Raw genomic sequence first — 72,089 nt, 5'->3', positions numbered from 1 at the left:
TACCCCGGCGTTGGTAGACTGTTGTAAATAGTGAAGGAGAAAAAAATGAAATTAAAACCACGTGATTTCTACAGTCGCGGAATCGAAGAGTTACACCGGCGTTGGTAGACTGTTGTAAATAGTGAAGGAGAAAAAAATTAAATGAAAACCACGTGATTTCTACAGTCGCGGAATCGAAGAGTTACCCCGGCGTTGGTAGACTGTTGTAAATAGTGAAGGAGAAAAAAATGAAATGAAAACCACGTGATTTCTACAGTCGCGGAATCGAAGAGTTACCCCGGCGTTGGTAGACTGTTGTAAATAGTGAAGGAGAAAAAAATGAATTGAAAACCACGTGATTTCTACAGTCGCGGAATCGAAGAGTTACCCCGGCGTTGGTAGACTTGTAAATAGTGAAGGAGAAAAAAATGAAATGAAAACCACGTGATTTCTACAGTCGCGGAATCGAAGAGTTACCCCGGCGTTGGTAGACTGTTGTAAATAGTGAAGGAGAAAAAAATGAAATGAAAACCACGTGATTTCTACAGTCGCGGAATCGAAGAGTTACCCCGGCGTAGGTAGACTGTTGTAAATAGTGAAGGAGAAAAAAATGAAATGAAAACCACGTGATTTCTAGAGTCGCGGAATCGAAGAGTTACCCCGGCGTTGGTAGACTGTTGTAAATAGTGAAGGAGAAAAAAATGAAATGAAAACCACGTGATTTCTACAGTCGCGGAATCGAAGAGTTACCCCGGCGTTGGTAGACTGTTGTAAATAGTGAAGGAGAAAAAAATGAAATGAAAACCACGTAATTTCTACAGTCGCGGAATCGAAGAGTTACCCCGGCGTTGGTAGACTGTTGTAAATAGTGAAGGAGAAAAAAATGAAATGAAAACCACGTGATTTCTACAGTCGCGGAATCGAAGAGTTACCCCGGCGTTGGTAGACTGTTGTAAATAGTGAAGGAGAAAAGAATGAAATGAAAACCACGTGATTTCTGCAGTCGCGGAATCGAAGAGTTACCCCGGCGTTGGTAGACTGTTGTAAATAGTGAAGGAGACAAAAATGAAATGAAAACCACGTGATTTTTGCAGTCGCGGAATCGAAGAGTTACCCCGGCGTTGGTAGACTGTTGTAAATAGTGAAGGAGAAAAAAATGAAATGAAAACCACGTGATTTCTGCAGTCGCGGAATCGGAGAGTTACCCCGGCGTTGGTAGACTGTTGTAAATAGTGAAGGAGAAAAAAATGAAATGAAAACCACGTGATTTCTGCAGTCGCGGAATCGAAGAGTTACCCCGGCGTTGGTAGACTGTTGTAAATAGTGAAGGAGAAAAAAATGAAATGAAAACCACGTGATTTCTGCAGTCGCGGAATCGAAGAGTTACCCCGGCGTTGGTAGACTGTTGTAAATAGTGAAGGAGAAAAAAATGAAATGAAAACCACGTGATTTCTACAGTCGCGGAATCGAAGAGTTACCCCGGCGTTGGTAGACTGTTGTAAATAGTGAAGGAGAAAAAAATGAAATGAAAACCACGTGATTTCTACAGTCGTGGAATCGAAGAGTTACCCCGGCGTTGGTAGACTGTTGTAAATAGTGAGGGAGAAAAAATGAAATGAAAACCACGTGATTTCTACAGTCGCGGAATCGAAGAGTTACCCCGGCGTTGGTAGACTGTTGTAAATAGTGAAGGAGAAAAAAATGAAATGAAAACCACGTGATTTCTACAGTCGCGGATTCGAAGAGTTACCCCGGCGTTGGTAGACTGTTGTAAATAGTGAAGGAGAAAAAAATGAAATGAAAACCACGTGATTTCTACAGTCGCGGAATCGAAGAGTTACCCCGGCGTTGGTAGACTTGTAAATAGTGAAGGAGAAAAAAATGAAATGAAAACCACGTGATTTCTACAGTCGCGGAATCGAAGAGTTACCCCGGCGTTGGTAGACTGTTGTAAATAGTGAAGGAGAAAAAAATGAAATGAAAACCACGTGATTTCTACAGTCGCGGAATCGAAGAGTTACCCCGGCGTTGGTAGACTGTTGTAAATAGTGAAGGAGAAAAAAATGAAATGAAAACCACGTGATTTCTACAGTCGCGGAATCGAAGAGTTACCCCGGCGTTGGTAGACTGTTGTAAATAGTGAAGGAGAAAAAAATGAAATTAAAACCACGTGATTTCTACAGTCGCGGAATCGAAGAGTTACCCCGGCGTTGGTAGACTGTTGTAAATAGTGAAGGAGAAAAAAATGAAATGAAAACCACGTGATTTCTACAGTCGCGGAATCGAAGAGTTACCCCGGCGTTGGTAGACTGTTGTAAATAGTGAAGGAGAAAAAAATGAAATGAAAACCACGTGATTTCTACAGTCGCGGAATCTAAGAGTTACCCCGGCGTTGGTAGACTGTTGTAGATAGTGAAGGAGAAAAAAATGAAATGAAAACCACGTGATTTCTACAGTCGCGGAATCGAAGAGTTACCCCGGCGTTGGTAGACTGTTGTAAATAAAGAAGGAGAAAAAAATGAAATGAAAACCACGTGATTTCTGCAGTCGCGGAATCGAAGAGTTACCCCGGCGTTGGTAGACTGTTGTAAATAGTGAAGGAGAAAAAAATGAAATGAAAACCACGTGATTTCTGCAGTCGCGGAATCGAAGAGTTACCCCGGCGTTGGTAGACTGTTGTAAATAGTGAAGGAGAAAAAAATGAAATGAAAACCACGTGATTTCTACAGTCGAGGAATCGAAGAGTTACCCCGGCGTTGGTAGACTGTTGTAAATAGTGAAGGAGAAAAAAATGAAATGAAAACCACGTGATTTCTACAGTCGCGGAATCGAAGAGTTACCCTGGCGTTGGTAGACTGTTGTAAATAGTGAAGGAGAAAAAAATGAAATGAAAACCACGTGATTTCTACAGTCGCAGAATCGAAGAGTTACCCCGGCGTTGGTAGACTGTTGTAAATAGTGAAGGAGAAAAAAATGAAATTAAAACCACGTGATTTCTACAGTCGCGGAATCGAAGAGCTACCCCGGCGTTGGTAGACTGTTGTAAATAGTGAAGGCGAAAAAAATGAAATGAAAACCACGTGATTTCTACAGTCGCGGAATCGAAGAGTTACCCCGGCGTTGGTAGACTGTTGTAAATAGTGAAGGAGAAAAATATGAAATTAAAACCACGTGATTTCTACGGTCGCGGAATCGAAGAGTTACCCCGGCGGTGGTAGACTGTTGTAAATAGTGAAGGAGAAAAAAATGAAATGAAAACCACGTGATTTCTACAGTCGCGGAATCGAAGAGTTCCCCGGCGTTGGTAGACTGTTGTAAATAGTGAGGGAGAAAAAAATGAAATGAAAACCACGTGATTTCTACAGTCACGGAATCGAAGAGTTACCCCGGCGTTGGTAGACTGTTGTAAATAGTGAGGGAGAAAAAATGAAATGAAAACCACGTGATTTCTACAGTCGCGGAATCGAAGAGTTACCCCGGCGTTGGTAGACTGTTGTAAATAGTGAAGGAGAAAAAAATGAAATGAAAACCACGTGATTTCTACAGTCGCGGAATCGAAGAGTTACCCCGGCGTTGGTAGACTGTTGTAAATAGTGAAGGAGAAAAACATGAAATGAAAACCACGTGATTTCTACAGTCGCGGAATCGAAGAGTTACCCCGGCGTTGGTAGACTGTTGTAAATAGTGAAGGAGAAAAACATGAAATGAAAACCACGTGATTTCTACAGTCGCGGAATCGAAGAGTTACCCCGGCGTTGGTAGACTGTTGTAAATAGTGAAGGAGAAAAAAATGAAATGAAAACCACGTGATTTCTACAGTCGCGGAATCGAAGAGTTGCCCCGGCGATGGTAGACTGTTGTAAATAGTGAAGGAGAAAAAAATGAAATTAAAACCACGTGATTTCTACAGTCGCGGAATCGAAGAGTTGCCCCGGCGTTGGTAGACTGTTGTAAATAGTGATGGAGAAAAAAATGAAATTAAAACCACGTGATTTCTACAGTCGCGGAATCGAAGAGTTACCCCGGCGTTGGTAGACTGTTGTAAATAGTGAAGGAGAAAAAAATGAAATGAAAACCACGTGATTTCTGCAGTCGCGGAATCGAAGAGTTACCCCGGCGTTGGTAGACTGTTGTAAATAGTGAAGGAGAAAAAAATGAAATGAAAACCACGTGATTTCTGCAGTCGCGGAATCGAAGAGTTACCCCGGCGTTGGTAGACTGTTGTAAATAGTGAAGGAGAAAAAAATGAAATGAAAACCACGTGATTTCTACAGTCGCGGAATCGAAGAGTTACCCCGGCGTTGGTAGACTGTTGTAAATAGTGAAGGAGAAAAAAATGAAATGAAAACCACGTGATTTCTACAGTCGTGGAATCGAAGAGTTACCCCGGCGTTGGTAGACTGTTGTAAATAGTGAGGGAGAAAAAATGAAATGAAAACCACGTGATTTCTACAGTCGCGGAATCGAAGAGTTACCCCGGCGTTGGTAGACTGTTGTAAATAGTGAAGGAGAAAAAAATGAAATGAAAACCACGTGATTTCTACAGTCGCGGATTCGAAGAGTTACCCCGGCGTTGGTAGACTGTTGTAAATAGTGAAGGAGAAAAAAATGAAATGAAAACCACGTGATTTCTACAGTCGCGGAATCGAAGAGTTACCCCGGCGTTGGTAGACTTGTAAATAGTGAAGGAGAAAAAAATGAAATGAAAACCACGTGATTTCTACAGTCGCGGAATCGAAGAGTTACCCCGGCGTTGGTAGACTGTTGTAAATAGTGAAGGAGAAAAAAATGAAATGAAAACCACGTGATTTCTACAGTCGCGGAATCGAAGAGTTACCCCGGCGTTGGTAGACTGTTGTAAATAGTGAAGGAGAAAAAAATGAAATGAAAACCACGTGATTTCTACAGTCGCGGAATCGAAGAGTTACCCCGGCGTTGGTAGACTGTTGTAAATAGTGAAGGAGAAAAAAATGAAATTAAAACCACGTGATTTCTACAGTCGCGGAATCGAAGAGTTACCCCGGCGTTGGTAGACTGTTGTAAATAGTGAAGGAGAAAAAAATGAAATGAAAACCACGTGATTTCTACAGTCGCGGAATCGAAGAGTTACCCCGGCGTTGGTAGACTGTTGTAAATAGTGAAGGAGAAAAAAATGAAATGAAAACCACGTGATTTCTACAGTCGCGGAATCTAAGAGTTACCCCGGCGTTGGTAGACTGTTGTAGATAGTGAAGGAGAAAAAAATGAAATGAAAACCACGTGATTTCTACAGTCGCGGAATCGAAGAGTTACCCCGGCGTTGGTAGACTGTTGTAAATAAAGAAGGAGAAAAAAATGAAATGAAAACCACGTGATTTCTGCAGTCGCGGAATCGAAGAGTTACCCCGGCGTTGGTAGACTGTTGTAAATAGTGAAGGAGAAAAAAATGAAATGAAAACCACGTGATTTCTGCAGTCGCGGAATCGAAGAGTTACCCCGGCGTTGGTAGACTGTTGTAAATAGTGAAGGAGAAAAAAATGAAATGAAAACCACGTGATTTCTACAGTCGAGGAATCGAAGAGTTACCCCGGCGTTGGTAGACTGTTGTAAATAGTGAAGGAGAAAAAAATGAAATGAAAACCACGTGATTTCTACAGTCGCGGAATCGAAGAGTTACCCTGGCGTTGGTAGACTGTTGTAAATAGTGAAGGAGAAAAAAATGAAATGAAAACCACGTGATTTCTACAGTCGCAGAATCGAAGAGTTACCCCGGCGTTGGTAGACTGTTGTAAATAGTGAAGGAGAAAAAAATGAAATTAAAACCACGTGATTTCTACAGTCGCGGAATCGAAGAGCTACCCCGGCGTTGGTAGACTGTTGTAAATAGTGAAGGCGAAAAAAATGAAATGAAAACCACGTGATTTCTACAGTCGCGGAATCGAAGAGTTACCCCGGCGTTGGTAGACTGTTGTAAATAGTGAAGGAGAAAAATATGAAATTAAAACCACGTGATTTCTACGGTCGCGGAATCGAAGAGTTACCCCGGCGGTGGTAGACTGTTGTAAATAGTGAAGGAGAAAAAAATGAAATGAAAACCACGTGATTTCTACAGTCGCGGAATCGAAGAGTTCCCCGGCGTTGGTAGACTGTTGTAAATAGTGAGGGAGAAAAAAATGAAATGAAAACCACGTGATTTCTACAGTCACGGAATCGAAGAGTTACCCCGGCGTTGGTAGACTGTTGTAAATAGTGAGGGAGAAAAAATGAAATGAAAACCACGTGATTTCTACAGTCGCGGAATCGAAGAGTTACCCCGGCGTTGGTAGACTGTTGTAAATAGTGAAGGAGAAAAAAATGAAATGAAAACCACGTGATTTCTACAGTCGCGGAATCGAAGAGTTACCCCGGCGTTGGTAGACTGTTGTAAATAGTGAAGGAGAAAAACATGAAATGAAAACCACGTGATTTCTACAGTCGCGGAATCGAAGAGTTACCCCGGCGTTGGTAGACTGTTGTAAATAGTGAAGGAGAAAAACATGAAATGAAAACCACGTGATTTCTACAGTCGCGGAATCGAAGAGTTACCCCGGCGTTGGTAGACTGTTGTAAATAGTGAAGGAGAAAAAAATGAAATGAAAACCACGTGATTTCTACAGTCGCGGAATCGAAGAGTTGCCCCGGCGATGGTAGACTGTTGTAAATAGTGAAGGAGAAAAAAATGAAATTAAAACCACGTGATTTCTACAGTCGCGGAATCGAAGAGTTGCCCCGGCGTTGGTAGACTGTTGTAAATAGTGATGGAGAAAAAAATGAAATTAAAACCACGTGATTTCTACAGTCGCGGAATCGAAGAGTTACCCCGGCGTTGGTAGACTGTTGTAAACAGTGAAGGAGAAAAAAATGAAATGAAAACCACGTGATTTCTACAGTCGCGGAATCGAAGAGTTACCCCGGCGTTGGTAGACTGTTGTAAATAGTGAAGGAGAAAAAAATGAAATGAAAAACCACGTGATTTCTACAGTCGCGGAATCGAAGAGTTACCCCGGCGTTGGTAGACTGTTGTAAATAGTGAAGGAGAAAAAAATGAAATTAAAACCACGTGATTTCTACAGTCGCGGAATTGAAGAGTTGCCCCGGCGTTGGTAGACTGTTGTAAATAGTGAAGGAGAAACAAATGAAATTAAAACCACGTGATTTCTACAGTCGCGGAATCGAAGAGTTACCCCGGCGTTGGTAGACTGTTGTAAATAGTGAAGGAGAAAAAAATGAAATTAAAACCACGTGATTTCTACAGTCGCGGAATCGAAGAGTTACCCCGGCGTTGGTAGACTGTTGTAAATAGTGAAGGAGAAAAAAATGAAATGAAAACCACGTGATTTCTACAGTCGCGGATTCGAAGAGTTACCCCGGCGTTGGTAGACTGTTGTAAATAGTGAAGGAGAAAAAAATGAAATGAAAACCACGTGATTTCTACAGTCGCGGAATCGAAGAGTTACCCCGGCGTTGGTAGACTTGTAAATAGTGAAGGAGAAAAAAATGAAATGAAAACCACGTGATTTCTACAGTCGCGGAATCGAAGAGTTACCCCGGCGTTGGTAGACTGTTGTAAATAGTGAAGGAGAAAAAAATGAAATGAAAACCACGTGATTTCTACAGTCGCGGAATCGAAGAGTTACCCCGGCGTTGGTAGACTGTTGTAAATAGTGAAGGAGAAAAAAATGAAATGAAAACCACGTGATTTCTACAGTCGCGGAATCGAAGAGTTACCCCGGCGTTGGTAGACTGTTGTAAATAGTGAAGGAGAAAAAAATGAAATGAAAACCACGTGATTTCTACAGTCGCGGAATCGAAGAGTTCCCCGGCGTTGGTAGACTGTTGTAAATAGTGAGGGAGAAAAAAATGAAATGAAAACCACGTGATTTCTACAGTCACGGAATCGAAGAGTTACCCCGGCGTTGGTAGACTGTTGTAAATAGTGAGGGAGAAAAAATGAAATGAAAACCACGTGATTTCTACAGTCGCGGAATCGAAGAGTTACCCCGGCGTTGGTAGACTGTTGTAAATAGTGAAGGAGAAAAAAATGAAATGAAAACCACGTGATTTCTACAGTCGCGGAATCGAAGAGTTACCCCGGCGTTGGTAGACTGTTGTAAATAGTGAAGGAGAAAAACATGAAATGAAAACCACGTGATTTCTACAGTCGCGGAATCGAAGAGTTACCCCGGCGTTGGTAGACTGTTGTAAATAGTGAAGGAGAAAAACATGAAATGAAAACCACGTGATTTCTACAGTCGCGGAATCGAAGAGTTACCCCGGCGTTGGTAGACTGTTGTAAATAGTGAAGGAGAAAAAAATGAAATGAAAACCACGTGATTTCTACAGTCGCGGAATCGAAGAGTTGCCCCGGCGATGGTAGACTGTTGTAAATAGTGAAGGAGAAAAAAATGAAATTAAAACCACGTGATTTCTACAGTCGCGGAATCGAAGAGTTGCCCCGGCGTTGGTAGACTGTTGTAAATAGTGATGGAGAAAAAAATGAAATTAAAACCACGTGATTTCTACAGTCGCGGAATCGAAGAGTTACCCCGGCGTTGGTAGACTGTTGTAAACAGTGAAGGAGAAAAAAATGAAATGAAAACCACGTGATTTCTACAGTCGCGGAATCGAAGAGTTACCCCGGCGTTGGTAGACTGTTGTAAATAGTGAAGGAGAAAAAAATGAAATGAAAAACCACGTGATTTCTACAGTCGCGGAATCGAAGAGTTACCCCGGCGTTGGTAGACTGTTGTAAATAGTGAAGGAGAAAAAAATGAAATTAAAACCACGTGATTTCTACAGTCGCGGAATTGAAGAGTTGCCCCGGCGTTGGTAGACTGTTGTAAATAGTGAAGGAGAAACAAATGAAATTAAAACCACGTGATTTCTACAGTCGCGGAATCGAAGAGTTACCCCGGCGTTGGTAGACTGTTGTAAATAGTGAAGGAGAAAAAAATGAAATTAAAACCACGTGATTTCTACAGTCGCGGAATCGAAGAGTTACCCCGGCGTTGGTAGACTGTTGTAAATAGTGAAGGAGAAAAAAATGAAATGAAAACCACGTGATTTCTACAGTCGCGGAATCGAAGAGTTACCCCGGCGTTGGTAGACTGTTGTAAATAGTGAAGGAGAAAAAAATGAAATGAAAACCACGTGATTTCTACAGTCGCGGAATCGAAGAGTTACCCCGGCGTTGGTAGACTGTTGTAAATAGTGAAGGAGAAAAAAATGAAATGAAAACCACGTGATTTCTACAGTCGCGGAATCGAAGAGTTACCCCGGCGTTGGTAGACTGTTGTAAATAGTGAAGGAGAAAAAAATGAAATGAAAACCACGTGATTTCTACAGTCGCGGAATCGAAGAGTTACCCCGGCGTTGGTAGACTGTTGTAAATAGTGAGGGAGAAAAAAATGAAATGAAAACCACGTGATTTCTACAGTCGCGGAATCGAAGAGTTACCCCGGCGTTGGTAGACTGTTGTAAATAGTGAGGGAGAAAAAAATGAAATGAAAACCACGTGATTTCTACAGTCGCGGAATCGAAGAGTTACCCCGGCGTTGGTAGACTGTTGTAAATAGTGAAGGAGAAAAAAATGAAATGAAAACCACGTGATTTCTACAGTCGCGGAATCGAAGAGTTACCCCGGCGTTGGTAGACTGTTGTAAATAGTGAAGGAGAAAAAAATGAAATGAAAACCACGTGATTTCTACAGTCGCGGAATTGAAGAGTTACCCTGGCGTTGGTAGACTGTTGTAAATAGTGAAGGAGAAAAAAATGAAATGAAAACCACGTGATTTCTACAGTCGCGGAATCGAAGAGTTGCCCCGGCGATGGTAGACTGTTGTAAATAGTGAAGGAGAAAAAAATGAAATTAAAACCACGTGATTTCTACAGTCGCGGAATCGAAGAGTTGCCCCGGCGTTGGTAGACTGTTGTAAATAGTGATGGAGAAAAAAATGAAATTAAAACCACGTGATTTCTACAGTCGCGGAATCGAAGAGTTACCCCGGCGTTGGTAGACTGTTGTAAATAGTGAAGGAGAAAAAAATGAAATGAAAACCACGTGATTTTTACAGTCGCGGAATCGAAGAGTTACCCCGGCGTTGGTAGACTGTTGTAAATAGTGAAGGAGAAAAAAATGAAATGAAAACCACGTGATTTCTACAGTCGCGAAATCGAAGAGTTGCCCCGGCGTTGGTAGACTGTTGTAAATAGTGAAGGAGAGAAAAATGAAATGAAAACCACGTGATTTCTACAGTCGCGGAATCGAAGAGTTGCCCCGGCGTTGGTATACTGTTGTAAATAGTGAAGAAGAAAAAAATGAAATGAAAACCACGTGATTTCTACAGTCGCGGAATCGAAGAGTTGCCCCGGCGTTGGTAGACTGTTGTAAATAGTGAAGGAGAAAAAAATGAAATTAAAACCACGTGATTTCTACAGTCGCGGAATCGAAGAGTTGCCCCGGCGTTGGTAGACTGTTGTAAATAGTGAAGGAGAAAAAAATGAAATTAGAAACCACGTGATTTCTACAGTCGCGGAATCGAACAGTTGCCCCGGCGTTGGTAGACTGTTGTAAATAGTGAAGGAGAAAAAAATGAAATTAAAACCACGTGATTTCTACAGTCGCGGAATCGAAGAGTTGCCCCGGCGTTGGTAGACTGTTGTAAATAGTGAAGGAGAAAAAAATGAAATTAAAACCACGTGATTTCTACAGTCGCGGAAACGAAGAGTTACCCCGGCGTTGGTAGACTGTTGTAAATAGTGAGGGAGAAAAAAATGAAATGAAAACCACGTGATTTCTACAGTCGCGGAATCGAAGAGTTGCCCCGGCGTTGGTAGACTGTTGTAAATAGTGAAGGAGAAAAAAATGATATGAAAACCACGTGATTTCTACAGTCGCGGAATCGAAGAGTTGCCCCGGCGTTGGTAGACTGTTGTAAATAGTGAAGGAGAAAAAAATGAAATTAAAACCACGTGATTTCTACAGTCGCGGAATCGAAGAGTTGCCCCGGCGTTGGTAGACTGTTGTAAATAGTGAAGGAGAAAAAAATGAAATTAGAAACCACGTGATTTCTACAGTCGTGGAATCGAAGAGTTGCCCCGGCGTTGGTAGACTGTTGTAAATAGTGAAGGAGAAAAAAATGAAATTAAAACCACGTGATTTCTACAGTCGCGGAATCGAAGAGTTGCCCCGGCGTTGGTAGACTGTTGTAAATAGTGAAGGAGAAAAAAATGAAATGAAAACCACGTGATTTCTACAGTCGCGGAATCGAAGAGTTGCCCCGGCGTTGGTAGACTGTTGTAAATTGTAAAGGAGAAAAAAATGAAATTAAAACAACGTGATTTCTACAGTCGCGGAATCGAAGAGCTACCCCGGCGTTGGTAGACTGTTGTAAATAGTGAAGGAGAAAAATATGAAATTAAAACCACGTGATTTCTACGGTCGCGGAATCGAAGAGTTACCCCGGCGTTGGTAGACAGTTGTAAATAGTGAAGGAGAAAAAAATGAAATTAAAACCACGTGATTTCTACAGTCGCGGAATCGAAGAGTTACCCCGGCGTTGGTAGACTGTTGTAAATAGTGAGGGAGAAAAAAATGAAATGATAACCACGTGATTTCTACAGTCGCGGAATCGAAGAGTTACCCCGGCGTTGGTAGACTGTTGTAAATAGTGAAGGAGAAAAAAATGAAATGAAAACCACGTGATTTCTACAGTAGCGGAATCGAAGAGTTACCCCGGCGTTGGTAGACTGTTGTAAATAGTGAAGGAGAAAAAAATGAAATGAAAACCACGTGATTTCTACAGTCGCGGAAGCGAAGAGTTACCCCGGCGTTGGTAGACTGTTGTAAATAGTGAAGGAGGAAAAAATGAAATGAAAACCACGTGATTTCTACAGTCGCGGAATCGAAGAGTTGCCCCGGCGATGGTAGACTGTTGTAAATAGTGAAGGAGAAAAAAATGAAATTAAAACCACGTGATTTCTACAGTCGCGGAATCGAAGAGTTGCCCCGGCGTTGGTAGACTGTTGTAAATAGTGATGGAGAAAAAAATGAAATTAAAACCACGTGATTTTTTACAGTCGCGGAATCGAAGAGTTACCCCGGCGTTGGTAGACTGTTGTAAATAGTGAAGGAGAAAAAAATGAAATGAAAACCACGTGATTTCTACAGTCGCGGAATCGAAGAGTTACCCCGGCGTTGGTAGACTGTTGTAAATAGTGAAGGAGAAAAAAATGAAATGAAAACCACGTGATTTCTACAGTCGCGAAATCGAAGAGTTGCCCCGGCGTTGGTAGACTGTTGTAAATAGTGAAGGAGAAAAAATTGAAATTAAAACCACGTGATTTCTACAGTCGCGGAATCGAAGAGTTGCCCCGGCGTTGGTAGACTGTTGTAAATAGTGAAGGAGAAAAAAATGAAATTAAAACCACGTGATTTCTACAGTCGCGGAATCGATGAGTTGCCCCGGCGTTGGTAGACTGTTGTAAATAGTGAAGGAGAAAAAAATGAAATTAAAACCACGTGATTTCTACAGTCGCGGAATCGAAGAGTTGCCCCGGCGTTGGTAGACTGTTGTAAATAGTGAAGGAGAAAAAAATGAAATTAGAAACCACGTGATTTCTACAGTCGCGGAATCGAAGAGTTGCCCCGGCGTTGGTAGACTGTTGTAAATAGTGAAGGAGAAAAAAATGAAATTAAAACCACGTGATTTCTACAGTCGCGGAATCTAAGAGTTGCCCCGGCGTTGGTAGACTGTTGTAAATAGTGAAGGAGAAAAAAATTATATGAAAACCACGTGATTTCTACAGTCGCGGAATCGAAGAGTTACCCCGGCGTTGGTAGACTGTTGTAAATAGGGAAGGAGAAAAAAACGAAATTAAAACCACGTGATTTCTACAGTCGCGGAATCGAAGAGTTGCCCCGGCGTTGGTAGACTGTTGTAAATAGTGAAGGAGAAAAAAATGAAATTAAAACCACGTGATTTCTACAGTCGTGGAATCGAAGAGTTGCCCCGGCGTTGGTAGACTGTTGTAAATAGTGAAGGAGAAAAAATTGAAATTAAAACCACGTGATTTCTACAGTCGTGAAATCGAAGAGTTGCCCCGGCGTTGGTAGACTGTTGTAAATAGTGAAGGAGAAAAAAATGAAATTAAAACCACGTGATTTCTACAGTCGCGAAATCGAAGAGTTGCCCAGGCGTTGGTAGACTGTTGTAAATAGTGAAGGAGAAAAAAAATGAAATTAAAACCACGTGATTTCTACAGTCGCGAAATCGAAGAGTTGCCCCGGCGTTGGTAGACTGTTGTAAATAGTGAAGGAGAAAAAAATGAAATTAAAACCACGTGATTTCTACAGTCGCGGAATCGAAGAGTTGCCCCGGCGTTGGTAGACTGTTGTAAATAGTGATTGAGAAAAAAATGAAATTAAAACCACGTGATTTCTACAGTCGCGGAATCGAAGAGTTGCCCCGGCGTTGGTAGACTGTTGTAAATAGTGAAGGAGAAAAAAATGATATGAAAACCACGTGATTTCTACAGTCGCGGAATCGAAGAGTTACCCCGGTGTTGGTAGACTGTTGTAATTAGTGAAGGAGAAAAAAATGAAATGCAAACCACGTGATTTCTACAGTCGCAGAATCCAAGAGTTGCCCCGGCGTTGGTAGACTGTTGTAAATAGTGAAGGAGAAAAAAATGAAATTAAAACCACGTGATTTCTACAGTCGCGGAATCGAAGAGTTACCCCGGCGTTGGTAGACTGTTGTAAATAGTGAAGGAGAAAAAAATGAAATGAAAACCACGTGATTTCTACAGTCGCGGAATCGAAGAGTTGCCCCGGCGTTGGTAGACTGTTGTAAATAGTGAAGGAGAAAAAAATGAAATTAAAACCACGTGATTTCTACAGTCGCAGAATCGAAGAGTTGCCCCGGCGTTGGTAGACTGTTGTAAATAGTGAAGGAGAAAAAAATGATATGAAAACCACGTGATTTCTACAGTCGCGGAATCGAAGAGTTACCCCGGCGTTGGTAGACTGTTGTAAATAGTGAAGGAGAAAAAAATGAAATGAAAACCACGTGATTTCTACAGTCGCGGAATCGAAGAGTTACCCCGGCGTTGGTAGAATGTTGTAAATAGTGAAGGAGAAAAAAATGAATTTAAAACCACGTGATTTCTACAGCCGCGGAATCGAAGAGTTGCCCCGGCGTTGGTAGACTGTTGTAAATAGTGAAGGAGAAAAAAATGATATGAAAACCATGTGATTTCTATAGTCGCGGAATCGAAGAGTTACCCCGGCGTTGGTAGACTGTTGTAAATAGTGAAGGAGAAGAAAATGAAATGCAAACCACGTGATTTCTACAGTCGCGGAATCCAAGAGTTACCCCGGCGTTGGTAGACTGTTGTAAATAGTGAAGGAGAAAAAAATGATATGAAAACCACGTGATTTCTACAGTCGCGGAATCCAAGAGTTACCCCGGCGTTGGTTGACTGTTGTAAATAGTGAAGGAGAAAAAAATGAAATTAAAACCACGTGATTTCTACAGTCGCGGAATCGAAGAGTTACCCCGGCGTTGGTAGCCTGTTGTAAATAGTGAAGGAGAAAAAAATGAAATGCAAACCACATGATTTCTACAGTCGCGGAATCCAAGAGTTACCCCGGCGTTGGTAGACTATTGTAAATAGTGAAGGAGAAAAAAATGAAATGAAAACCACGTGATTTCTACAGTCGCAGAATCCAAGAGTTGCCCCGGCGTTGGTAGACTGTTGTAAATAATGAAGGAGAAAAAAATGAAATTAAAACCACGTGATTTCTACAGTCGCGGAATCGAAGACTTGCCCCGGCGTTGGTAGACTGTTGTAAATAGTGAAGGAGAAAAAAATGAAATTAAAACCACGTGATTTCTACAGTCGCGGAATCGAAGAGTTGCCCCGGCGTTGGTAGACTGTTGTAAATAGTGAAGGAGAAAAAAATGATATGAAAACCACGTGATTTCTACAGTCGCGGAATCGAAGAGTTACCCCGGCGTTGGTAGACTGTTGTAAATAGTGAAGGAGATAAAAATGAAATGAGAACCACGTGATTTCTACAGTCGCGGAATCGAAGAGTTACCCCGGCGTTGGTAGACTGTTGTAAATAGTGAAGGAGAAAAAAATGAAATTAAAACCACGTGATTTCTACAGTCGCGGAATCGAAGAGTTGCCCCGGCGTTGGTAGACTGTTGTAAATAGTGAAGGAGAAAAAAATGATATGAAAACCACGTGATTTCTACAGTCGCGGAAACGAAGAGTTACCCCGGCGTTGGTAGACTGTTGTAAATAGTGAAGGAGAAAAAAATGATATGAAAACCACGTGATTTCTACAGTCGCGGAATCGAAGAGTTACCCCGGCGTTGGTAGACTGTTGTAAATAGTGAAGGAGAAAAAAATGAAATTAAAACCACGTGATTTCTACAGTCACGGAATCGAAGAGTTGCCCCGGCGTTGGTAGACTGTTGTAAATAGTGAAGGAGAAAAAAATGATATGAAAACCACGTGATTTCTACAGTCGCGGAATCGAAGAGTTACCCCGGCGTTGGTAGACTGTTGTAAATAGTGAAGGAGAAAAAAATGAAATGCAAACCACGTGATTTCTACAGTCGCGGAATCGAAGAGTTACCCCGGCGTTGGTAGACTGTTGTAAATAGTGAAGGAGAAAAAAATGAAATGCAAACCACGTGATTTCTGCAGTCGCGGAATCGAAGAGTTGCCCCGGCATTGGTTGACTGTTGTAAATAGTTAAGGAGAAAAAAATGATATGAAAACCACGTGATTTCTACAGTCGCGGAATCGAAGAGTTACCCCGGCGTTGGTAGACTGTTGTAAATAGTGAAGGAGAAAAAATGATAAGAAAACCACGTGATTTCTACAGTCGCGGAATCGAAGAGTTACCCAGGCGTTGGTAGACTGTTGTAAATAGTGAAGGAGAAAAAAATGAAATGAAAACCACGTGATTTCTACAGTCGCGGAATCGAAGAGTTACCCCGGCGTTGGTAGACTGTTGTAGATAGTGAAGGAGAAAAAAATGAAATGCAAACCACGTGATTTCTACAGTCGCGGAATCGAAGAGTTACCACGGCGTTGGTAGACTGTTGTAAATAGTGAAGGAGAAAAAAATGAATCGCAAACCACGTGATTTCTACAGTCGCGGAATCGAAGAGTTACCCCGGCGTTGGTAGACTGTTGTAAATAGTGAAGGAGAAAAAAATGAAATGAAAACCACGTGATTTCTACAGTCGCGGAATCGAAGAGTTACCACGGCGTTGGTAGACTGTTGTAAATAGTGAAGGAGAAAAAAATGAAATGCAAAACACCTGATTTCTACAGTCGCGGAATCGAAGAGTTACCCCGGCGTTGGTAGACTGTTGTCAATAGTGAAGGAGAAAAAAATGAAATGAAAACCACGTGATTTCTACGGTCGCGGAATCGAAGAGTTACCCCGGCGTTGGTACACTGTTGTAAATAGTGAAGGAGAAAAAAATGAAATGAAAACCACGTGATTTCTACAGTCGCGGAATCGAAGAGTTACCACGGCGCTGGTAGACTGTTGTAAATAGTGAAGGAGAAAAAAATGAAATGCAAACCACGTGATTTCTACAGTCGCGGAATCGAAGAGTTACCACGGCGTTGGTAGACTGTTGTAAATAGTGAAGGAGAAAAAAATGAAATGCAAATCACCTGATTTCTACAGTCGCGGAATCGAAGAGTTACCCCGGCGTTGGTACACTGTTGTAAATAGTGAAGGAGAAAAAAATGAAATGCAAACCACGTGATTTCTACAGTCGCGGAATCGAAGAGTTACCCCGGCGTTGGTAGACTGTTGTAAATAGTGAAGGAGAAAAAAATGAAATGCAAACCACGTGATTTCTACAGTCGCGGAATCGAAGAGTTACCACGGCGTTGGTAGACTGTTGTAAATAGTGAAGGAGAAAAAAATGAAATGAAAACCACGTGATTTCTACTTTCGCGGAATCGAAGAGTTGCCCCGGCGTTGGTAGACTGTTGTAAATAGTGAAGGAGAAAAAAATGAAATGAAAACCATGTGATTTCTACAGTCGCGGAATCGAAGAGTTGCCCCGGCGTTGGTAGACTGTTGTAAATAGTGAAGGAGAAAAAAATGAAATGCAAACCACGTGATTTCTACAGTCGCGGAATCGAAGAGTTACCCCGGCGTTGGTAGACTGTTGTAAATAGTGAAGGAGAAAAAAATGAAATGCAAACCACGTGATTTCTACAGTCGTGGAATCGAAGAGTCACCCCAGCGTTAGTAGACTGTTGTAAATAGTGAAGGAGAAAAAATTAAATGCAAACCACGTGATTTCTACAGTCGCGGAGTCGAAGAGTTGCCCCGGCGTTGGTAGACTGTTGTAAATAGTGAAGGAGAAAAAAATGAAATGCAAACCACGTGATTTCTACAGTCGCAGAATCGAAGAGTTGCCCCGGCGTTGGTAGACTGTTGTAAATAGTGAAGGAGAAAGAAATGAAATGAAAACCACGTGATTTCTACAGTCGCGGAATCGAAGAGTTGCCCCGGCGTTGGTAGACTGTTGTAAATAGTGAAGGAGAAAAAAATGAAATGCAAACCACGTGATTTCTACAGTCGCGGAATCGAAGAGTTACCCCGGCGTTGGTAGACTGTTGTAAATAGTGAAGGAGAAAAAAATGAAATGCAAACCACGTGATTTCTACAGTCGTGGAATCGAAGAGTCACCCCGGCGTTAGTAGACTGTTGTAAATAGTGAAGGAGAAAAAATGAAATGCAAACCACGTGATTTCTACAGTCGCGGAATCGAAGAGTTGCCCCGGCGTTGGTAGACTGTTGTAAATAGTGAAGGAGAAAAAAATGAAATGCAAACCACGTGATTTCTACAGTCGCGGAATCGAAGAGTTGCCCCGGCGTTGGTAGACTGTTGTAAATAGTGAAGGAGAAAGAAATGAAATGAAAACCACGTGATTTCTACAGTCGCGGAATCGAAGAGTTGCCCCGGCGTTGGTAGACTGTTGTAAATAGTGAAGGAGAAAAAAATGAAATGCAAACCACGTGATTTTACAGTCGCGGAATCGAAGAGTCACCCCGGCATTGGTAGACTGTTGTAAATAGTGAAGGAGAAAAAAATGAAATGCAAACCACGTGATTTCTACAGTCGCGGAATCGAAGAGTTACCCCGGCGTTGGTAGACTGTTGTAAATAGTGAAGGAGAAAAAAATGAAATGAAAACCACGTGATTTCTACAGTCGCGGAATCGAAAAGTTACCCCGGCGTTGGTAGACTGTTGTAAATAGTGAAGGAGAAAAAAATGAAATGAAAACCACGTGATTTCTACAGTCGCGGAATCGAAGAGTTACCCCGGCGTTGGTAGACTGTTGTAAATAGTGAAGGAGAAAAAAATGAAATGAAAACCACGTGATTTCTACTGTCGCGGAAGCGAAGAAATACCCCGGCGTTGGTAGACTGTTGTAAATAGTGAAGAGAAAAAAATGAAATGAAAACCACGTGATTTCTACAGTCGCGGAATCGAAGAGTTACCCCGGCGTTGGTAGACTGTTGTAAATAGTGAAGGAGAAAAAAATGAAATGAAAACCACGTGATTTCTACAGTCGCGGAATCGAAGAGTTACCCCGGCGTTGGTAGACTGTTGTAAATAGTGAAGGAGAAAAAAATGAAATGAAAACCACGTGATTTCTACACTCGCGGAATCGAAGAGTTACCCCGTCGTTGGTAGACTGTTGTAAATAGTGAAGGAGAAAAAAATGAAATGAAAACCACGTGATTTCTACAGTCGCGGAATCGAAGAGTTACCACGGCGTTGGTAGACTGTTGTAAATAGTGAAGGAGAAAAAAATGAAATGAAAACCACGTGATTTCTACAGTCGCGGAATCGAAGAGTTACCCCGGCGTTGGTAGACTGTTGTAAATAGTGAAGGAGAAAAAAATGAAATGAAAACCACGTGATTTCTACAGTCGCGGAATCGAAGAGTTACCCCGGTTTGGTAGACTGTTGTCAATAGTGAAGGAGAAAATAATGAAATGAAAACCACGTGATTTCTACAGTCGCGGAATCGAAGAGTTACCCCGGCGTTGGTAGACTGTTGTAAATAGTGAAGGAGAAAAAAATGAAATGAAAACCACGTGATTTCTACAGTCGCGGAATCGAAGAGTTACCCCGGCGTTGGTCGACTGTTGTAAATAGTGAAGGAGAAAAAAATGAAATGAAAACCACGTGATTTCTACAGTCGCGGAATCGAAGAGTTACCCCGGCGTTGGTTGACTGTTGTAAATAGTGAAGGAGAAAAAAATGAAATGAAAACCACGTGATTTCTACAGTCGCGGAATCGAAGAGTTACCCCGGCGATGGTAGACTCTTGTAAAAAATGAAGGAGAAAAAAATGAAATGAAAACCACGTGATTTCTACAGTCGCGGAATCGAAGAGTTACCCCGGCGTTGGTAGACTGTTGTAAATAGTGAAGGAGAAAAAAATGAAATGAAAACCACGTGATTTCTACAGTCGCGGAATCGAAGAGTTACCCCGGCGTTGGTAGACTGTTGTAAATAGTGAAGGAGAAAAAAATGGAATGAAAACCACGTGATTTCTACAGTCGCGGAATCGAAGAGTTACCCCGGCGTTGGTAGACTGTTGTAAATAGTGAAGGAGAAAAAAATGAAATGAAAACCACGTGATTTCTACAGTCGCGGAATCGAAGAGTTACCCCGGCGTTGGTAGACTGTTGTAAATAGTGAAGGAGAAAAAAATGAAATGAAAACCACCTGATTTCTACAGTCGCGGAATCGAAGAGTTACCCCGGCGTTGGTAGACTGTTGTAAATAGTGAAGGAGAAAAAAATGAAATGAAAACCACGTGATTTCTACAGTCGCGGAATCGAAGAGTTACCCCGGCGTTGGTAGACTGTTGTAAATAGTGAAGGAGAAAAAAATGAAATGAAAACCACATGATTTCTACAGTCGCGGAATCGAAGAGTTACCCCGGCGTTGGTAGACTGTTGTAAATAGTGAAGGAGAAAAAAATGAAATGAAAACCACGTGATTTCTACAGTCGCGGAATCGAAGAGTTACCCCGGCGTTGGTAGACTGTTGTAAATAGTGAAGGAGAAAAAAATGAAATGAAAACCACGTGATTTCTACAGTCGTGGAATCGAAGAGTTACCCCGGCGTTGGTAGACTGTTGTAAATAGTGAAGGAGAAAAAAATGAAATGAAAACCACGTGATTTCTACAGTCGCGGAATCGAAGAGTTACCCCGGCGTTGGTAGACTGTTGTAAATAGTGAAGGAGAAAAAAATGAAATGAAAACCACGTGATTTCTACAGTCGCGGAATCGAAGAGTTACCCCGGCGTTGGTAGACTGTTGTAAATAGTGAAGGAGAAAAAAATGAAATGAAAACCACGTGATTTCTACAGTCGCGGAATCGAAGAGCTACCCCGGCGTTGGTAGACTGTTGTAAATAGTGAAGGAGAAAAAAATGAAATGAAAACCACGTGATTTCTACAGTCGCGGAATCGAAGAGTTACCCCAACGTTGGTAGACTGTTGTAAATAGTGAAGGAGAAAAAAATCAAATTAAAACCACGTGATTTCTACAGTCGCGGAATCGAAGAGTTACCCCGGCGTTGGTAGACTGTTGTAAATAGTGAAGGAGAAAAAAATGAAATGAAAACCACGTGATTTCTACAGTCGCGGAATCGAAGAGTTACCCCGGCGTTGGTAGACTGTTGTAAATAGTGAAGGAGAAAAAAATGAAATGAAAACCACGTGATTTCTACAGTCGCGGAATCGAAGAGTTACCCCGGCGTTGGTAGAACTGTTGTAAATAGTGAAGGAGAAAAAAATGAAATGAAAACCACGTGATTTCTACAGTCGCGGAATCGAAGAGTTACCCCGGCGTTGGTAGACTGTTGTAAATAGTGAAGGAGAAAAAAATGAAATGAAAACCACGTGATTTCTACAGTCGCGGAATCGAAGAGTTACCCCGGCGTTGGTAGACTGTTGTAAATAGTGAAGGAGAAAAAAATGAAATGAAAACCACGTGATTTCTACAGTCGCGGAAACGAAGAGTTACCCCGGCGTTGGTAGACTGTTGTAAATAGTGAAGGAGAAAAAAATGAAATGAAAACCGCGTGATTTCTACAGTCGCGGAATCGAAGAGTTACCCCGGCGTTGGTAGACTGTTGTAAATAGTGAAGGAGAAAAAAATGAAATGAAAACCGCGTGGTTTCTACAGTCGCGGAATCGAAGAGTTACCCCGGCGTTGGCAGACTGTTGTAAATAGTGAAGGAGAAAAAAATGAAATTAAAACCACGTGATTTCTACAGTCGCGGAATCGAAGAGTTACCCCGGCGTTGGTAGACTGTTGTAAATAGTGAAGGAGAAAAAAATGAAATGAAAACCACGTGATTTCTACAGTCGCGGAATCGAAGAGTTACCCCGGCGTTGGTAGACTGTTGTAAATAGTGAAGGAGAAAAAAATGAAATGAAAACCACGTGATTTCTACAGTCGCGGAATCGAAGAGTTACCCCGGCGTTGGTAGACTGTTGTAAATAGTGAAGGAGAAAAAAATGAAATGAAAACCACGTGATTTCTACAGTCGCGGAATTGAAGAGTTACCCCGTCGTTGGTAGACTGTTGTAAATAGTGAAGGAGAAAAAAATGAAATGAAAACCACGTGATTTCTGCAGTCGCGGAATCGAAGAGTTACCCCGGCGTTGGTAGACTGTTGTAAATAGTGAAGGAGAAAAAAATGAAATTAAAACCACGTGATTTCTACAGTCGCGGAATCGAAGAGTTACACCGGCGTTGGTAGACTGTTGTAAATAGTGAAGGAGAAAAAAATTAAATGAAAACCACGTGATTTCTACAGTCGCGGAATCGAAGAGTTACCCCGGCGTTGGTAGACTGTTGTAAATAGTGAAGGAGAAAAAAATGAAATGAAAACCACGTGATTTCTACAGTCGCGGAATCGAAGAGTTACCCCGGCGTTGGTAGACTGTTGTAAATAGTGAAGGAGAAAAAAATGAATTGAAAACCACGTGATTTCTACAGTCGCGGAATCGAAGAGTTACCCCGGCGTTGGTAGACTTGTAAATAGTGAAGGAGAAAAAAATGAAATGAAAACCACGTGATTTCTACAGTCGCGGAATCGAAGAGTTACCCCGGCGTTGGTAGACTGTTGTAAATAGTGAAGGAGAAAAAAATGAAATGAAAACCACGTGATTTCTACAGTCGCGGAATCGAAGAGTTACCCCGGCGTAGGTAGACTGTTGTAAATAGTGAAGGAGAAAAAAATGAAATGAAAACCACGTGATTTCTACAGTCGCGGAATCGAAGAGTTACCCCGGCGTTGGTAGACTGTTGTAAATAGTGAAGGAGAAAAAAATGAAATGAAAACCACGTGATTTCTACAGTCGCGGAATCGAAGAGTTACCCCGGCGTTGGTAGACTGTTGTAAATAGTGAAGGAGAAAAAAATGAAATGAAAACCACGTAATTTCTACAGTCGCGGAATCGAAGAGTTACCCCGGCGTTGGTAGACTGTTGTAAATAGTGAAGGAGAAAAAAATGAAATGAAAACCACGTGATTTCTACAGTCGCGGAATCGAAGAGTTACCCCGGCGTTGGTAGACTGTTGTAAATAGTGAAGGAGAAAAAAATGAAATGAAAACCACGTGATTTCTGCAGTCGCGGAATCGAAGAGTTACCCCGGCGTTGGTAGACTGTTGTAAATAGTGAAGGAGACAAAAATGAAATGAAAACCACGTGATTTTTGCAGTCGCGGAATCGAAGAGTTACCCCGGCGTTGGTAGACTGTTGTAAATAGTGAAGGAGAAAAAAATGAAATGAAAACCACGTGATTTCTGCAGTCGCGGAATCGGAGAGTTACCCCGGCGTTGGTAGACTGTTGTAAATAGTGAAGGAGAAAAAAATGAAATGAAAACCACGTGATTTCTGCAGTCGCGGAATCGAAGAGTTACCCCGGCGTTGGTAGACTGTTGTAAATAGTGAAGGAGAAAAAAATGAAATGAAAACCACGTGATTTCTGCAGTCGCGGAATCGAAGAGTTACCCCGGCGTTGGTAGACTGTTGTAAATAGTGAAGGAGAAAAAAATGAAATGAAAACCACGTGATTTCTACAGTCGCGGAATCTAAGAGTTACCCCGGCGTTGGTAGACTGTTGTAGATAGTGAAGGAGAAAAAAATGAAATGAAAACCACGTGATTTCTACAGTCGCGGAATCGAAGAGTTACCCCGGCGTTGGTAGACTGTTGTAAATAAAGAAGGAGAAAAAAATGAAATGAAAACCACGTGATTTCTGCAGTCGCGGAATCGAAGAGTTACCCCGGCGTTGGTAGACTGTTGTAGATAGTGAAGGAGAAAAAAATGAAATGAAAACCACGTGATTTCTGCAGTCGCGGAATCGAAGAGTTACCCCGGCGTTGGTAGACTGTTGTAAATAGTGAAGGAGAAAAAAATGAAATGAAAACCACGTGATTTCTACAGTCGAGGAATCGAAGAGTTACCCCGGCGTTGGTAGACTGTTGTAAATAGTGAAGGAGAAAAAAATGAAATGAAAACCACGTGATTTCTACAGTCGCGGAATCGAAGAGTTACCCCGGCGTTGGTAGACTGTTGTAAATAGTGAAGGAGAAAAAAATGAAATGAAAACCACGTGATTTCTACAGTCGCAGAATCGAAGAGTTACCCCGGCGTTGGTAGACTGTTGTAAATAGTGAAGGAGAAAAAAATGAAATTAAAACCACGTGATTTCTACAGTCGCGGAATCGAAGAGCTACCCCGGCGTTGGTAGACTGTTGTAAGTAGTGAAGGCGAAAAAAATGAAATGAAAACCACGTGATTTCTACAGTCGCGGAATCGAAGAGTTACCCCGGCGTTGGTAGACTGTTGTAAATAGTGAAGGAGAAAAATATGAAATTAAAACCACGTGATTTCTACGGTCGCGGAATCGAAGAGTTACCCCGGCGTTGGTAGACTGTTGTAAATAGTGAAGGAGAAAAAAATGAAATGAAAACCACGTGATTTCTACAGTCGCGGAATCGAAGAGTTCCCCGGCGTTGGTAGACTGTTGTAAATAGTGAGGGAGAAAAAATTGAAATGAAAACCACGTGATTTCTACAGTCACGGAATCGAAGAGTTACCCCGGCGTTGGTAGACTGTTGTAAATAGTGAGGGAGAAAAAATGAAATGAAAACCACGTGATTTCTACAGTCGCGGAATCGAAGAGTTACCCCGGCGTTGGTAGACTGTTGTAAATAGTGAAGGAGAAAAAAATGAAATGAAAACCACGTGATTTCTACAGTCGCGGAATCGAAGAGTTACCCCGGCGTTGGTAGACTGTTGTAAATAGTGAAGGAGAAAAACATGAAATGAAAACCACGTGATTTCTACAGTCGCGGAATCGAAGAGTTACCCCGGCGTTGGTAGACTGTTGTAAATAGTGAAGGAGAAAAACATGAAATGAAAACCACGTGATTTCTACAGTCGCGGAATCGAAGAGTTACCCCGGCGTTGGTAGACTGTTGTAAATAGTGAAGGAGAAAAAAATGAAATGAAAACCACGTGATTTCTACAGTCGCGGAATCGAAGAGTTGCCCCGGCGATGGTAGACTGTTGTAAATAGTGAAGGAGAAAAAAATGAAATTAAAACCACGTGATTTCTACAGTCGCGGAATCGAAGAGTTGCCCCGGCGTTGGTAGACTGTTGTAAATAGTGATGGAGAAAAAAATGAAATTAAAACCACGTGATTTCTACAGTCGCGGAATCGAAGAGTTACCCCGGCGTTGGTAGACTGTTGTAAACAGTGAAGGAGAAAAAAATGAAATGAAAACCACGTGATTTCTACAGTCGCGGAATCGAAGAGTTACCCCGGCGTTGGTAGACTGTTGTAAATAGTGAAGGAGAAAAAAATGAAATGAAAAACCACGTGATTTCTACAGTCGCGGAATCGAAGAGTTACCCCGGCGTTGGTAGACTGTTGTAAATAGTGAAGGAGAAAAAAATGAAATTAAAACCACGTGATTTCTACAGTCGCGGAATTGAAGAGTTGCCCCGGCGTTGGTAGACTGTTGTAAATAGTGAAGGAGAAACAAATGAAATTAAAACCACGTGATTTCTACAGTCGCGGAATCGAAGAGTTACCCCGGCGTTGGTAGACTGTTGTAAATAGTGAAGGAGAAAAAAATGAAATTAAAACCACGTGATTTCTACAGTCGCGGAATCGAAGAGTTACCCCGGCGTTGGTAGACTGTTGTAAATAGTGAAGGAGAAAAAAATGAAATGAAAACCACGTGATTTCTACAGTCGCGGATTCGAAGAGTTACCCCGGCGTTGGTAGACTGTTGTAAATAGTGAAGGAGAAAAAAATGAAATGAAAACCACGTGATTTCTACAGTCGCGGAATCGAAGAGTTACCCCGGCGTTGGTAGACTTGTAAATAGTGAAGGAGAAAAAAATGAAATGAAAACCACGTGATTTCTACAGTCGCGGAATCGAAGAGTTACCCCGGCGTTGGTAGACTGTTGTAAATAGTGAAGGAGAAAAAAATGAAATGAAAACCACGTGATTTCTACAGTCGCGGAATCGAAGAGTTACCCCGGCGTTGGTAGACTGTTGTAAATAGTGAAGGAGAAAAAAATGAAATGAAAACCACGTGATTTCTACAGTCGCGGAATCGAAGAGTTACCCCGGCGTTGGTAGACTGTTGTAAATAGTGAAGGAGAAAAAAATGAAATGAAAACCACGTGATTTCTACAGTCGCGGAATCGAAGAGTTACCCCGGCGTTGGTAGACTGTTGTAAATAGTGAGGGAGAAAAAAATGAAATGAAAACCACGTGATTTCTACAGTCGCGGAATCGAAGAGTTACCCCGGCGTTGGTAGACTGTTGTAAATAGTGAGGGAGAAAAAAATGAAATGAAAACCACGTGATTTCTACAGTCGCGGAATCGAAGAGTTACCCCGGCGTTGGTAGACTGTTGTAAATAGTGAAGGAGAAAAAAATGAAATGAAAACCACGTGATTTCTACAGTCGCGGAATCGAAGAGTTACCCCGGCGTTGGTAGACTGTTGTAAATAGTGAAGGAGAAAAAAATGAAATGAAAACCACGTGATTTCTACAGTCGCGGAATTGAAGAGTTACCCTGGCGTTGGTAGACTGTTGTAAATAGTGAAGGAGAAAAAAATGAAATGAAAACCACGTGATTTCTACAGTCGCGGAATCGAAGAGTTGCCCCGGCGATGGTAGACTGTTGTAAATAGTGAAGGAGAAAAAAATGAAATTAAAACCACGTGATTTCTACAGTCGCGGAATCGAAGAGTTGCCCCGGCGTTGGTAGACTGTTGTAAATAGTGATGGAGAAAAAAATGAAATTAAAACCACGCGATTTCTACAGTCGCGGAATCGAAGAGTTACCCCGGCGTTGGTAGACTGTTGTAAATAGTGAAGGAGAAAAAAATGAAATGAAAACCACGTGATTTTTACAGTCGCGGAATCGAAGAGTTACCCCGGCGTTGGTAGACTGTTGTAAATAGTGAAGGAGAAAAAAATGAAATGAAAACCACGTGATTTCTACAGTCGCGAAATCGAAGAGTTGCCCCGGCGTTGGTAGACTGTTGTAAATAGTGAAGGAGAGAAAAATGAAATGAAAACCACGTGATTTCTACAGTCGCGGAATCGAAGAGTTGCCCCGGCGTTGGTATACTGTTGTAAATAGTGAAGAAGAAAAAAATGAAATGAAAACCACGTGATTTCTACAGTCGCGGAATCGAAGAGTTGCCCCGGCGTTGGTAGACTGTTGTAAATAGTGAAGGAGAAAAAAATGAAATTAAAACCACGTGATTTCTACAGTCGCGGAATCGAAGAGTTGCCCCGGCGTTGGTAGACTGTTGTAAATAGTGAAGGAGAAAAAAATGAAATTAGAAACCACGTGATTTCTACAGTCGCGGAATCGAACAGTTGCCCCGGCGTTGGTAGACTGTTGTAAATAGTGAAGGAGAAAAAAATGAAATTAAAACCACGTGATTTCTACAGTCGCGGAATCGAAGAGTTGCCCCGGCGTTGGTAGACTGTTGTAAATAGTGAAGGAGAAAAAAATGAAATTAAAACCACGTGATTTCTACAGTCGCGGAAACGAAGAGTTACCCCGGCGTTGGTAGACTGTTGTAAATAGTGAGGGAGAAAAAAATGAAATGAAAACCACGTGATTTCTACAGTCGCGGAATCGAAGAGTTGCCCCGGCGTTGGTAGACTGTTGTAAATAGTGAAGGAGAAAAAAATGATATGAAAACCACGTGATTTCTACAGTCGCGGAATCGAAGAGTTGCCCCGGCGTTGGTAGACTGTTGTAAATAGTGAAGGAGAAAAAAATGAAATTAAAACCACGTGATTTCTACAGTCGCGGAATCGAAGAGTTGCCCCGGCGTTGGTAGACTGTTGTAAATAGTGAAGGAGAAAAAAATGAAATTAGAAACCACGTGATTTCTACAGTCGTGGAATCGAAGAGTTGCCCCGGCGTTGGTAGACTGTTGTAAATAGTGAAGGAGAAAAAAATGAAATTAAAACCACGTGATTTCTACAGTCGCGGAATCGAAGAGTTGCCCCGGCGTTGGTAGACTGTTGTAAATAGTGAAGGAGAAAAAAATGAAATGAAAACCACGTGATTTCTACAGTCGCGGAATCGAAGAGTTGCCCCGGCGTTGGTAGACTGTTGTAAATTGTAAAGGAGAAAAAAATGAAATTAAAACAACGTGATTTCTACAGTCGCGGAATCGAAGAGCTACCCCGGCGTTGGTAGACTGTTGTAAATAGTGAAGGAGAAAAATATGAAATTAAAACCACGTGATTTCTACGGTCGCGGAATCGAAGAGTTACCCCGGCGTTGGTAGACAGTTGTAAATAGTGAAGGAGAAAAAAATGAAATTAAAACCACGTGATTTCTACAGTCGCGGAATCGAAGAGTTACCCCGGCGTTGGTAGACTGTTGTAAATAGTGAGGGAGAAAAAAATGAAATGATAACCACGTGATTTCTACAGTCGCGGAATCGAAGAGTTACCCCGGCGTTGGTAGACTGTTGTAAATAGTGAAGGAGAAAAAAATGAAATGAAAACCACGTGATTTCTACAGTAGCGGAATCGAAGAGTTACCCCGGCGTTGGTAGACTGTTGTAAATAGTGAAGGAGAAAAAAATGAAATGAAAACCACGTGATTTCTACAGTCGCGGAAGCGAAGAGTTACCCCGGCGTTGGTAGACTGTTGTAAATAGTGAAGGAGGAAAAAATGAAATGAAAACCACGTGATTTCTACAGTCGCGGAATCGAAGAGTTGCCCCGGCGATGGTAGACTGTTGTAAATAGTGAAGGAGAAAAAAATGAAATTAAAACCACGTGATTTCTACAGTCGCGGAATCGAAGAGTTGCCCCGGCGTTGGTAGACTGTTGTAAATAGTGATGGAGAAAAAAATGAAATTAAAACCACGTGATTTTTTACAGTCGCGGAATCGAAGAGTTACCCCGGCGTTGGTAGACTGTTGTAAATAGTGAAGGAGAAAAAAATGAAATGAAAACCACGTGATTTCTACAGTCGCGGAATCGAAGAGTTACCCCGGCGTTGGTAGACTGTTGTAAATAGTGAAGGAGAAAAAAATGAAATGAAAACCACGTGATTTCTACAGTCGCGAAATCGAAGAGTTGCCCCGGCGTTGGTAGACTGTTGTAAATAGTGAAGGAGAAAAAATTGAAATTAAAACCACGTGATTTCTACAGTCGCGGAATCGAAGAGTTGCCCCGGCGTTGGTAGACTGTTGTAAATAGTGAAGGAGAAAAAAATGAAATTAAAACCACGTGATTTCTACAGTCGCGGAATCGATGAGTTGCCCCGGCGTTGGTAGACTGTTGTAAATAGTGAAGGAGAAAAAAATGAAATTAAAACCACGTGATTTCTACAGTCGCGGAATCGAAGAGTTGCCCCGGCGTTGGTAGACTGTTGTAAATAGTGAAGGAGAAAAAAATGAAATTAGAAACCACGTGATTTCTACAGTCGCGGAATCGAAGAGTTGCCCCGGCGTTGGTAGACTGTTGTAAATAGTGAAGGAGAAAAAAATGAAATTAAAACCACGTGATTTCTACAGTCGCGGAATCTAAGAGTTGCCCCGGCGTTGGTAGACTGTTGTAAATAGTGAAGGAGAAAAAAATTATATGAAAACCACGTGATTTCTACAGTCGCGGAATCGAAGAGTTACCCCGGCGTTGGTAGACTGTTGTAAATAGGGAAGGAGAAAAAAACGAAATTAAAACCACGTGATTTCTACAGTCGCGGAATCGAAGAGTTGCCCCGGCGTTGGTAGACTGTTGTAAATAGTGAAGGAGAAAAAAATGAAATTAAAACCACGTGATTTCTACAGTCGTGGAATCGAAGAGTTGCCCCGGCGTTGGTAGACTGTTGTAAATAGTGAAGGAGAAAAAATTGAAATTAAAACCACGTGATTTCTACAGTCGTGAAATCGAAGAGTTGCCCCGGCGTTGGTAGACTGTTGTAAATAGTGAAGGAGAAAAAAATGAAATTAAAACCACGTGATTTCTACAGTCGCGAAATCGAAGAGTTGCCCAGGCGTTGGTAGACTGTTGTAAATAGTGAAGGAGAAAAAAAATGAAATTAAAACCACGTGATTTCTACAGTCGCGAAATCGAAGAGTTGCCCCGGCGTTGGTAGACTGTTGTAAATAGTGAAGGAGAAAAAAATGAAATTAAAACCACGTGATTTCTACAGTCGCGGAATCGAAGAGTTGCCCCGGCGTTGGTAGACTGTTGTAAATAGTGATTGAGAAAAAAATGAAATTAAAACCACGTGATTTCTACAGTCGCGGAATCGAAGAGTTGCCCCGGCGTTGGTAGACTGTTGTAAATAGTGAAGGAGAAAAAAATGATATGAAAACCACGTGATTTCTACAGTCGCGGAATCAAAGAGTTACCCCGGTGTTGGTAGACTGTTGTAATTAGTGAAGGAGAAAAAAATGAAATGCAAACCACGTGATTTCTACAGTCGCAGAATCCAAGAGTTGCCCCGGCGTTGGTAGACTGTTGTAAATAGTGAAGGAGAAAAAAATGAAATTAAAACCACGTGATTTCTACAGTCGCGGAATCGAAGAGTTACCCCGGCGTTGGTAGACTGTTGTAAATAGTGAAGGAGAAAAAAATGAAATGAAAACCACGTGATTTCTACAGTCGCGGAATCGAAGAGTTGCCCCGGCGTTGGTAGACTGTTGTAAATAGTGAAGGAGAAAAAAATGAAATTAAAACCACGTGATTTCTACAGTCGCAGAATCGAAGAGTTGCCCCGGCGTTGGTAGACTGTTGTAAATAGTGAAGGAGAAAAAAATGATATGAAAACCACGTGATTTCTACAGTCGCGGAATCGAAGAGTTACCCCGGCGTTGGTAGACTGTTGTAAATAGTGAAGGAGAAAAAAATGAAATGAAAACCACGTGATTTCTACAGTCGCGGAATCGAAGAGTTACCCCGGCGTTGGTAGAATGTTGTAAATAGTGAAGGAGAAAAAAATGAATTTAAAACCACGTGATTTCTACAGTCGCGGAATCGAAGAGTTGCCCCGGCGTTGGTAGACTGTTGTAAATAGTGAAGGAGAAAAAAATGATATGAAAACCATGTGATTTCTATAGTCGCGGAATCGAAGAGTTACCCCGGCGTTGGTAGACTGTTGTAAATAGTGAAGGAGAAGAAAATGAAATGCAAACCACGTGATTTCTACAGTCGCGGAATCCAAGAGTTACCCCGGCGTTGGTAGACTGTTGTAAATAGTGAAGGAGAAAAAAATGATATGAAAACCACGTGATTTCTACAGTCGCGGAATCCAAGAGTTACCCCGGCGTTGGTTGACTGTTGTAAATAGTGAAGGAGAAAAAAATGAAATTAAAACCACGTGATTTCTACAGTCGCGGAATCGAAGAGTTACCCCGGCGTTGGTAGCCTGTTGTAAATAGTGAAGGAGAAAAAAATGAAATGCAAACCACATGATTTCTACAGTCGCGGAATCCAAGAGTTACCCCGGCATTGGTAGACTATTGTAAATAGTGAAGGAGAAAAAAATGAAATGAAAACCACGTGATTTCTACAGTCGCAGAATCCAAGAGTTGCCCCGGCGTTGGTAGACTGTTGTAAATAATGAAGGAGAAAAAAATGAAATTAAAACCACGTGATTTCTACAGTCGCGGAATCGAAGACTTGCCCCGGCGTTGGTAGACTGTTGTAAATAGTGAAGGAGAAAAAAATGAAATTAAAACCACGTGATTTCTACAGTCGCGGAATCGAAGAGTTGCCCCGGCGTTGGTAGACTGTTGTAAATAGTGAAGGAGAAAAAAATGATATGAAAACCACGTGATTTCTACAGTCGCGGAATCGAAGAGTTACCCCGGCGTTGGTAGACTGTTGTAAATAGTGAAGGAGATAAAAATGAAATGAGAACCACGTGATTTCTACAGTCGCGGAATCGAAGAGTTACCCCGGCGTTGGTAGACTGTTGTAAATAGTGAAGGAGAAATAAATGAAATTAAAACCACGTGATTTCTACAGTCGCGGAATCGAAGAGTTGCCCCGGCGTTGGTAGACTGTTGTAAATAGTGAAGGAGAAAAAAATGATATGAAAACCACGTGATTTCTACAGTCGCGGAAACGAAGAGTTACCCCGGCGTTGGTAGACTGTTGTAAATAGTGAAGGAGAAAAAAATGATATGAAAACCACGTGATTTCTACAGTCGCGGAATCGAAGAGTTACCCCGGCGTTGGTAGACTGTTGTAAATAGTGAAGGAGAAAAAAATGAAATTAAAACCACGTGATTTCTACAGTCACGGAATCGAAGAGTTGCCCCGGCGTTGGTAGACTGTTGTAAATAGTGAAGGAGAAAAAAATGATATGAAAACCACGTGATTTCTACAGTCGCGGAATCGAAGAGTTACCCCGGCGTTGGTAGACTGTTGTAAATAGTGAAGGAGAAAAAAATGAAATGCAAACCACGTGATTTCTACAGTCGCGGAATCGAAGAGTTACCCCGGCGTTGGTAGACTGTTGTAAATAGTGAAGGAGAAAAAAATGAAATGCAAACCACGTGATTTCTGCAGTCGCGGAATCGAAGAGTTGCCCCGGCATTGGTTGACTGTTGTAAATAGTTAAGGAGAAAAAAATGATATGAAAACCACGTGATTTCTACAGTCGCGGAATCGAAGAGTTACCCCGGCGTTGGTAGACTGTTGTAAATAGTGAAGGAGAAAAAATGATAAGAAAACCACGTGATTTCTACAGTCGCGGAATCGAAGAGTTACCCAGGTGTTGGTAGACTGTTGTAAATAGTGAAGGAGAAAAAAATGAAATGAAAACCACGTGATTTCTACAGTCGCGGAATCGAAGAGTTACCCCGGCGTTGGTAGACTGTTGTAGATAGTGAAGGAGAAAATAATGAAATTAAAACCACGTGATTTCTACAGTCGCGGAATCGAAGAGTTACCCCGGCGTTGGTAGACTGTTGTAAATAGTGTAGGAGAAAAAAATGAAATGCAAACCACGTGATTTCTACAGTCGCGGAATCCAAGAGTTACCCCGGGGTTGGTAGACTGTTGTAAATAGTGAAGGAGAAAAAAATGAAATGCAAACCACGTGATTTCTACAGTCACGGAATCCAAGAGTTGCCCCGACGTTGGTAGACTGTTGTAAATAGTGAAGGAGAAAAAATTGAAATTAAAACCACGTGATTTCTACAGTCGCGGAATCGAAGAGTTGCCCCGGCGTTGGTAGACTGTTGTAAATAGTGAAGGAGAAAAAAATGAAATTAAAACCACGTGATTTCTACAGTCGCGGAATCGAAGAGTTGCCCCGGCGTTGGTAGACTGTTGAAAATAGTGAAGGAGAAAAAAATGATATGAAAACCACGTGATTTCTACAGTCGTGGAATCGAAGAGTTACCCCGGCGTTGGTAGACTGTTGTAAATAGTGAAGGAGAAAAAAATGAAATGAAAACCACGTGATTTCTACAGTCGCGGAATCGAAGAGTTACCCCGGCGTTGGTAGACTGTTGTAAATAGTGAAGGAGAAAAAAATGAAATTAAAACCACGTGATTTCTACAGTCGCGGAATCGAAGAGTTGCCCTGGCGTTGGTAGACTGTTGTAAATAGTGAAGGAGAAAAAAATGATATGAAAACCACGTGATTTCTACAGTCGCGGAATCGAAGAGTTACCCCGGCGTTGGTAGACTGTTGTAAATAGTGAAGGAGAAAAAAATGAAATGCAAACCACGTGATTTCTACAGTCACGGAATCGAAGAGTTACCCCGGCGTTGGTAGACTGTTGTAAATAGTGAAGGAGAAAAAAATGATATGAAAACCACGTGATTTCTACAGTCGCGGAATCCAAGAGTTACCCCGGCGTTGGTAGACTGTTGTAAATAGTGAAGGAGAAAAAAATGAAATTAAAACCACGTGATTTCTACAGTCGCGGAATCGAAGAGTTACCCCGGCGTTGGTAGACTGTTGTAAATAGTGAAGGAGAAAAAAATGATATGAAAACCACGTGATTTCTACAGTCGCGGAATCCAAGAGTTACCCCGGCGTTGGTAGACTGTTGTAAATAGTGAAGGAGAAAAAAATGAAATGCAAACCACGTGATTTCTACAGTCGCGGAATCCAAGAGTTGCCCCGGCGTTGGTAGACTGTTGTAAATAGTGAAGGAGAAAAAAATGAAATTAAAACCACGTGATTTCTACAGTCGCGGAATCGAAGAGTTGCCCCGGCGTTGGTAGACTGTTGTAAATAGTGAAGGAGAAAAAAATGATATGAAAACCACGTGATTTCTACAGTCGCGGAATCGAAGAGTTGCCCTGGCGTTGGTAGACTGTTGTAAATAGTGAAGGAGAAAAAAATCAAATTAAAACCACGTGATTTCTACAGTCGCGGAATCGAAGAGTTACCCCGGCGTTGGTAGACTGTTGTAAATAGTGAAGGAGAAAAAAATGATATGAAAAACGCCTGATTTCTACAGTCGCGGAATCGAAGAGTTGCCCCGGCGTTGGTTGACTGTTGTAAATAGTGAAGGAGAAAAAAATGAAATGCAAACCACATGATTTCTACAGTCGCGGATCCAAGAGTTACCCCGGCGTTGGTAGACTGTTGTAAATAGTGAAGGAGAAAAAAATGAAATGCAAACCACGTGATTTCCACAGTCGCGGAATCGAAGAGTTACCCCGGCGTCGGTAGACTGTTGTAAATAGTGAAGGAGAAAAAAATGAAATTAAAACCACGTGATTTCTTCAGTCGCGGAATCGAAGAGTTACCCCGGCGTTGGTAGACTGTTGTAAATAGTGAAGGAGAAAAAAATGATATGAAAACCACGTGATTTCTACAGTCGCGGAATCGAAGAGTTACCCCGGCGTTGGTAGACTGTTGTAAATAGTGAAGGAGAAAAAAATGAAATGCAAACCACGTGATTTCTACAGTCGCGGAATCCAAGAGTTACCCCGGCGTTGGTAGACTGTTGTAAATAGTGAAGGAGAAAAAAATGAAATGCAAACCACGTGATTTCTACAGTCGCGGAATCCAAGAGTTACCCCGGCGTTGGTAGACTGTTGCAAATCGTGAAGGAGAAAAAAATGATATGAAAACCACGTGATTTCTACAGTCGCGGAATCGAAGAGTTACCCCGGTGTTGGTAGACTGTTGTAAATAGTGAAGGAGAAAAAAATCAAATTAAAACCACGTGATTTCTACAGTCGCAGAATCGAAGAGTTACCCCGGCGTTGGTAGACTGTTGTAAATAGTGAAGGAGAAAAAAATCATATGAAAACCACGTGATTTCTACAGTCGCGGAATCGTAGAGTTGCCCCGGCGTTGGTAGACTGTTGTAAATAGTGAAGGAGAAAAAAATGAAATTAAAACCACGTGATTTCTACAGTCGCGGATTCGAAGAGTTACCCCGGCGTTGGTAGACTGTTGTAAATAGTGAAGGAGAAAAAAATGATACGAAAACCACGTGATTTCTACAGTCGCGGAATCGAAGAGTTGCCCCGGCGTTGGTAGACTGTTGTAAATAGTGAAGGAGAAAAAAATGATATGCAAACCACGTGATTTCTACAGTCGTGGAATCCGAGAGTTACCCCGGCGTTGGTAGACTGTTGTAAATAGTGAAGGAGAAAAAAATGAAATTAAAACCACGTGATTTCTACAGTCGCGGAATCGAAGAGTTACCCCGGCGTTGGTAGACTGTTGTAAATAGTGAAGGAGAAAAAAATGAAATTAAAACCACGTGATTTCTACAGTCGCGGAATCGAAGAGTTACCCCGGCGTTATTAGACTGTTGTAAATAGTGAAGGAGAAAAAAATGAAATGCAAACCACGTGATTTCTACAGTCGCGGAATCCAAGAGTTACCCCGGCGTTGGTAGACTGTTGTAAATAGTGAAGGAGAAAAAAATGATATGAAAACCACGTGATTTCTACAGTCGCGGAATCCAAGAGTTACCCCGGTGTTGGTAGACTGTTGTAAATAGTGAAGGAGAAAAAAATGATATAAAAACCACGTGATATCTACAGTCGCAGAATCGAAGAGTTACCCCGGCGTTGGTAGACTGTTGTAAATAGTGAAGGAGAAAAAAATGAAATGCAAACCACGTGATTTCTACAGTCGTGGAATCCAAGAGTTACCCCGGCGTTGGTAGACTGTTGTAAATAGTGAAGGAGAAAAAAATGAAATGCAAACCACGTGATTTCTACAGTCGCAGAATCCAAGAGTTACCCCGGCGTTGGTAGACTGTTGTAAATAGTGAAGGAGAAAAAAATTATATGAAAACCGTGTGATTTCTACAGTCGCGGAATCCAAGAGTTACCCCGGCGTTGGTAGACTGTTGTAAATAGTGAAGGAGAAAAAAATGATATGAAAACCACGTGATTTCTACAGTCGCGGAATCGAAGAGTTACCCCGGCGTTGGTAGACTGTTGTAAATAGTGAAGGAGAATAAAATGAAATGCAAACCACGTGATTTCTACAGTCGCGGAATCCAAGAGTTACCCCGGCGTTGGTAGACTGTTGTAAATAGTGAAGGAGAAAAAAATGAAATGAAAACCACGTGATTTCTACAATCGTGGAATCGAAGAGTTACCCCGGCGTTGGTAGACTGTTGTAAATAGTGAAGGAGAAAAAAATGAAATGCAAACCACGTGATTTCTACAGTCGCGGAATCCAAGAGTTACCCCGGCGTTGGTAGACTGTTGTAAATAGTGAAGGAGAAAAAAATGATATGAAAACCACGTGATTTCTACAGTCGCGGAATCCAAGAGTTACCCCGGCGTTGGTAGACTGTTGTAAATAGTGAAGGAGAAAAAAATGATATGAAAACCACGTGATTTCTACAGTCGCGGAATCGAAGAGTTACCCCAGCGTTGGTAGACTGTTGTAAATAGTGAAGGAGAAAAAAATGAAATGCAAACCACGTGATTTCTACAGTCGCGGAATCCAAGAGTTACCCCAGCGTTGGTAGACTGTTGTAAATAGTGAAGGAGAAAAAAATGAAATTAAAACCACGTGATTTCTACAGTCGCGGAATCGAAGAGTTACCCCGGCGTCGGTAGACTGTTGTAAATAGTGAAGGAGAAAAAAATGAAATTAAAACCACGTGATTTCTTCAGTCGCGGAATCGAAGAGTTACCCCGGCGTTGGTAGACTGTTGTAAATAGTGAAGGAGAAAAAAATGATATGAAAACCACGTGATTTCTACAGTCGCGGAATCGAAGAGTTACCCCGGCGTTGGTAGACTGTTGTAAATAGTGAAGGAGAAAAAAATGAAATGCAAACCACGTGATTTCTACAGTCGCGGAATCCAAGAGTTACCCCGGCGTTGGTAGACTGTTGTAAATAGTGAAGGAGAAAAAAATGAAATGCAAACCACGTGATTTCTACAGTCGCGGAATCCAAGAGTTACCCCGGCGTTGGTAGACTGTTGCAAATCGTGAAGGAGAAAAAAATGATATGAAAACCACGTGATTTCTACAGTCGCGGAATCGAAGAGTATCCCCGGTGTTGGTAGACTGTTGTAAATAGTGAAGGAGAAAAAAATCAAATTAAAACCACGTGATTTCTACAGTCGCAGAATCGAAGAGTTACCCCGGCGTTGGTAGACTGTTGTAAATAGTGAAGGAGAAAAAAATCATATGAAAACCACGTGATTTCTACAGTCGCGGAATCGTAGAGTTGCCCCGGCGTTGGTAGACTGTTGTAAATAGTGAAGGAGAAAAAAATGAAATTAAAAATACGTGATTTCTACAGTCGCGGATTCGAAGAGTTACCCCGGCGTTGGTAGACTGTTGTAAATAGTGAAGGAGAAAAAAATGATATGAAAACCACGTGATTTCTACAGTCGCGGAATCGAAGAGTTGCCCCGGCGTTCGTAGACTGTTGTAAATAGTGAAGGAGAAAAAAATGATATGCAAACCACGTGATTTCTACAGTCGTGGAATCCAAGAGTTACCCCGGCGTTGGTAGACTGTTGTAAATAGTGAAGGAGAAAAAAATGAAATTAAAACCACGTGATTTCTACAGTCGCGGAATCGAAGAGTTACCCCGGCGTTGGTAGACTGTTGTAAATAGTGAAGGAGAAAAAAATGAAATTAAAACCACGTGATTTCTACAGTCGCGGAATCGAAGAGTTACCCCGGCGTTATTAGACTGTTGTAAATAGTGAAGGAGAAAAAAATGAAATGCAAACCACGTGATTTCTACAGTCGCGGAATCCAAGAGTTACCCCGGCGTTGGTAGACTGTTGTAAATAGTGAAGGAGAAAAAAATGATATGAAAACCACGTGATTTCTACAGTCGCGGAATCCAAGAGTTACCCCGGTGTTGGTAGACTGTTGTAAATAGTGAAGGAGAAAAAAATGATATAAAAACCACGTGATATCTACAGTCGCAGAATCGAAGAGTTACCCCGGCGTTGGTAGACTGTTGTAAATAGTGAAGGAGAAAAAAATGAAATGCAAACCACGTGATTTCTACAGTCGTGGAATCCAAGAGTTACCCCGGCGTTGGTAGACTGTTGTAAATAGTGAAGGAGAAAAAAATGAAATGCAAACCACGTGATTTCTACAGTCGCAGAATCCAAGAGTTACCCCGGCGTTGGTAGACTGTTGTAAATAGTGAAGGAGAAAAAAATTATATGAAAACCGTGTGATTTCTACAGTCGCGGAATCCAAGAGTTACCCCGGCGTTGGTAGACTGTTGTAAATAGTGAAGGAGAAAAAAATGATATGAAAACCACGTGATTTCTACAGTCGCGGAATCGAAGAGTTACCCCGGCGTTGGTAGACTGTTGTAAATAGTGAAGGAGAATAAAATGAAATGCAAACCACGTGATTTCTACAGTCGCGGAATCCAAGAGTTACCCCGGCGTTGGTAGACTGTTGTAAATAGTGAAGGAGAAAAAAATGAAATGAAAACCACGTGATTTCTACAATCGTGGAATCGAAGAGTTACCCCGGCGTTGGTAGACTGTTGTAAGTAGTGAAGGAGAAAAAAATGAAATGCAAACCACGTGATTTCTACAGTCGCGGAATCCAAGAGTTACCCCGGCGTTGGTAGACTGTTGTAAATAGTGAAGGAGAAAAAAATGATATGAAAACCACGTGATTTCTACAGTCGCGGAATCCAAGAGTTACCCCGGCGTTGGTAGACTGTTGTAAATACTGAAGGAGAAAAAAATGATATGAAAACCACGTGATTTCTACAGTCGCGGAATCGAAGAGTTACCCCAGCGTTGGTAGACTGTTGTAAATAGTGAAGGAGAAAAAAATGAAATGCAAACCACGTGATTTCTACAGTCGCGGAATTCAAGAGTTACCCCAGCGTTGGTAGACTGTTGTAAATAGTGAAGGAGAAAAAAATGAAATTAAAACCACGTGATTTCTACAGTCGCGGAATCGAAGAGTTACCCCGGCGTTGGTAGACTGTTGTAAATAGTGAAGGAGAAAAAAATGAAATGCAAACCACGTGATTTCTACAGTCGCGGAATCCAAGAGTTACCCCGGCGTTGGTAGACTGTTGTAAATAGTGAAGGAGAAAAAAATGAAATTAAAACCACGTGAGTTCTACAGTCGCGGAATCGAAGAGTTACCCCGGCGTTGGTAGACTGTTGTAAATAGTGAAGGAGAAAAAAATGAAATGCAAACCACGTGATTTCTATAGTCGCAGAATCCAAGAGTTACCCCGGCGTTGGTAGACTGTTGTAAATAGTGAAGGAGAAAAAAATGAAATTAAAACCACGTGATTTCTACAGTCGCGGAATCCAAGAGTTACCCCGGCGTTGGTAGACTGTTGTAAATAGTGAAGGAGAGAAAAATGAAACGAAAACCACGAGATTTCTACAGTCGTGGAATCGAAGAGTTACCCCGGCGTTGGTAGACTGTTGTAAATAGTGAAGGAGAAAAAAATGAAATGAAAACCACGTGATTTCTACAGTCGCGGAAACGAAGAGTTACCCCGGCGTTGGTAGACTGTTGTAAATAGTGAAGGAGAAAAAAATGAAATGAAAACCACGTGATTTCTACAGTCCCGGAATCGAAGAGTTACCCCGGCGTTGGTAGACTGTTGTAAATAGTGAAGGAGAAAAAAATGAAATGAAAACCACGTGATTTCTACTGTCGCGGAATCCAAGAGTTACCCCGGCGTTGGTAGACTGTTGTAAATAGTGAAGGAGAAAAAAATGATATAAAAACCACGTGATTTCTACAGTCGCGGAATCGAAGAGTTACCCCGGCGTTGGTAGACTGTTGTAAATAGTGAAGGAGAAAAAAATGATATGAAAACCACGTGATTTCTACAGTCGCGGAATCGAAGAGTTACCCCGGCGTTGGTAGACTGTTGTAAATAGTGAAGGAGAAAAAAATGAAATAAAAACCACGTGATTTCTACAGTCGCGGAATCGAAGAGTTACCCCGGCGTTGGTAGACTGTTGTAAATAGTGAAGGAGAAAAAAATGAAATTAAAACCACGTGATTTCTACAGTCGCGGAATCGAAGAGTTGCCCCGGCGTTGGTAGACAGTTGTAAATAGTGAAGGAGAAAAAAATGATATGAAAACCACGTGATTTCTACAGCCGCGGAATCGAAGAGTTACCGCGGCGTTGGTGGACTGTTGTAAATAGTGAAGGAGAAAAAAATGAAATGAAAACCACGTGATTTCTACAGTCGCGCAATCGAAGAGTTACCCCGGCGTTGGTAGACTGTTGTAAATAGTGAAGGAGAAAATAATGACATTAAAACCACGTGATTTCTACAGTCGCGGAATCGAAGAGTTACCCCGGCGTTGGTAGACTGTTGTAAATAGTGAAGGAGAAAAAAATGAAATGCAAACCACGTGATTTCTACAGTCGCGGAATCCAAGAGTTACCCCGGCGTTGGTAGATTGTTGAAAATAGTGAAGGAGAAAAGAATGAAATGCAAACCACGTGATTTCTACAGTCGCGGAATCCAAGAGTTGCCCCGACGTTGGTAGACTGTTGTAAATAGTGAAGGAGAAAAAATTGAAATTAAAACCACGTGATTTCTACAGTCGCGGAATCGAAGAGTTGCCCCGGCGTTGGTAGACTGTTGTAAATAGTGAAGGAGAAAAAAATGAAATTAAAACCACGTGAGTTCTACAGTCGCGGAATCGAAGAGTTGCCCCGGCGTTGGTAGACTGTTGTAAATAGTGAAGGAGAAAAAAATGATATGAAAACCACGTGATTTCTACAGTCGCGGAATCGAAGAGTTACCCCGGCGTTGGTAGACTGTTGTAAATAGTGAAGGAGAAAAAAATGAAATGAAAACCACGTAATTTCTACAGTCGCGGAATCGAAGAGTTACCCCGGCGTTGGTAGACTGTTGTAAATAGTGAAGGAGAAAAAAATGAAATTAAAACCACGTGATTTCTACAGTCGCGGAATCGAAGAGTTGCCCCGGCGTTGGTAGACTGTTGTAAATAGTGAAGGAGAAAAAAATGATATGAAAACCACGTGATTTCTACAGTCGCGGAATCGGAGAGTTACCCCGGCGTTGGTAGACTGTTGTAAATAGTGAAGGAGAAAAAAATGAAATGCAAACCACGTGATTTCTACAGTCGCGGAATCCAAGAGTTACCCCGGCGTTGGTAGACTGTTGTAAATAGTGAAGGAGAAAAAAATGATATGAAAACCACGTGATTTCTACATTCGCGGGATCCAAGAGTTACCCCGGCGTTGGTAGACTGTTGTAAATAGTGAAGGAGAAAAAAATGAAATTAAAACCACGTGATTTCTACAGTCGCGGAATCGAAGAGTTACCCCGGCGTTGGTAGACTGTTGTAAATAGTGAAGGAGAAAAAAATGAAATTAAAACCACGTGATTTCTACAGTCGCGGAATCCAAGAGTTACCCCGGCGTTGGTAGACTGTTGTAAATAGTGAAAGAGAAAAAAATGAAATGCAAACCACGTGATTTCTACAGTCGCGGAATCCAAGAGTTGCCCCGGCGTTGGTAGACTGTTGTAAATAGTGAAGGAGAAAAAAATGAAATTAAAACCACGTGATTTCTACAGTCGCGGAATCCAAGAGTTACCCCGGCGTTGGTAGACTGTTGTAAATAGTGAAGGAGAAAAAAATGAAATGCAAACCACGTGATTTCTACAGTCGCAGAATCCAAGAGTTACCCCGGCGTTGGTAGACTGTTGTAAATAGTGAAGGAGAAAAAAATTATATGAAAACCGTGTGATTTCTACAGTCGCGGAATCCAAGAGTTACCCCGGCGTTGGTAGACTGTTGTAAATAGTGAAGGAGAAAAAAATGATATGAAAACCACGTGATTTCTACAGTCGCGGAATCGAAGAGTTACCCCGGCGTTGGTAGACTGTTGTAAATAGTGAAGGAGAATAAAATGAAATGCAAACCACGTGATTTCTACAGTCGCGGAATCCAAGAGTTACCCCGGCGTTGGTAGACTGTTGTAAATAGTGAAGGAGAAAAAAATGAAATGAAAACCACGTGATTTCTACAATCGTGGAATCGAAGAGTTACCCCGGCGTTGGTAGACTGTTGTAAATAGTGAAGGAGAAAAAAATGAAATGCAAACCACGTGATTTCTACAGTCGCGGAATCCAAGAGTTACCCCGGCGTTGGTAGACTGTTGTAAATAGTGAAGGAGAAAAAAATGATATGAAAACCACGTGATTTCTACAGTCGCGGAATCCAAGAGTTACCCCGGCGTTGGTAGACTGTTGTAAATAGTGAAGGAGAAAAAAATGATATGAAAACCACGTGATTTCTACAGTCGCGGAATCGAAGAGTTACCCCAGCGTTGGTAGACTGTTGTAAATAGTGAAGGAGAAAAAAATGAAATGCAAACCACGTGATTTCTACAGTCGCGGAATCCAAGAGTTACCCCAGCGTTGGTAGACTGTTGTAAATAGTGAAGGAGAAAAAAATGAAATTAAAACCACGTGATTTCTACAGTCGCGGAATCGAAGAGTTACCCCGGCGTCGGTAGACTGTTGTAAATAGTGAAGGAGAAAAAAATGAAATTAAAACCACGTGATTTCTTCAGTCGCGGAATCGAAGAGTTACCCCGGCGTTGGTAGACTGTTGTAAATAGTGAAGGAGAAAAAAATGATATGAAAACCACGTGATTTCTACAGTCGCGGAATCGAAGAGTTACCCCGGCGTTGGTAGACTGTTGTAAATAGTGAAGGAGAAAAAAATGAAATGCAAACCACGTGATTTCTACAGTCGCGGAATCCAAGAGTTACCCCGGCGTTGGTAGACTGTTGTAAATAGTGAAGGAGAAAAAAATGAAATGCAAACCACGTGATTTCTACAGTCGCGGAATCCAAGAGTTACCCCGGCGTTGGTAGACTGTTGCAAATCGTGAAGGAGAAAAAAATGATATGAAAACCACGTGATTTCTACAGTCGCGGAATCGAAGAGTATCCCCGGTGTTGGTAGACTGTTGTAAATAGTGAAGGAGAAAAAAATCAAATTAAAACCACGTGATTTCTACAGTCGCAGAATCGAAGAGTTACCCCGGCGTTGGTAGACTGTTGTAAATAGTGAAGGAGAAAAAAATCATATGAAAACCACGTGATTTCTACAGTCGCGGAATCGTAGAGTTGCCCCGGCGTTGGTAGACTGTTGTAAATAGTGAAGGAGAAAAAAATGAAATTAAAAATACGTGATTTCTACAGTCGCGGATTCGAAGAGTTACCCCGGCGTTGGTAGACTGTTGTAAATAGTGAAGGAGAAAAAAATGATATGAAAACCACGTGATTTCTACAGTCGCGGAATCGAAGAGTTGCCCCGGCGTTCGTAGACTGTTGTAAATAGTGAAGGAGAAAAAAATGATATGCAAACCACGTGATTTCTACAGTCGTGGAATCCAAGAGTTACCCCGGCGTTGGTAGACTGTTGTAAATAGTGAAGGAGAAAAAAATGAAATTAAAACCACGTGATTTCTACAGTCGCGGAATCGAAGAGTTACCCCGGCGTTGGTAGACTGTTGTAAATAGTGAAGGAGAAAAAAATGAAATTAAAACCACGTGATTTCTACAGTCGCGGAATCGAAGAGTTACCCCGGCGTTATTAGACTGTTGTAAATAGTGAAGGAGAAAAAAATGAAATGCAAACCACGTGATTTCTACAGTCGCGGAATCCAAGAGTTACCCCGGCGTTGGTAGACTGTTGTAAATAGTGAAGGAGAAAAAAATGATATGAAAACCACGTGATTTCTACAGTCGCGGAATCCAAGAGTTACCCCGGTGTTGGTAGACTGTTGTAAATAGTGAAGGAGAAAAAAATGATATAAAAACCACGTGATATCTACAGTCGCAGAATCGAAGAGTTACCCCGGCGTTGGTAGACTGTTGTAAATAGTGAAGGAGAAAAAAATGAAATGCAAACCACGTGATTTCTACAGTCGTGGAATCCAAGAGTTACCCCGGCGTTGGTAGACTGTTGTAAATAGTGAAGGAGAAAAAAATGAAATGCAAACCACGTGATTTCTACAGTCGCAGAATCCAAGAGTTACCCCGGCGTTGGTAGACTGTTGTAAATAGTGAAGGAGAAAAAAATTATATGAAAACCGTGTGATTTCTACAGTCGCGGAATCCAAGAGTTACCCCGGCGTTGGTAGACTGTTGTAAATAGTGAAGGAGAAAAAAATGATATGAAAACCACGTGATTTCTACAGTCGCGGAATCGAAGAGTTACCCCGGCGTTGGTAGACTGTTGTAAATAGTGAAGGAGAATAAAATGAAATGCAAACCACGTGATTTCTACAGTCGCGGAATCCAAGAGTTACCCCGGCGTTGGTAGACTGTTGTAAATAGTGAAGGAGAAAAAAATGAAATGAAAACCACGTGATTTCTACAATCGTGGAATCGAAGAGTTACCCCGGCGTTGGTAGACTGTTGTAAGTAGTGAAGGAGAAAAAAATGAAATGCAAACCACGTGATTTCTACAGTCGCGGAATCCAAGAGTTACCCCGGCGTTGGTAGACTGTTGTAAATAGTGAAGGAGAAAAAAATGATATGAAAACCACGTGATTTCTACAGTCGCGGAATCCAAGAGTTACCCCGGCGTTGGTAGACTGTTGTAAATACTGAAGGAGAAAAAAATGATATGAAAACCACGTGATTTCTACAGTCGCGGAATCGAAGAGTTACCCCAGCGTTGGTAGACTGTTGTAAATAGTGAAGGAGAAAAAAATGAAATGCAAACCACGTGATTTCTACAGTCGCGGAATTCAAGAGTTACCCCAGCGTTGGTAGACTGTTGTAAATAGTGAAGGAGAAAAAAATGAAATTAAAACCACGTGATTTCTACAGTCGCGGAATCGAAGAGTTACCCCGGCGTTGGTAGACTGTTGTAAATAGTGAAGGAGAAAAAAATGAAATGCAAACCACGTGATTTCTACAGTCGCGGAATCCAAGAGTTACCCCGGCGTTGGTAGACTGTTGTAAATAGTGAAGGAGAAAAAAATGAAATTAAAACCACGTGAGTTCTACAGTCGCGGAATCGAAGAGTTACCCCGGCGTTGGTAGACTGTTGTAAATAGTGAAGGAGAAAAAAATGAAATGCAAACCACGTGATTTCTATAGTCGCAGAATCCAAGAGTTACCCCGGCGTTGGTAGACTGTTGTAAATAGTGAAGGAGAAAAAAATGAAATTAAAACCACGTGATTTCTACAGTCGCGGAATCCAAGAGTTACCCCGGCGTTGGTAGACTGTTGTAAATAGTGAAGGAGAGAAAAATGAAACGAAAACCACGAGATTTCTACAGTCGTGGAATCGAAGAGTTACCCCGGCGTTGGTAGACTGTTGTAAATAGTGAAGGAGAAAAAAATGAAATGAAAACCACGTGATTTCTACAGTCGCGGAAACGAAGAGTTACCCCGGCGTTGGTAGACTGTTGTAAATAGTGAAGGAGAAAAAAATGAAATGAAAACCACGTGATTTCTACAGTCCCGGAATCGAAGAGTTACCCCGGCGTTGGTAGACTGTTGTAAATAGTGAAGGAGAAAAAAATGAAATGAAAACCACGTGATTTCTACTGTCGCGGAATCCAAGAGTTACCCCGGCGTTGGTAGACTGTTGTAAATAGTGAAGGAGAAAAAAATGATATGAAAACCACGTGATTTCTACAGTCGCGGAATCGAAGAGTTACCCCGGCGTTGGTAGACTGTTGTAAATAGTGAAGGAGAAAAAAATGATATGAAAACCACGTGATTTCTACAGTCGCGGAATCGAAGAGTTACCCCGGCGTTGGTAGACTGTTGTAAATAGTGAAGGAGAAAAAAATGAAATAAAAACCACGTGATTTCTACAGTCGCGGAATCGAAGAGTTACCCCGGCGTTGGTAGACTGTTGTAAATAGTGAAGGAGAAAAAAATGAAATTAAAACCACGTGATTTCTACAGTCGCGGAATCGAAGAGTTGCCCCGGCGTTGGTAGACAGTTGTAAATAGTGAAGGAGAAAAAAATGATATGAAAACCACGTGATTTCTACAGCCGCGGAATCGAAGAGTTACCGCGGCGTTGGTGGACTGTTGTAAATAGTGAAGGAGAAAAAAATGAAATGAAAACCACGTGATTTCTACAGTCGCGCAATCGAAGAGTTACCCCGGCGTTGGTAGACTGTTGTAAATAGTGAAGGAGAAAATAATGACATTAAAACCACGTGATTTCTACAGTCGCGGAATCGAAGAGTTACCCCGGCGTTGGTAGACTGTTGTAAATAGTGAAGGAGAAAAAAATGAAATGCAAACCACGTGATTTCTACAGTCGCGGAATCCAAGAGTTACCCCGGCGTTGGTAGATTGTTGAAAATAGTGAAGGAGAAAAGAATGAAATGCAAACCACGTGATTTCTACAGTCGCGGAATCCAAGAGTTGCCCCGACGTTGGTAGACTGTTGTAAATAGTGAAGGAGAAAAAATTGAAATTAAAACCACGTGATTTCTACAGTCGCGGAATCGAAGAGTTGCCCCGGCGTTGGTAGACTGTTGTAAATAGTGAAGGAGAAAAAAATGAAATTAAAACCACGTGAGTTCTACAGTCGCGGAATCGAAGAGTTGCCCCGGCGTTGGTAGACTGTTGTAAATAGTGAAGGAGAAAAAAATGATATGAAAACCACGTGATTTCTACAGTCGCGGAATCGAAGAGTTACCCCGGCGTTGGTAGACTGTTGTAAATAGTGAAGGAGAAAAAAATGAAATGAAAACCACGTAATTTCTACAGTCGCGGAATCGAAGAGTTACCCCGGCGTTGGTAGACTGTTGTAAATAGTGAAGGAGAAAAAAATGAAATTAAAACCACGTGATTTCTACAGTCGCGGAATCGAAGAGTTGCCCCGGCGTTGGTAGACTGTTGTAAATAGTGAAGGAGAAAAAAATGATATGAAAACCACGTGATTTCTACAGTCGCGGAATCGGAGAGTTACCCCGGCGTTGGTAGACTGTTGTAAATAGTGAAGGAGAAAAAAATGAAATGCAAACCACGTGATTTCTACAGTCGCGGAATCCAAGAGTTACCCCGGCGTTGGTAGACTGTTGTAAATAGTGAAGGAGAAAAAAATGATATGAAAACCACGTGATTTCTACATTCGCGGGATCCAAGAGTTACCCCGGCGTTGGTAGACTGTTGTAAATAGTGAAGGAGAAAAAAATGAAATTAAAACCACGTGATTTCTACAGTCGCGGAATCGAAGAGTTACCCCGGCGTTGGTAGACTGTTGTAAATAGTGAAGGAGAAAAAAATGAAATTAAAACCACGTGATTTCTACAGTCGCGGAATCCAAGAGTTACCCCGGCGTTGGTAGACTGTTGTAAATAGTGAAAGAGAAAAAAATGAAATGCAAACCACGTGATTTCTACAGTCGCGGAATCCAAGAGTTGCCCCGGCGTTGGTAGACTGTTGTAAATAGTGAAGGAGAAAAAAATGAAATTAAAACCACGTGATTTCTACAGTCGCGGAATCGAAGAGTTGCCCCGGCGTTGGTAGACTGTTGTAAATAGTGAAGGAGAAAAAAATGATATGAAAACCACGTGATTTCTACAGTCGCGGAATCGAAGAGTTGCCCCGGCGTTGGTAGACTGTTGTAAATAGTGAAGGAGAAAAAAATCAAATTAAAACCACGTGATTTCTACAGTCGCGGAATCGAAGAGTTACCCCGGCGTTGGTAGACTGTTGTAAATAGTGAAGGAGAAAAAAATGATATGAAAACCACGTGATTCCTACAGTCGCTTAATCGAACAGTTGCCTCGGCGTTGGTAGACTGTTGTAAATAGTGAAGGAGAAAAAAATGAAATGCAAACCACATGATTTCTACAGTCGCGGAATCCAAGAGTTACCCCGGCGTTGGTAGACTGTTGTAAATAGTGAAGGAGAAAAAAATGAAATGCAAACCACGTGATTTCTACAGTCGCGGAATCCAAGAGTTACCCCGGCGTTGGTAGACTGTTGTAAATAGTGAAGGAGAAAAAAATGATATGAAAACCACGTGATTTCTACAGTCGCGGAATCGAAGAGTTACCCCGGTGTTGGTAGACTGTTGTAAATAGTGAAGGAGAAAAAAATCAAATTAAAACCACGTGATTTCTACAGTCGCGGAATCGAAGAGTTACCCCGGCGTTGGTAGACTGTTGTAAATAGTGAAGGAGAAAAAAATGATATGAAAACCACGTGATTTCTACAGTCGCGGAATCGTAGAGTTGCCCCGGCGTTGGTAGACTGTTGTAAATAGTGAAGGAGAAAAAAATGAAATTAAAACCACGTGATTTCTACAGTCGCGGAATCGAAGAGTTACCCCGGCGTTGGTAGACTGTTGTAAATAGTGAAGGAGAAAAAAATGATATGAAAACCACGTGATTTCTACAGTCGCGGAATCGAAGAGTTGCCCCGGCGTTGGTAGACTGTTGTAAATATTGAAGGAGAAAATAATGAAATGCAAACCACGTGATTTCTACAGTCGCGGAATCCAAGAGTTACCCCGGCGTTGGTAGACTGTTGTAAATAGTGAAGGAGAAAAAAATGAAATGAAAACCACGTGATTTCTACAGTCGCGCAATCGAAGAGTTACCCCGGCGTTGGTAGACTGTTGTAAATAGTGAAGGAGAAAAAAATGAAATTAAAACCACGTGATTTCTACAGTCGCGGAATCGAAGAGTTACCCCGGCGTTGGTAGACTGTTGTAAATAGTGAAGGAGAAAAAAATGAAATGCAAACCACGTGATTTCTACAGTCGCGGAATCGAAGAGTTACCCCGGCGTTGGTAGACTGTTGTAAATAGTGAAGGAGAAAAAAATGATATGAAAACCACGTGATTTCTACAGTCGCGGAATCCAAGAGTTACCCCGGCGTTGGTAGACTGTTGTAAATAGTGAAGGAGAAAAAAATGATATAAAAACCACGTGATTTCTACAGTCGCGGAATCGAAGAGTTACCCCGGCGTTGGTAGACTGTTGTAAATAGTGAAGGAGAAAAAAATGAAATGCAAACCACGTGATTTCTACAGTCGCGGAATCCAAGAGTTACCCCAGCGTTGGTAGACTGTTGTAAATAGTGAAGGAGGAAAAAATGAAATGCAAACCACGTGATTTCTACAGTCGCGGAATCCAAGAGTTACCCCGGCGTTGGTAGACTGTTGTAAATAGTGAAGGAGAAAAAAATGATATGAAAACCGTGTGATTTCTACAGTCGCGGAATCCAAGAGTTACCCCGGCGTTGGTAGACTGTTGTAAATAGTGAAGGAGAAAAAAATGATATGAAAACCACGTGATTTCTACAGTCACGGAATCGAAGAGTTACCCCGGCGTTGGTAGACTGTTGTAAATAGTGAAGGAGAAAAAAATGAAATGCAAACCACGTGATTTCTACAGTCGCGGAATCCAAGAGTTACCCCGGCGTTGGTAGACTGTTGTAAATAGTGAAGGAGAAAAAAATGAAATGAAAACCACGTGATTTCTACAATCGTGGAATCGAAGAGTTACCCCGGCGTTGGTAGACTGTTGTAAATAGTGAAGGAGAAAAAAACGAAATGCAAACCACGTGATTTCTACAGTCGCGGAATCCAAGAGTTACCCCGGCGTTGGTAGACTGTTGTAAATAGTGAAGGAGAAAAAAATGATATGAAAACCACGTGATTTCTACAGTCGCGGAATCCAAGAGTTATCCCGGCGTTGGTAGACTGTTGTAAATAGTGAAGGAGAAAAAAATGATATGAAAACCACGTGATTTCTACAGTCGCGGAATCGAAGAGTTACCCCAGCGTTGGTAGACTGTTGTAAATAGTGAAGGAGAAAAAAATGAAATGCAAACCACGTGATTTCTACAGTCGCGGAATCCAAGAGTTACCCCGGCGTTGGTAGACTGTTGTAAATAGTGAAGGAGAAAAAAATGAAATTAAAACCACGTGGTTTCTGCAGTCGCGGAATCGAAGAGTTACCCCGGCGTTGGTAGACTGTTGTAAATAGTGAAGGAGAAAAAAATGAAATGCAAACCACGTGATTTCTACAGTCGCGGAATCCAAGAGTTACCCCGGCGTTGGTAGACTGTTGTAAATAGTGAAGGAGAAAAAAATGAAATTAAAACCACGTGAGTTCTACAGTCGCGGAATCGAAGAGTTACCCCGGCGTTGGTAGACTGTTGTAAATAGTGAAGGAGAAAAAAATGAAATGCAAACCACGTGATTTCTACAGTCGCGGAATCGAAGAGTTACCCCGGCGTTGGTAGACTGTTGTAAATAGTGAAGGAGAAAAAAATGATATGAAAACCACGTGATTTCTACAGTCGCGGAATCCAAGAGTTACCCCGGCGTTGGTAGACTGTTGTAAATAGTGAAGGAGAAAAAAATGATATAAAAACCACGTGATTTCTACAGTCGCGGAATCGAAGAGTTACCCCGGCGTTGGTAGACTGTTGTAAATAGTGAAGGAGAAAAAAATGAAATGCAAACCACGTGATTTCTACAGTCGCGGAATCCAAGAGTTACCCCAGCGTTGGTAGACTGTTGTAAATAGTGAAGGAGGAAAAAATGAAATGCATACCACGTGATTTCTACAGTCGCGGAATCCAAGAGTTACCCCGGCGTTGGTAGACTGTTGTAAATAGTGAAGGAGAAAAAAATGATATGAAAACCGTGTGATTTCTACAGTCGCGGAATCCAAGAGTTACCCCGGCGTTGGTAGACTGTTGTAAATAGTGAAGGAGAAAAAAATGATATGAAAACCACGTGATTTCTACAGTCACGGAATCGAAGAGTTACCCCGGCGTTGGTAGACTGTTGTAAATAGTGAAGGAGAAAAAAATGAAATGCAAACCACGTGATTTCTACAGTCGCGGAATCCAAGAGTTACCCCGGCGTTGGTAGACTGTTGTAAATAGTGAAGGAGAAAAAAATGAAATGAAAACCACGTGATTTCTACAATCGTGGAATCGAAGAGTTACCCCGGCGTTGGTAGACTGTTGTAAATAGTGAAGGAGAAAAAAACGAAATGCAAACCACGTGATTTCTACAGTCGCGGAATCCAAGAGTTACCCCGGCGTTGGTAGACTGTTGTAAATAGTGAAGGAGAAAAAAATGATATGAAAACCACGTGATTTCTACAGTCGCGGAATCCAAGAGTTATCCCGGCGTTGGTAGACTGTTGTAAATAGTGAAGGAGAAAAAAATGATATGAAAACCACGTGATTTCTACAGTCGCGGAATCGAAGAGTTACCCCAGCGTTGGTAGACTGTTGTAAATAGTGAAGGAGAAAAAAATGAAATGCAAACCACGTGATTTCTACAGTCGCGGAATCCAAGAGTTACCCCGGCGTTGGTAGACTGTTGTAAATAGTGAAGGAGAAAAAAATGAAATTAAAACCACGTGGTTTCTGCAGTCGCGGAATCGAAGAGTTACCCCGGCGTTGGTAGACTGTTGTAAATAGTGAAGGAGAAAAAAATGAAATGCAAACCACGTGATTTCTACAGTCGCGGAATCCAAGAGTTACCCCGGCGTTGGTAGACTGTTGTAAATAGTGAAGGAGAAAAAAATGAAATTAAAACCACGTGAGTTCTACAGTCGCGGAATCGAAGAGTTACCCCGGCGTTGGTAGACTGTTGTAAATAGTGAAGGAGAAAAAAATGAAATGCAAACCACGTGATTTCTATAGTCGCAGAATCCAAGAGTTACCCCGGCGTTGGTAGACTGTTGTAAATAGTGAAGGAGAAAAAAATGAAATTAAAACCACGTGATTTCTACAGTCGCGGAATCCAAGAGTTACCCCGGCGTTGGTAGACTGTTGTAAATAGTGAAGGAGAAAAAAATGATATGAAAACCACGTGATTCCTACAGTCGCTTAATCGAACAGTTGCCTCGGCGTTGGTAGACTGTTGTAAATAGTGAAGGAGAAAAAAATGAAATGCAAACCACATGATTTCTACAGTCGCGGAATCCAAGAGTTACCCCGGCGTTGGTAGACTGTTGTAAATAGTGAAGGAGAAAAAAATGAAATGCAAACCACGTGATTTCTACAGTCGCGGAATCCAAGAGTTACCCCGGCGTTGGTAGACTGTTGTAAATAGTAAAGGAGAACAAAATGATATGAAAACCACGTGATTTCTACAGTCGCGGAATCGAAGAGTTACCCCGGTGTTGGTAGACTGTTGTAAATAGTGAAGGAGAAAAAAATCAAATTAAAACCACGTGATTTCTACAGTCGCGGAATCGAAGAGTTACCCCGGCGTTGGTAGACTGTTGTAAATAGTGAAGGAGAAAAAAATGATATGAAAACCACGTGATTTCTACAGTCGCGGAATCGTAGAGTTGCCCCGGCGTTGGTAGACTGTTGTAAATAGTGAAGGAGAAAAAAATGAAATTAAAACCACGTGATTTCTACAGTCGCGGAATCGAAGAGTTACCCCGGCGTTGGTAGACTGTTGTAAATAGTGAAGGAGAAAAAAATGATATGAAAACCACGTGATTTCTACAGTCGCGGAATCGAAGAGTTGCCCCGGCGTTGGTAGACTGTTGTAAATATTGAAGGAGAAAATAATGAAATGCAAACCACGTGATTTCTACAGTCGCGGAATCCAAGAGTTACCCCGGCGTTGGTAGACTGTTGTAAATAGTGAAGGAGAAAAAAATGAAATGAAAACCACGTGATTTCTACAGTCGCGCAATCGAAGAGTTACCCCGGCGTTGGTAGACTGTTGTAATTAGTGAAGGAGAAAAAAATGAAATTAAAACCACGTGATTTCTACAGTCGCGGAATCGAAGAGTTACCCCGGCGTTGGTAGACTGTTGTAAATAGTGAAGGAGAAAAAAATGAAATGCAAACCACGTGATTTCTACAGTCGCGGAATCGAAGAGTTACCCCGGCGTTGGTAGACTGTTGTAAATAGTGAAGGAGAAAAAAATGATATGAAAACCACGTGATTTCTACAGTCGCGGAATCCAAGAGTTACCCCGGCGTTGGTAGACTGTTGTAAATAGTGAAGGAGAAAAAAATGATATAAAAACCACGTGATTTCTACAGTCGCGGAATCGAAGAGTTACCCCGGCGTTGGTAGACTGTTGTAAATAGTGAAGGAGAAAAAAATGAAATGCAAACCACGTGATTTCTACAGTCGCGGAATCCAAGAGTTACCCCAGCGTTGGTAGACTGTTGTAAATAGTGAAGGAGGAAAAAATGAAATGCAAACCACGTGATTTCTACAGTCGCGGAATCCAAGAGTTACCCCGGCGTTGGTAGACTGTTGTAAATAGTGAAGGAGAAAAAAATGATATGAAAACCGTGTGATTTCTACAGTCGCGGAATCCAAGAGTTACCCCGGCGTTGGTAGACTGTTGTAAATAGTGAAGGAGAAAAAAATGATATGAAAACCACGTGATTTCTACAGTCACGGAATCGAAGAGTTACCCCGGCGTTGGTAGACTGTTGTAAATAGTGAAGGAGAAAAAAATGAAATGCAAACCACGTGATTTCTACAGTCGCGGAATCCAAGAGTTACCCCGGCGTTGGTAGACTGTTGTAAATAGTGAAGGAGAAAAAAATGAAATGAAAACCACGTGATTTCTACAATCGTGGTATCGAAGAGTTACCCCGGCGTTGGTAGACTGTTGTAAATAGTGAAGGAGAAAAAAACGAAATGCAAACCACGTGATTTCTACAGTCGCGGAATCCAAGAGTTACCCCGGCGTTGGTAGACTGTTGTAAATAGTGAAGGAGAAAAAAATGATATGAAAACCACGTGATTTCTACAGTCGCGGAATCCAAGAGTTATCCCGGCGTTGGTAGACTGTTGTAAATAGTGAAGGAGAAAAAAATGATATGAAAACCACGTGATTTCTACAGTCGCGGAATCGAAGAGTTACCCCAGCGTTGGTAGACTGTTGTAAATAGTGAAGGAGAAAAAAATGAAATGCAAACCACGTGATTTCTACAGTCGCGGAATCCAAGAGTTACCCCGGCGTTGGTAGACTGTTGTAAATAGTGAAGGAGAAAAAAATGAAATTAAAACCACGTGGTTTCTGCAGTCGCGGAATCGAAGAGTTACCCCGGCGTTGGTAGACTGTTGTAAATAGTGAAGGAGAAAAAAATGAAATGCAAACCACGTGATTTCTACAGTCGCGGAATCCAAGAGTTACCCCGGCGTTGGTAGACTGTTGTAAATAGTGAAGGAGAAAAAAATGAAATTAAAACCACGTGAGTTCTACAGTCGCGGAATCGAAGAGTTACCCCGGCGTTGGTAGACTGTTGTAAATAGTGAAGGAGAAAAAAATGAAATGCAAACCACGTGATTTCTATAGTCGCAGAATCCAAGAGTTACCCCGGCGTTGGTAGACTGTTGTAAATAGTGAAGGAGAAAAAAATGAAATTAAAACCACGTGATTTCTACAGTCGCGGAATCCAAGAGTTACCCCGGCGTTGGTAGACTGTTGTAAATAGTGAAGGAGAAAAAAATGATATGAAAACCACGTGATTTCTACAGTCGCGGAATCCAAGAGTTGCCCCGGCGTTGGTGGACTGTTGTAAATAGTGAAGGAGAAAAAAATGATATGAAAACCACGTGATTTCTACAGTCGCGGAATCGAAGAGTTGCCCCGGCGTTGGTAGACTGTTGTAAATTGTGAAGGAGAAAAAAATCAAATTAAAACCACGTGATTTCTACAGTCGCGGAATCGAAGAGTTACCCCGGCGTTGGTAGACTGTTGTAAATAGTGAAGGAGAAAAAAATGATATGAAAACCACGTGATATCTACAGTCGCGGAATTGAAGACTTGCCCCGGCGTTGGTAGACTGTTGTAAATAGTGAAGGAGAAAAAAATCAAATTAAAACCACGTGATTTCTACAGTCGCGGAATCGAAGAGTTACCCCGGCGTTGGTAGACTGTTGTAAATAGTGAAGGAGAAAAAAATGATATGAAAACCACTTGATTTCTACAGGCACGGAATCCAAGAGTTACCCCGGCGATGGTAGACTGTTGTAAATAGTGAAGGAGAAAAAAATGAAATGCAAACCACGTGATTTCTACAGTCGCGGAATCCAAGAGTTACCCCGGCGTTGGTAGACTGTTGTAAATAGTGAAGGAGAAAAAAATGATATGAAAACCACTTGATTTCTACAGTCACAGAATCCAAGAGTTACCCCGGCGTTGGTAGACTGTTGTAAATAGTGAAGGAGAAAAAAATGAAATTAAAACCACGTGATTTCTACAGTCGCGGAATCGAAGAGTTACCCCGGCGTTGGTAGACTGTTGTAAATAGTGAAGGAGAAAAAAATGAAATGCAAACCACGTGATTTCTACAGTCGCGGAATCCAAGAGTTACCCCGGCGTTGGTAGACTGTTGTAAATAGTGAAGGAGAAAAAAATGAAATGCAAACCACGTGATTTCTAAAGTCGCGGAATCCAAGAGTTACCCCGGCGTTGGTAGACTCTTGTAAACAGTGAAGGAGAAAAAAATGAAATTGAAACCACGTGATTTCTACAGTCGCGGAACCTAAGAGTTACCCCGGCGTTGGTAGACTGTTGTAAATAGTGAAGGAGAAAAAAATGAAATGCAAACCACGTGATTTCTACAGTCGCGGAATCCAAGAGTTACCCCGGCGTTGGTAGACTGTTGTAAATAGTGAAGGAGAAAAAAATGATATGAAAACCACATGATTTCTACAGTCGCGGAATCCAAGAGTTACCCCGGCGTTGGTAGACTGTTGTAAATAGTGAAGGAGAAAAAAATGATATGAAAACCACGTGATTTCTACAGTCGCGGAATCGAAGAGTTACCCCGGCGTTGGTAGACTGTTGTAAATAGTGAAGGAGAAAAAAATGAAATGCAAACCACGTGATTTCTACAGTCGCGGAATCCAAGAGTTACCCCGGCGTTGGTAGACTGTTTTAAATAGTGAAGGAGAAAAAAATGAAATTAAAACCACGTGATTTCTACAGTCGCGGAATCGAAGAGTTACCCCGGCGTTGGTAGACTGTTGTAAATAGTGAAGGAGAAAAAAATGAAATTAAAACCACGTGATTTCTACAGTCGCGGAATCGAAGAGTTACCCCGGCGTTGGTAGACTGTTGTAAATAGTGAAGGAGAAAAAAATGAAATGCAAACCACGTGATTTCTACAGTCGCGGAATCCAAGAGTTACCCCGGCGTTGGTAGACTGTTGTAAATAGTGAAGGAGAAAAAAATGAAATGCAAACCACGTGATTTCTAAAGTCGCGGAATCCAAGAGTTACCCCGGCGTTGGTAGACTCTTGTAAACAGTGAAGGAGAAAAAAATGAAATTAAAACCACGTGATTTCTACAGTCGCAGAACCTAAGAGTTACCCCGGCGTTGGTAGACTGTTGTAAATAGTGAAGGAGAAAAAAATGAAATGCAAACCACGTGATTTCTACAGTCGCGGAATCCAAGAGTTACCCCGGCGTTGGTAGACTGTTGTAAATAGTGAAGGAGAAAAAAATGATATGAAAACCACATGATTTCTACAGTCGCGGAATCCAAGAGTTACCCCGGCGTTGGTAGACTGTTGTAAATAGTGAAGGAGAAAAAAATGATATGAAAACCACGTGATTTCTACAGTCGCGGAATCGAAGAGTTACCCCGGCGTTGGTAGACTGTTGTAAATAGTGAAGGAGAAAAAAATGAAATGCAAACCACGTGATTTCTACAGTCGCGGAATCCAAGAGTTACCCCGGCGTTGGTAGACTGTTGTAAATAGTGAAGGAGAAAAAAATGCAATTAAAACCACGTGATTTCTACAGTCGCGGAATCGAAGAGTTACCCCGGCGTTGGTAGACTGTTGTAAATAGTGAAGGAGAAAAAAATGAAATGGAAACCACGTGATTTCTACAGTCGCGGAATCCAAGAGTTACCCCGGCGTTGGCAGACTGTTGTAAATAGTGAAGGAGAAAAAAATGAAATTAAAACCACGTGATTTCTACAGTCGCGGAATCGAAGAGTTACCCCGGCGTTGGTAGACTGTTGTAAATAGTGAAGGAGAAATAAACGAAATGCAAACAACGTGATTTCTACAGTCGCGGAATCCAAGAGTTACCCCGGCGTTGGTAGACTGTTGTAAATAGTGAAGGAGAAAAAAATGAAATTAAAACCACGTGATTTCTACAGTCGCGGAATCCAAGAGTTACCCCGGCGTTGGTAGACTGTTGTAAATAGTGAAGGAGAAAAAAATGAAACGAAAACCACGTGATTTCTACAGTCGTGGAATCGAAGAGTTACACCGGCGTTGGTAGACTGTTGTAAATAGTGAAGGAGAAAAAATAAATGAAAACCACGTGATTTCTACAGTCGCGGAACCGAAGAGTTACCCCGGCGTTGGTAGACTGCTGTAAATAGTGAAGGAGAAAAAAATGAAATGAAAACAACGTGATTTCTACTGTCGCGGATTCCAAGAGTTACCCCGGCGTTGGTAGACTGTTGTAAATAGTGAAGGAGAAAAAAATGAAATGAAAACCACGTGATTTCTACAGTCGCGGAATCGAAGAGTTACCCCGGCGTTGGTAGACTGTTGTAAATAGTGAAGGAGAAAAAAATGAAATTAAAACCACGTGATTTCTACAGTCGCGGAACCTAAGAGTTACCCCGGCGTTGGTAGACTGTTGTAAATAGTGAAGGAGAAAAAAATGAAATGCAAACCACGTGATTTCTACAGTCGCGGAATCCAAGAGTTACCCCGGCGTTGGTAGACTGTTGTAAATAGTGAAGGAGAAAAAAATGATATGAAAACCACGTGATTTCTACAGTCGCGGAATCCAAGAGTTACCCCGGCGTTGGTAGACTGTTGTAAATAGTGAAGGAGATAAAAATGATATGAAAACCACGTGATTTCTACAGTCGCGGAATCGAAGAGCTACCCCTGCGTAGGTAGACTGTTGTAAATAGTGAAGGAGAAAAAAATGAAATGCAAACCACGTGATTTCTACAGTCGCGGAATCCAAGAGTTACCCCGGCGTTGGTAGACTGTTGTAAATAGTGAAGGAGAAAAAAATGAAATGCAAACCACATGATTTCTACAGTCGCGGAATCCAAGAGTTATCCCGGCGTTGGTAGATTGTTGTAAATAGTGAAGGAGAAAAGAATGAAATGCAAACCACGTGATTTCTACAGTCGCGGAATCCAAGAGTTGCCCCGACGTTGGTAGACTGTTGTAAATAGTGAAGGAGAAAAAATTGAAATTAAAACCACGTGATTTCTACAGTCGCGGAATCGAAGAGTTGCTCCGGCGTTGGTAGACTGTTGTAAATAGTGAAGGAGAAAAAAATGAAATTAAAACCACGTGATTTCTACAGTCGCGGAATCGAAGAGTTGCCCCGGCGTTGGTAGACTGTTGTAAATAGTGAAGGAGAAAAAAATGATATGAAAACCACGTGATTTCTACAGTCGCGGAATCGAAGAGTTACCCCGGCGTTGGTAGACTGTTGTAAATAGTGAAGGAGAAAAAAATGAAATGAAAACCACGTAATTTCTACAGTCGCGGAATCGAAGAGTTACCCCGGCGTTGGTAGACTGTTGTAAATAGTGAAGGAGAAAAAAATGAAATTAAAATCACGTGATTTCTACAGTCGCGGAATCGAAGAGTTGCCCCGGCGTTGGTAGACTGTTGTAAATAGCGAAGGAGAAAAAAATGATATGAAAACCACGTGATTTCTACAGTCGCGGAATCGGAGAGTTACCCCGGCGTTGGTAGACTGTTGTAAATAGTGAAGGAGAAAAAAATGAAATGCAAAATACGTGATTTCTACAGTCGCGGAATCCAAGAGTTACCCCGGCGTTGGTAGACTGTTGTAAATAGTGAAGGAGAAAAAAATGATATGAAAACCACGTGATTTCTACAGTCGCTGGATCCAAGAGTTACCCCGGCGTTGGTAGACTGTTGTAAATAGTGAAGGAGAAAAAAATGAAATTAAAACCACGTGATTTCTACAGTCGCGGAATCGAAGAGTTACCCCGGCGTTGGTAGACTGTTGTAAATAGTGAAGGAGAAAAAAATGAAATTAAAACCACGTGATTTCTACAGTCGCGGATTCGAAGAGTTACCCCGGCGTTGGTAGACTGTTGTAAATTGTGAAGGAGAAATAAACGAAATGCAAACCACGTGATTTCTACAGTCGCGGAATCCAAGAGTTACCCCGGCGTTGGTAGACTGTTGTAAATAGTGAAGGAGAAAAAAATGAAATTAAAACCACGCCATTTCTACAGTCGCGGAATCCAAGAGTTACCCCGGCGTTGGTAGACTGTTGTAAATAGTGAAGGAGAAAAAAATGATATGAAAACCACGTGATTTCTACAGTCGCGGAATCGAAGAGTTGCCCCGGCGTTGGTAGACTGTTGTAAATAGTGAAGGAGAAAAAAATGAAATGCAAACCACATGATTTCTACAGTCGCGGAATCCAAGAGTTACCCCGGCGTTGGTAGACTGTTGTAAATAGTGAAGGAGAAAAAAATGAAATGCAAACCACGTGATTTCTACAGTCGCGGAATCCAAGAGTTACCCCGGCGTTGGTAGACTGTTGGAAATAGTGAAGGAGAAAAAAATGATATGAAAACCACGTGATTTCTACAGTCGCGGATTCGAAGAGTTACCCCGGTGCTGGTAGACTGTTGTAAATAGTGAAGGAGAAAAAAATCAAATTAAAACCACGTGATTTCTACAGTCGCGGAATCGAAGAGTTACCCCGGCGTTGGTAGACTGTTGTAAATAGTGAAGGAGAAAAAAATGATATGAAAACCACGTGATTTCTACAGTCGCGGAATCGTAGAGTTGCCCCGGCGTTGGTAGACTGTTGTAAATAGTGAAGGAGAAAAAAATGAAATTAAAACCACGTGATTTCTACAGTCGCGGAATCGAAGAGTTACCCCGGCGTTGGTAGACTGTTGTAAATAGTGAAGGAGAAAAAAATGAAATTAAAACCACGTGATTCCTACAGTCGCGGAATCGAAGAGTTGCCCCGGCGTTGGTAGACTGTTGTAAATAGTGAAGGAGAAAAAAATGAAATGCAAACAGCGTGATTTCTACAGTCGCGGAATCCAAGAGTTACCCCGGCGTTGGTAGAATGTTGTAAATAGTGAAGGAGAAAAAAATGAAATGAAAACCACGTGATTTCTACAGTCGCGGAATCGAAGAGTTACCCCGGCGTTGGTAGACTGTTGTAAATAGTGAAGGAGAAAAAAATGAAATTAAAACCACATGATTTCTACAGTCGCGGAAATGAAGAGTTACCCCGGCGTTGGTAGACTGTTGTAAATAGTGAAGGAGAAAAAAATGAAATGCAAACCACGTGATTTCTACAGTCGCGGAATCCAAGAGTTACCCCGGCGTTGGTAGACTGTTGTAAATAGTGAAGGAGAAAAAAATGATATGAAAACCACGTGATTTCTACAGTCGCAGAATCCAAGAGTTACCCCGGCGTTGGTAGACTGTTGTAAATAGTGAAGGAGAAAAAAATGATATAAAAACCACGTGATTTCTACAGTCGCGGAATCGAAGAGTTACCCCGGCGTTAGGTAGACTGTTGTAAATAGTGAAGGAGAAAAAAATGAAATGCAAACCACGTGATTTCTACAGTCGCGGAATCCAAGAGTTACCCCAGCGTTGGTAGACTGTTGTAAATAGTGAAGGAGGAAAAAATGAAATGCAAACCACGTGATTTCTACAGTCGCGGAATCCAAGAGTTACCCCGGCGTTGGTAGACTGTTGTAAATAGTGAAGGAGAAAAAAATGATATGAAAACCGTGTGATTTCTACAGTCGCGGAATCCAAGAGTTACCCCGGCGTTGGTAGACTGTTGTAAATAGTGAAGGAGAAAAAAATGATATGAAAACCACGTGATTTCTACAGTCGCGGAATCGAAGAGTTACCCCGGCGTTGGTAGACTGTTGTAAATAGTGAAGGAGAAAAAAATGAAATGCAAACCACGTGATTTCTACAGTCGCGGAATCCAAGAGTTACCCCGGCGTTGGTAGACTGTTGTAAATAGTGAAGGAGAAAAAAATGTAATGAAAACCACGTGATTTCTACAGTCACGGAATCGAAGAGTTACCCCGGCGTTGGTAGACTGTTGTAAATAGTGAAGGAGAAAAAAACGAAATGCAAACCACGTGATTTCTACAGTCACGGAATCCAAGAGTTACCCCGGCGTTGGTAGACTGTTGTAAATAGTGAAGGAGAAAAAAATGATATGAAAACCACGTGATTTCTACAGTCGTGGAATCCAAGAGTTACCCCGGCGTTGGTAGACTGTTGTAAATAGTGAAGGAGAAAAAAATGATATGAAAACCACGTGATTTCTACAGTCGCGGAATCGAAGAGTTACCCCAGCGTTGGTAGACTGTTGTAAATAGTGAAGGAGAAAAAAATGAAATGCAAACCACGTGATTTCTACAGTCGCGGAATCCAAGAGTTACCCCGGCGTTGGTAGACTGTTGTAAATAGTGAAGGAGAGAAAAATGAAACGAAAACCACGTGATTTCTACAGTCGTGGAATCGAAGAGTTACCCCGGCGTTGGTAGACTGTTGTAAATAGTGAAGGAGAAAAAAATGAAATGAAAACCACGTGATTTCTACAGTCGCGGAATCGAAGAGTTACCCCAGCGTTGGTAGACTGTTGTAAATAGTGAAGGAGAAAAAAATGAAATGAAAACCACGTGATTTCTACAGTCGCGGAATCGAAGAGTTACCCCGGCGTCGGTAGACTGTTGTAAATAGTGAAGGAGAAAAAAATGAAATGAAAACCACGTGATTTCTACTGTCGCGGAATCCAAGAGTTACCCCGGCGTTGGTAGACTGTTGTATATAGTGAAGGAGAAAAAAATGATATGAAAACCACGTGATTTCTACAGTCGCGGAATCGAAGAGTTACCCCGGCGTTGGTAGACTGTTGTAAATAGTGAAGGAGAAAAAAATGATATGAAAACCACGTGATTTCTGCAGTCGCGGAATCGAAGGGTTGCCCCGGCGTTGGTAGACTGTTGTAAATAGTGAAGGAGAAAAAAATGAAATTAAAACCACGTGATTTCTACAGTCGCGGAATCGAAGAGTTACCCCGGCGTTGGTAGACTGTTGTAAATAGTGAAGGAGAAAAAAATCAAATTAAAACCACGTGATTTCTACAGTCGCGGAATCGAAGAGTTACCCCGGCGTTGGTAGACTGTTGTAAATAGTGAAGGAGAAAAAAATGATATGAAAACCACGTGATTTCTACAGTCGCGGAATTGAAGACTTGCCCCGGCGTTGGTAGACTGTTGTAAATAGTGAAGGAGAAAAAAATCAAATTAAAACCACGTGATTTCTACAGTCGCGGAATCGAAGGGTTACCCCGGCGTTGGTAGACAGTTGTAAATAGTGAAGGAGAAAAAAATGATATGAAAAAACGTGATTTCTACAGTCGCGGAATCGAAGAGTTACCCCGGCGTTGGTAGACTGTTGTAAATAGTGAAGGAGAAAAAAATGAAATGCAAACCACGTGATTTCTACAGTCGCGGAATCCAAGAGTTACCCTGGCGTTGGTAGACTGTTGTAAATAGTGAAGGAGAAAAAAATGATATGAAAACCACGTGATTTCTACAGTCGCGGAATCGAAGAGTTACCCCGGCGTTGGTAGACTGTTGTAAATAGTGAAGGAGAAAAAAATGAAATGCAAACCACGTGATTTCTACAGTCGCGGAATCCAAGAGTTACCCCGGCGTTGGTAGACTGTTGTAAATAGTGAAGGAGAAAAAAATGAAATGAAAACCACGTGATTTCTACAGTCACGGAATCGAAGAGTTACCCCGGCGTTGGTAGACTGTTGTAAATAGTGAAGGAGAAAAAAACGAAATGCAAACCACGTGATTTCTACAGTCACGGAATCCAAGAGTTACCCCGGCGTTGGTAGACTGTTGTAAATAGTGAAGGAGAAAAAAATGATATGAAAACCACGTGATTTCTACAGTCGTGGAATCCAAGAGTTACCCCGGCGTTGGTAGACTGTTGTAAATAGTGAAGGAGAAAAAAATGATATGAAAACCACGTGATTTCTACAGTCGCGGAATCGAAGAGTTACCCCAGCGTTGGTAGACTGTTGTAAATAGTGAAGGAGAAAAAAATGAAATGCAAACCACGTGATTTCTACAGTCGCGGAATCCAAGAGTTACCCCGGCGTTGGTAGACTGTTGTAAATAGTGAAGGAGAAAAAAATGAAATTAATACCACGTGGTTTCTACAGTCGCGGAATCGAAGAGTTACCCCGGCGTTGGTAGACTGTTGTAAATAGTGAAGGAGAAAAAAATGAAATGCAAACCACGTGATTTCTACAGTCGCGGAATCCAAGAGTTACCCCGGCGTTGGTAGACTGTTGTAAATAGTGAAGGAGAAAAGAATGAAATTAAAACCACGTGAGTTCTACAGTCGCGGAATCGAAGAGTTACCCCGGCGTTGGTAGACTGTTGTAAATAGTGAAGGAGAAAAAAATGAAATGCAAACCACGTGATTTCTATAGTCGCAGAATCCAAGAGTTACCCCGGCGTTGGTAGACTGTTGTAAATAGTGAAGGAGAAAAGAATGAAATTAAAACCACGTGATTTCTACAGTCGCGGAATCCAAGAGTTACCACGGCGTTGGTAGACTGTTGTAAATAGTGAAGGAGAGAAAAATGAAACGAAAACCACGTGATTTCTACAGTCGTGGAATCGAAGAGTTACCCCGGCGTTGGTAGACTGTTGTAAATAGTGAAGGAGAAAAAAATGAAATGAAAACCACGTGATTTCTACAGTCGCGGAATCGAAGAGTTACCCCAGCGTTGGTAGACTGTTGTAAATAGTGAAGGAGAAAAAAATGAAATGAAAACCACGTGATTTCTACAGTCGCGGAATCGAAGAGTTACCCCGGCGTCGGTAGACTGTTGTAAATAGTGAAGGAGAAAAAAATGAAATGAAAACCACGTGATTTCTACTGTCGCGGAATCCAAGAGTTACCCCGGCGTTGGTGGACTGTTGTATATAGTGAAGGAGAAAAAAATGATATGAAAACCACGTGATTTCTACAGTCGCGGAATCGAAGAGTTACCCCGGCGTTGGTAGACTGTTGTAAATAGTGAAGGAGAAAAAAATGATATGAAAACCACGTGATTTCTGCAGTCGCGGAATCGAAGGGTTGCCCCGGCGTTGGTAGACTGTTGTAAATAGTGAAGGAGAAAAAAATGAAATTAAAACCACGTGATTTCTACAGTCGCGGAATCGAAGAGTTACCCCGGCGTTGGTAGACTGTTGTAAATAGTGAAGGAGAAAAAAATCAAATTAAAACCACGTGATTTCTACAGTCGCGGAATCGAAGAGTTACCCCGGCGTTGGTAGACTGTTGTAAATAGTGAAGGAGAAAAAAATGATATGAAAACCACGTGATTTCTACAGTCGCGGAATTGAAGACTTGCCCCGGCGTTGGTAGACTGTTGTAAATAGTGAAGGAGAAAAAAATCAAATTAAAACCACTTGATTTCTACAGTCGCGGAATCGAAGAGTTACCCCGGCGTTGGTAGACAGTTGTAAATAGTGAAGGAGAAAAAAATGATATGAAAAAACGTGATTTCTACAGTCGCGGAATCGAAGAGTTACCCCGGCGTTGGTAGACTGTTGTAAATAGTGAAGGAGAAAAAAATGAAATGCAAACCACGTGATTTCTACAGTCGCGGAATCCAAGAGTTACCCTGGCGTTGGTAGACTGTTGTAAATAGTGAAGGAGAAAAAAATGATATGTAAACCACTTGATTTCTACAGTCACGGAATCCAAGAGTTACCCCGGCGTTGGTAGACTGTTGTAAATAGTGAAGGAGAAAAAAATGAAATTAAAACCACGTGATTTCTACAGTCGCGGAATCGAAGAGTTACCCCGGCGTTGGTAGACTGTTGTAAATAGTGAAGGAGAAAAAAATGAAATGCAAACCACGTGATTTCTACAGTCGCGGAATCTAAGAGTTACCCCGGCGTTGGTAGACTGTTGTAAATAGTGAAGGAGAAAAAAATGAAATGCAAACCAAGTGATTTCTAAAGTCGCGGAATCCAAGAGTTACCCCGGCGTTGGTAGACTCTTGTAAATAGTGAAGGAGAAAAAAATGAAATTAATACCACGTGATTTCTACAGTCGCGGAATCCAAGAGTTACCCCGGCGTTGGTAGACTGTTGTAAATAGTGAAGGAGAAAAAAATGATATGAAAACCACGTGATTTCTACAGTCGCGGAATCGAAGAGTTACCCCGGCGATGGTAGACTGTTGTAAAAAGTGAAGGAGAAAAAGATGAAATGCAAACCACGTGATTTCTACAGTCGCGGAATCCAAGAGTTACCCCGGCGTTGGTAGACTGTTGTAAATAGTGAAGGAGAAAAAAATGAAATTAAAACCACGTGATTTCTACAGTCGCGGAATCGAAGAGTTACCCCGGCGTTGGTAGACTGTTGTAAATAGTGAAGGAGAAAAAAATGAAATGGAAACCACGTGATTTCTACAGTCGCGGAATCCAAGAGTTTCCCCGGCGTTGGTAGACTGTTGTAAATAGTGAAGGAGAAATAAACGAAATGCAAACCACGTGATTTCTACAGTCGCGGAATCCAAGAGTTACCCCGGCGTTGGTAGACTGTTGTAAATAGTGAAGGAGAAAAAAATGAAATTAAAACCACGCGATTTCTACAGTCGCGGAATCCAAGAGTTACCCCGGCGTTGGTAGACTGTTGTAAATAGTGAAGGAGAAAAAAATGAAACGAAAACCACGTGATTTCTACAGTCGTGGAATCGAAGAGTTACACCGGCGTTGGTAGACTGTTGTAAATAGTGAAGGAGAAAAAAAAAAAATGAAAACCACGTGATTTCTACAGTCGCGGAATCGAAGAGTTACCCCGGCGTTGGTAGACTGTTGTAAATAGTGAAGGAGAAAAAAATGAAATGAAATCCACGTGATTTCTACTGTCGCGGATTCCAAGAGTTACCCCGGCGTTGGTAGACTGTTGTAAGTAGTGAAGGAGAAAAAACTGAAATGAAAACCACGTGATTTCTACAGTCGCGGAATCGATGAGTTACCCTGGCGTTGGTAGACTGTTGTAAATAGTGAAGGAGAAAAAAATGAAATTAAAACCACGTGATTTCTACAGTCGCAGAACCTAAGAGTTACCCCGGCGTTGGTAGACTGTTGTAAATAGTGAAGGAGAAAAAAATGAAATGCAAACCACGTGATTTCTACAGTCGCGGAATCGAAGAGTTACCCCGTCGTTGGTAGACTGTTGTAAATAGTGAAGGAGAAAAAAATGAACTGAAAACCACGTGATTTCTACAGTCGCGGAATCGAAGAGTTACCACGGCGTTGGTAGACTGTTGTAAATAGTGAAGGAGAAAAAAATGATATGAAAACCAAGTGATTTCTACAGTCGCGGAATCGAAGAGTTACCCCGGCGTTGGTAGACTGTTGTAAATAGTGAAGGAGAAAAAAATGAAATGCAAACCACGTGATTTCTACAGTCGCGGAATCCAAGAGTTACCCCGGCGTTGGTAGACTGTTGTAAATAGTGAAGGAGAAAAAAATGAAATGAAAACCACGTGATTTCTACAGTCGTGGAATCGAAGAGTTACCCCGGCGTTGGTAGACTGTTGTAAATAGTGAAGGAGAAAAAAATGAAATGCAAACCACGTGATTTCTACAGTCGCGGAATCCAAGAGTTACCCCGGCGTTGGTAGACTGTTGTAAATAGTGAAGGAGAAAAAAATGATATGAAAACCACATGATTTCTACAGTCGCGGAATCGAAGAGTTACCCCGGCGTTGGTAGACTGTTGTAAATAGTGGAGGAGAAAAAAATGAAATGCAAACCACGTGATTTCTACAGTCGCGGAATCCAAGAGTTACCCCGGCGTTGGTAGACTGTTGTAAATAGTGAAGGAGAAAAAAATGAAATGAAAACCACGTGATTTCTACAGTCGTGGAATCGAAGAGTTACCCCGGCGTTGGTAGACTGTTGTAAATAGTGAAGGAGAAAAAAATGAAATGCAAACCACGTGATTTCTACAGTCGCGGAATCCAAGAGTTACCCCGGCGTTGGTAGACTGTTGTAAATAGTGAAGGAGAAAAAAATGATATGAAAACCACATGATTTCTACAGTCGCGGAATCCAAGAGTTACCCCGGCGTTGGTAGACTGTTGTAGCTAGTGAAGGAGAAAAAAATGATATGAAAACCACGTGATTTCTACAGTCGCGGAATCGAAGAGTTACCCCGGCGTTGGTAGACTGTTGTAAATAGTGAAGGAGAAAAAAATGAAATGCAAACCACGTGATTTCTACAGTCGCGGAATCGAAGAGTTACCCCGGCGTTGGTAGACTGTTGTAAATAGTGAAGGAGAAAAAAATGAAATTAAAACCACGTGATTTCTACAGTCGCGGAATCGAAGAGTTACCCCGGCGTTGGTAGACTGTTGTAAATAGTGAAGGAGAAAAAAATGAAATGGAAACCACGTGATTTCTACAGTCGCGGAATCCAAGAGTTACCCCGGCGTTGGTAGACTGTTGTAAATAGTGAAGGAGAAAAAAATGAAATTAAAACCACGTGATTTCTACAGTCGCGGAATCGAAGAGTTACCCCGGCGTTGGTAGACTGTTGTAAATAGTGAAGGAGAAATAAACGAAATGCAAACCACGTGATTTCTACAGTCGCGGAATCCAAGAGTTACCCCGGCGTCGGTAGACTGTTGTAAATAGTGAAGGAGAAAAAAATGAAATTAAAACCACGCGATTTCTACAGTCGCGGAATCCAAGAGTTACCCCGGCGTTGGTAGACTGTCGTAAATAGTGAAGGAGAAAAAAATGAAACGAAAACCACGTGATTTCTACAGTCGTGGAATCGAAGAGTTACACCGGCGTTGGTAGACTGTTGTAAATAGTGAAGGAGAAAAAAAAAAATGAAAACCACGTGATTTCTACAGTCGCGGAATCGAAGAGTTACCCCGGCGTTGGTAGACTGTTGTAAATAGTGAAGGAGAAAAAAATGAAATGAAAACCACGTGATTTCTACTGTCGCGGATTCCAAGAGTTACCCCGGCGTTGGTAGACTGTTGTAAAAAATGAAGGAGAAAAAAATGAAATGAAAACCACGTGATTTCTACAGTCGCGGAATCGAAGAGTTACCCCGGCGTTGGTAGACTGTTGTAAATAGTGAAGGAGAAAAAAATGAAATTAAAACCGCGTGATTTCTACAGTCGCGGAACCTAAGAGTTACCCCGGCGTTGATAGACTGTTGTAAATAGTGAAGGAGAAAAAAATGAAATGCAAACCACGTGATTTCTACAGTCGCGGAATCCAAGAGTTACCCCGGCGTTGGTAGACTGTTGTAAATAGTGAAGGAGAAAAAAATGATATGAAAACCACGTGATTTCTACAGTCGCGGAATCCAAGAGTTACCCCGGCGTTGGTAGACTGTTGTAAATAGTGAAGGAGAAAAAAATGATATGAAAACCACGTGATTTCTACAGTGGCGGAATCGAAGAGTTACCCCGGCGTTGGTAGACTGTTGTAAATAGTGAAGGAGAAAAAAATGAAATGCAAACCACGTGATTTCTACAGTCGCGGAATCCAAGAGTTACCCCGGCAGTGGTAGACTGTTGTAAATAGTGAAGGAGAAAAAAATGAAATGAAAACCACGTGATTTCTACAGTCGTGGAATCGAAGAGTTACCCCGGCGTTGGTAGACTGTTGTAAATAGTGAAGGAGAAAAAAATGAAATGCAAACCACGTGATTTCTACAGTCGCGGAATCCTAGAGTTACCCCGGCGTTGGTAGACTGTTGTAAATAGTGAAGGAGAAAAAAATGATATGAAAACCACATGATTTCTACAGTCGCGGAATCCAAGAGTTACCCCGGCGTTGGTAGACTGTTGTAAATAGTGAAGGAGAAAAAAATGATATGAAAACCACGTGATTTCTACAGTCGCGGAATCGAAGAGTTACCCCGGCGTTGGTAGACTGTTGTAAATAGTGAAGGAGAAAAAAATGAAATGCAAACCACGTGATTTCTACAGTCGCGGAACCCAAGAGTTACCCCGGCGTTGGTAGACTGTTGTAAATAGTGAAGGAGAAAAAAATGAAATTAAAACCACGTGATTTCTACAGTCGCGGAATCGAAGAGTTACCCCGCCGTTGGTAGACTGTTGTAAATAGTGAAGGAGAAAAAAATGAAATGGAAACCACGTGATTTCTACAGTCGCGGAATCCAAGATTTACCCCGGCGTTGGTAGACTGTTGTAAATAGTGAAGGAGAAAAAAATGAAATTAAAACCACGTGATTTCTACAGTCGCGGAATCGAAGAGTTACCCCGGCGTTGGTAGACTGTTGTAAATAGTGAAGGAGAAATAAATGAAATGCAAACCACGTGATTTCTACAGTCGCGGAATCCAAGAGTTACCACGGCGTTGGTAGACTGTTGCAAATAGTGAAGGAGAAAAAAATGAAATTAAAACCATGCGATTTCTACAGTCGCGGAATCCAAGAGTTACCCCGGCGTTGGTAGACTGTTGTAAATAGTGAAGGAGAAAAAAATGAAACGAAAACCACGTGATTTCTACAGTCGTGGAATCGAAGAGTTACACCGGCGTTGGTAGACTGTTGTAAATAGTGAAGGAGAAAAAAAAAATGAAAACCACGTGATTACTACAGTCGCGGAATCGAAGAGTTACCCCGGCGTTGGTAGACTGTTGTAAATAGTGAAGGAGAAAAAATGAAATGAAAACCACGTGAATTCTACTGTCACAGATTCCAAGAGTTACCCCGGCGTTGGTAGACTGTTGTAAATAGTGAAGGAGAAAAAAATGAAATGAAAACCACGTGATTTCTACAGTCGCGGAATCGAAGAGTTACCCCGGCGTTGGAAGACTGTTGTAAATAGTGAAGGAGAAAAAATGAAATTAAAACCACGTGATTTCTACAGTCGCGGAATCCAAGAGTACCCCGGCGTTGGTAGACTGTTGTAAATAGTGAAGGAGAAAAAAATGAAACGAAAACCACGTGATTTCTACAGTCGTGGAATCGAAGAGTTACCCCGGCGTTGGTAGACTGTTGTAAATAGTGAAGGAGAAAAAAATGAAATGCAAACCACGTGATTTCTACAGTCGCGGAATCCAAGAGTTACCCTGGCGTTGGTAGACTGTTGTAAATAGTGAAGGAGAAAAAATGAAATTAAAACCACGTGATTTCTACAGTCGCGGAATCCAAGAGTTACCCCGGCGTTGGTAGACTGTTTTAATAGTGAAGGAGAAAAAAATGAAACGAAAACCACGTGATTTCTACAGTCGTGGAATCGAAGAGTTACCCCGGCGTTGGTAGACTGTTGTAAATAGTGAAGGAGAAAAAAATGAAATGAAAACCACGTGATTTCTACAGTCGCGGAATCGAAGAGTTACCCCGGCGTTGGTAGACTGTTGTAAATAGTGAAGGAGAAAAAAATGATATGAAAACCACGTGATTTCTACAGTCGCGGAATCGAAGAGTTACCCCGGCGTTGGTAGACTGTTGTAAACAGTGAAGGAGAAAAAAATGATATGAAAACCACGTGATTTCTACAGTCGCGGAATCGAAAAGTTACCCCGGCGTTGGTAGACTGTTGTAAATAGTCAAGGAGAAAAAAATGAAATGAAAACCACGTGATTTATACAGTCGCGGAATCGAAGAGTTACCCCGGCGTTGGTAGACTGTTGTAAATAGTGAAGGAGAAAAAAATGATATGAAAACCACGTGATTTCTACAGTCGCGGAATCGAAGAGTTACCCCGGCGTTGGTAGACTGTTGTAAATAGTGAAGGAGAAAAAAATGATATGAAAACCACGTGATTTCTACAGTCGCGGAATCGAAGAGTTACCCCGGCGTTGGTAGACTGTTGTAAATAGTGAAGGAGAAAAAAATGATATGAAAACCACGTGATTTCTACAGTCGCGGAATCGAAGAGTTACCCCGGCGTTGGTAGACTGTTGTAAATAGTGAAGGAGAAAAAAATGATATGAAAACCACATGATTTCTACAGTCGCGGAATCCAAGAGTTACCCCGGCGTTGGTAGACTGTTGTAATCAGTGAAGGAGAAAAAAATGAAATGCAAACCATGTGATTTCTACAGTCGCAGAATCGAAGAGTTACCCCGGCGTTGGTAGACTGCTGTAAATAGTGAAGGAGAAAAAAATGATATGAAAACCACGTGATTTCTACAGTCGCGGAATCGAAAAGTTACCCCGGCGTTGGTAGACTGTTGTAAATAGTGAAGGAGAAAAAAATGATATGAAAACCACGTGATTTCTACAGTCGCGGAATCGAAGAGTTACCCCGGCGTTGGTAGACTGTTGTAAATAGTGAAGGAGAAAAAAATGAAATGAAAACCACGTGATTTCTGCAGTCGCGGAATCGAAGAGTTACCCCGGCGTTGGTAGACTGTTGTAAATAGTGAAGGAGAAAAAAGTGATATGAAAACCACGTGATTTCTACAGTCGCGGAATCGAATAGTTACCCCGGCGTTGGTAGACTGTTGTAAATAGTGAAGGAGAAAAAAATCATATGAAAACCATGTGATTTCTACAGTCGCGGAATCGAAGAGTTACCCCGGCGTTGGTAGACTGTTGTAAATAGTGAAGGAGAAAAAATGATATGAAAACCACGTGATTTCTACAGTCGCGGAATCGAAGAGTTACCACGGCGTTGGTAGACTGTTGTAAATAGTGAAGGAGAAAAAAATGATATGAAAACCACGTGATTTCTACAGTCGCGGAATCCAAGAGTTACCCCGGCATTGGTAGACTGTTGTAAATAGTGAAGGAGAAAAAAATGAAGCGAAAACCACGTGATTTCTTACAGTCGCGCAATCGAAGAGTTACCCCGGCGTTGGTAGACTGTTGTAAATAGTGAAGGAGAAAAAAATGATATGAAAACCATGAGATTTCTAAAGTCGCGGAATCGAAGAGTTACCCCGGCGTTGGTAGACTGTTGTAAATAGTGAAGGAGAAAAA

This window comes from Schistocerca americana, chromosome 10 (genome assembly GCF_021461395.2).
Source record: "Schistocerca americana isolate TAMUIC-IGC-003095 chromosome 10, iqSchAmer2.1, whole genome shotgun sequence".
In the NCBI taxonomy this organism is placed as follows: domain Eukaryota; kingdom Metazoa; phylum Arthropoda; class Insecta; order Orthoptera; family Acrididae; genus Schistocerca; species Schistocerca americana.
This window is presented reverse-complemented; position numbering follows the sequence as displayed.